Source organism: Canis lupus, chromosome 29 (assembly GCF_003254725.2).
Source record: "Canis lupus dingo isolate Sandy chromosome 29, ASM325472v2, whole genome shotgun sequence".
In the NCBI taxonomy this organism is placed as follows: domain Eukaryota; kingdom Metazoa; phylum Chordata; class Mammalia; order Carnivora; family Canidae; genus Canis; species Canis lupus.
The window spans coordinates 25,113,470-25,185,558 of record NC_064271.1 but is presented as its reverse complement, the minus strand read 5'-3'; the positions used below and the strand labels follow the sequence as shown (position 1 = coordinate 25,185,558).

General features: G+C 37.4%; 1 protein-coding gene and 1 long non-coding RNA gene across 4 annotated transcripts; one reads left to right on the top strand and one right to left on the bottom strand.

The window, feature by feature from the left end:
- Positions 1–40,111: 40,111 nt before the first annotated feature.
- On the bottom strand, positions 40,112–41,973 carry LOC125752131 (uncharacterized). Its single transcript, XR_004810392.2, has 2 exons — positions 41,711–41,973; positions 40,112–40,331 (listed from the first exon to the last, which is right to left on the bottom strand). It is a non-coding gene; the product is annotated as an uncharacterized LOC125752131 (long non-coding RNA).
- Positions 41,974–42,451: 478 nt separating this feature from the next.
- Positions 42,452–59,817, top strand: PEX2 (peroxisomal biogenesis factor 2). 3 transcript variants are annotated; one of them, XM_025478053.3, is made up of 2 exons: positions 42,452–42,725; positions 57,921–59,817. In XM_025478053.3, the coding sequence occupies exon 2, from the start codon at positions 57,938–57,940 to the stop codon at positions 58,853–58,855; it is 918 nt and encodes a 305-aa protein (XP_025333838.1). In that variant the 5' UTR covers positions 42,452–42,725; positions 57,921–57,937; the 3' UTR covers positions 58,856–59,817. The 3 variants fall into 3 exon arrangements, with proteins under 3 accessions (XP_025333838.1, XP_048959687.1, XP_048959688.1); XM_049103730.1 differs by having other exon boundaries at positions 42,467–42,966; XM_049103731.1 differs by lacking the exon at positions 42,452–42,725 and adding an exon at positions 43,101–43,251.
- The last annotated feature ends 12,272 nt before the right edge of the window (positions 59,818–72,089 follow it).

Here is a 72,089-nt window from a genome sequence, read left to right as displayed (position 1 = left end):
ACTCTTGTCAACCCTGAGGTTAGCAGGCTTTGTAAAGTGACGTAGTCTAGAAGCAGAGGATTATTTAGTGAACTAAGAGGTAAAAGGAAGGCCATCAAAAATAAAACCTCCCTGTTAAGCATGAATCAAATTCCCAGCTTAACATATACATTCACAATCAAGCAAGCTTCAATATGTGCAAGAAGAAAAATCAAAGTCCACTACAGAGAAGTCTGTAAACACTTATTCCAACATGGAGTATACGACACATAATATTACTTAAATCCCCAAAGATTTGGTTTAATATATTTTCCTATATGAGTGCTTGTAAATATAGGGAAAGTAATGTATTTTTATATTGCTTTTGGAAATATTCCCAATTACTACACAATGATTTTTTTGTGTTTTAAAAACTATCTTTAAAATATATGAACTCTGGAATTATTATTCCAACCATTATTCTTACAAGATTTCTTTAAAACACAAAAATTTAAAAGCATTTTGTGTAGATAGTCCACAAAAATTAACTGACATTACTTCAACAACTATTTAAAACAAACAAACAAAACAAGAAGCAAACATCTTCCTACCACTTAATTCCAACTGATAGCTAAACATGAGTAAAAAATAACTTGAGGATACCACCATTTTCTTACCAAAAAACTTAACATGACTTATCCAAGAAATCACATGTTACCACTGTCCATGTATACTCTATATTTTGGTTACTAATAAGAGTTAGTCCCTCTATGCTTCTACCTGTTGACTCTATTACTATGATGACCATCACCTATTATGTTACTGTATTTGTGGATCTCCACTTCTGAATGCTCTGCTGTGTTATCTTTTAAAATCAAAAAGTATTTCCTTCTTCATCAATGGTCATCAACCTCCTAAGGTATAAAAAGCACTGAAATTGGGGGAAAGCCTTCAATTTTAACTTCCTTCCCCTTCCACAAACCTATGAACAAGGTATAAATCTTCACTGTGTACTGGTTTCCTCATCAGTTCAATATGGTCTCTTCCTGAAATAACCTATCTCTCTGCAAAAATTAGGTAAATGATTTTAACAGATACCTCATCAAAGATCACATAAAAAGGACATTAAACACACAAAAAGATACTAAATATTTTAACTATGAAGAAAATGACTTAAGCTCAAAATGAGGTATCAATGCATTCCCACTAGAATGGCAAAAATTAAAATACCAACTGTATTGACAGGAATGAGAAGCACTGAAACTCATATATTACTGTTGGGAATCACAAATGTGCAATCATTTGGATTAACTGGCAGTTTCTTATAAGGTTATATGTATGTTTACCATAAGACCTAGAACTTCTGCTCCTAGGCCTTACACAAAATAAGTGACTATAAATATCAACAAAATATTTGTACATGAAGATTGTTAGTTCTCTTATTCATAATTGCTAAAAACTAATAAAACCCAAAAGTTTGTAAACAGGCAAATGAATAAAAAATTGTGGTATATTCATACAATGGAATACTACTCAGCAATTAATAGACTTGTTATACAAAAAATAACATAAGGTTAATCTCAAAAATACTATGCTGAGAAAAAAAGCTACAGATAGAAGAGTACATTCTTTATGATTCCATTTATATGCAAGTTCTAGGGCAGAAAAACAAAAATCAATGGTTGCCTAAGGTAGAAGCAAGGACTGGGAATGAACTGCAAAGTGTTACAAGGGAACATTTTGGGGAGACAGAAATGTTCAGTATCTTGACTATGATGTTTGTTTCACTGGTGTATATATGCTGTCTATACATTCATTAAAAACGTATCAAATTATACACTTAAATTGGGTGTATTTTTAGTATGTAAATTATGCCTTAACAAAGCCAATTTTAAAAAACAGGGGAGTAGAAAGTAGGAAAGTAATAAAGAAAGGAATAGGAGTAGATCTTCAGAGATAATGAAGAGTTGCCATTCTGACTCATATTAGACACTTAATATGTATTTAAATTTATTGCACACAACTATCTGGAAAACAAGCAAGGCAACTACTATAATCCAGAGAGCCAAAAATTAGTCAAAATGAACACTTTTCATAGATTACAAAACTAATAAATTATATTCCTAACAGAATTCAAGTAATTCCTAGTATAATGATGTTTCCATATAAATTATCTGCATGATTGGTTATAAGTAATTAACTTCATGGAGTTATCAAAATACTTACATTGATATTGTGTTTTAAAAAGTATTAAAAAAAAGTATTGCTTGAAATAAGTCAATTCTGGCCCTTGGAAACCTTTCATTATTAAAAAAAAAAAAGCATATTTAAGAGAATGATATTTGTTAAATTGCAATTTTTAACTATAGGCTCCAAATGTGAATACTTAAATACTGAATAATGTAAATATTTAATAGAATTGCCCATTATAAAGGTTGGAAAGAATTTACTCTAATCCCCATGCAATACTTGAAACTTTTCCATATTCAATTTAATGTGATAGAAATTGAGAACATAAAAATGAAGATGCGGCTGTTGTAATCACAGAGCTTATAGTCTAAAAGAGGATAAAAGACATATAAACAAATAAATATTGTGGATGCCTTGGTGAACGTCCTGGACTCAGAAGGGTATAGGTAGAGAGTAACTTTATTCTCTCCCACCTCCGTATTCACATCAGCTTTCCCGGACTGTTGACTTTCCTGGCTTATAACTGGATGAAATTCTAGGCAGTTTCATAGTCTATTCATTCATCTTCAGATAAATAAAAGTAAGTTCAGTTTAATTATTAAATGAGTTTTGAAATAACCCATAAAAGCCAATTATGAAATGAAACACACATGAATCAGAGATTTTACATTGTCTCAAGTTTTACTAATAACTCCAAGGAGATTAAACAACCACAAGACACAAAGCTGAGAGAAGCCTGCAGAGTAAGGGTTTCTCCTCCTGTCCTTTCCTGCATCAAACATACATCTCTGGCCTGGAATAATGGAAGAGGTCCCAAGTACACAGCACGGAGCATTTAAAAAAACGAAATATTTTCATTTTTTATCTCGAAGAGTTATATAGCTTACATGACATTCTTCATGGAGACATATCTCATAAATTCAGATTCCAGGTTTATTTATTATAAATAAACAACTCTGTGGGCTAATTCTTTTCTTGCCACTGACGACACCTAAAGCAAGTCTTATACCTTTTATTCTTAGATAATTAATAGTCCCCTCATCACTTTTTCATATTAACAGTCTCATGTTGGTAGTTAAAATGTCCAATCCAGTGTAATAATCAAAATTCTGAACTGTCAACAGTTGACTTTTTCCCTCACCCAGCTTAGTGCCACCACAGGTCAGAAAGTTTACAAAGGGAGAGGTCTTTACCTAGCCAAATGTTTTATTGACCCCACTCCCAAGTCACAAGTATCTAGTTCCCCCAAGATGAGATGCAGGGAAGAGAAGGACAAGGAGAAATGACCCTCTCTAGGCTTCGTAGGCTGGTCAGAACTGTCATTATATAACACTGATGTACTCTGGGCTTTGTATGCCCAACTTTGACTCTTTCTTTTGTAATGTTTAACGGGTTTCTCAAAGATCACCCCATCAGATATCTCCAATTACAATTTCCCTGATGCAGACAATGACTCTCCTCCCTCCAGCAATTTAAACTTGGACTTTTGGTCCCCAGGGCTTCTGGTAGTCTGTTCTGATGACCCCTACAATGAACTTCATGGAGGAAATCCTTTTCAAAGATTACCCAAAATGTCTCTCCCATGTGTCTTCTTAACTCACAGGAAAAACTTACATAAACTCTCCACAACTATGAAGGTACAGTTTGCACAACAGTGTTCTTTGTCTTTGCTGTCAATCAGATGCTCTACCTACAGTCTTCTGCCTTTAAAATTCTCTTGTGAACAGTCAGACACTACCAGTTCCCTCAACTTCAGGAATACAAACAAACCTTGAAGTTGTACAACTGGTTTCAGGTAAAACAGCCTACTCCTTTTCCCTACTGAAGAACAATTCTCTCTGAAGGTAACCTCTGTCATTCCTCCAACTCTACCCAATAAATTAGAAATGGCTGATTATTAACAGTAGCATGACTACTTTCCCAAAATCTTAGCTTGTCCAGGTTATGTATGGAGGTCAAGCCAGTTGGCAAGGATTACATAGTTCTTAATCTCTGGAATCCCAGCTAATTCTAAGAAAGAATGATTTCCTCCAAGACAAGTGTATGCACATGCATACACACAGGCACACACACAACTTTTAATATTTGGTTACACTATTTAGCTAGGTAGAAACTGGTAATTGCCATAAAAGATGTATAATTTATTTGCAGGTGAAACATGAATAAAAATAAAGAAATAGTCATTTATTTTTAAAATATTTCCACAACATGGAAGTATCTGTTTACTATTATATTATTTCATCTTGCAGACCCTTTCATAGAATGTGATTTTTGATACTGGGATAAAATATGCCTTTGTACCTCAGGGTTTCTGGTTCTACCTTTGGAAATCATAGGAAACAAGTTGACATTTTATCCATAAGATTATCCTTCAAAATATGTATCATATTTCTATGAGTATTTCTCTTTTTGAGCCAAATAACACCCCCAATACTTTCAGTAATTTCTCAAAGTTATGGTTTTGACTCCTCTCAACATACCGTGTACACACATCTAAATCTCTTATGTTCTGCCAATGTTCCTAAAAATAACGTCTCTGAAACTGGGAAAGTATTTAACCTGACAGAATTGTTCTAAATACTATATTTCTAAAAATGCAATAAAAATTACATCATCATTTTTGTTACATACATCATACAGCTGACTTCTTTGAGCTCTTAAAAAACAAAATCCCCTTAAGTTATTTAATAAAATGCTTTTTATTAAGTAAGACATCCCAAAAATACTAATTCTATTTAATAAAGATAATGTTAAAATAAGCAGTATTGAATATCCATGTGACTTTGAGTTTCACATTTCTAATATAGAGTTTTGCACTGGTAAAATCATATAATAAAACTCCTGATACAGACTTTTACCAGAAAAAATTGAGGAAGGACTGGTATTTCGCCAGTTGACACTACCCTAGCTGGAAACTCCAGCATACAATCCTGAACCATTGTATAGTATTTTAGAAAAGAGAAATTAAAATTTTGAAAAATAATGGTTTTTAGGATAAAATCTGGATCTAAAATAGAATATGAAACTAAAATATAACAGTTTCCTCTATTACATCAACCCAAATTATATGCAAATTATAAGACAATGTACATACAAAACTCTTAAGATACTACCCTCAAGAAATGTACATTATTTTTGAGAAGAAAGAATATATGCATCTAAAACCATGTAGATTCATATTTTGCACTGACAACTTTGCCAAGTGAGTAACTGAAGCTCTTTAGAGTTTCAAAAACAAAAGAGGTGGAACTTTAGTTGAACTAAAGAATGACTAAAATTCAGATCAATGGTGAACATGATCTGTACATGAAACAAACTCTGTGCAAAGGCCAAGAAAATGTATAAGGCATATTGGGGCATTATAAATAAATTATTGTGTTTAGAAAGAGGGAGTAGCGTGTAATATGTAGGAAAAGTTGGGGTAAGGCTAGAATATATGAGATATTAAATGATGAATAAGGAGTGTGGTCTCTAATCCCTTGGGCAGAGATAGTCATTGGTGGTTCTGATCCATACAGTAATAAGCATACAGCAATGTTTTAGGAAGAAAATCTAGCTGAACAATAGGCACACCTCAGAGATATTACAGGTTTGGTTCCAAATAATAAAGTAAATATCACAAGAAAGTAAGTCAGATGAGTTTTTTTGCTTCTCAGTACATATAAAAGTTATGTTTACACTATACTGTAGTCTATTAGGTGTGCCATAGCTTATGTCAAAAAAAAATACATATCTAATTAGAATTTTCTTTATTGGGACACCTGGGCGTGGCTGAGTGGCTGAGCATCTGCCTTCAGCTCAGGTGGTGATCCAAGAGTCCCGGCATCAAGTCCCATATCAGGCTCACCTTAGGGAGCCTGCTTCTCCCTCTGCCTGTGTCTCTGCCTCTCTCTGTGCATATCTCATGAATAAATAAATAAAATCTTTAAAAAAATTTATTAAAAATGCCAACTACCATCTGAGCCTTCAGTGAATCATAATCACTGATCAAAGACCACTATTACAGATATAATAATAATGAAAAAGTTTGAAATATTATGAAAATTACCAAAATGTAACACAGACACACAAAGCAGACAAAGGCTATAGGAAACATGGTGCTGATAGACATGCTTGACACAGAGTCACCATAAACCTTCAACTAAAAAAAAAGAAAGAAAGAAAAACTGTAGTATCTGCAAAGCACAATAAACCAAAGCACAATGAAACGAAGTATGCCTGTCGTCCCTCCTTACCTGCGGGAATATGGTACTAGACCCCTGTGAATGCCTGAAATCACAGATAGTACCAAACCACACATGTACTGTGTTTCCTATTCATACGTATCTATGATAAAGTTTAGTTTATAAATAGACACATAAGATTTTAACAATAACCAGAATAGAAAAATTATAGCAATATACTATAATAAAAGTTACATGAATGTGGTCTCTCTCTCTCTCAAAATATTTTATACTACTGTACTCACCCCTCTTCTTGTGAAGATGGGAATGATAATATGCCTATGGTGAGGTGAAGGGATGGCAATGACGTAGGCATTATAAGGTAGCGTTAGCTACCATTGACTTCTGATGATTCGTCAGAAGGAGAATAGATAGTTGGCTTTGGGTGGTGGTTGCCTTCAGCAACCAAAAGTGCACAAAGCAAAAAGCAAAAGCAATTAGAAAAGAGAGACTAGAGTTGGCATGTTTGCTGCTGAATTAGAATTAACAGTCAATGGATGAGGTGAAATAAGCAAGGACTGTTAGGAACTGATGTATCTAAGAAAAATTATAAAAGTAGCAACCTAGTAACAGCTTTAATGTGGAACAAGAGGACATTTTAGAGAGATTACAAAGAAAATCCTGTTGTCATTGGCAATGATATAGAATATAGATATATCTATAAGTAGATATTTAGAGAATATAGATAAAGGAATGGGAAGTAGTTGAACCTTGTTCATTTAAGGTGAGGGTAGAACACCCCCCCCCAAAAAAAAAAAAGTCAGGCAAATGGTTTTAAATATCACTTGACAGCTCAGCAGAGAGACGAAAGCTGGTATGGATTCAGCTGTAAAGAAGCAAGTGAAACTGTGTGCCACAGTGATATGATGAAAAAGGAGAATAAATAAGAAGTACATTAGTCAAGTTTATGAAACAGGAAATAGAGCCAACAGTGAGCAGAGCACCCCAAGAAGGAATAAAAAAGGAAGAAATATATACCTTGACAGCTTTCAAGCCATGTTGTGAGGCTACTTAACATCTGAGGCAGTTCATAACAAAGTTTTTACGATCAATCTAAAAGTCAACTACCATGTGATCAAACTGTAAAAATCATAATCAAAGAAGTAAAATGGTGAAGATGAGACACAGTAAGACAGTCTTCACTTGGTTGTGAGTATTCCTGTTGGGACCTAAGAGTGGAGTTTTAATGTTGCCACAGAGAATGTGAGGCCATGGAATCCAGAACAGGCGAATGTTTAAGAAAGAGGGCAGCGCTGGTGGCCCAGTGGTTTAGTGCCACCTTCAGGCCAGGGCGTGATCCTGGAGACCCGGGATCAAGTCCCACGTCGGGCTCCCTGCACCGAGCCTGCTTCTCCCTCTGCCTGTGTCTCTGCCTCTCTCTGTGTGTGTCTCTCATGAATAAATAAATGAATAATCTTTAAAAAAGAGAGAGAGAGAGAGAGTGTTTAGCAATGCTAAAGCTTCAAGGAAATCAAGGAAGAGAGCCTATTGGTGACCATTCTAAGCAAAATTATAAATAAAAAAGTATTTCCAAATTATCTCAAATTTGTTCCATTAAGTAGCTTAATGTTTCTGTCAGGATGTGATTGTTGTGATCTAGCATTGGGAACTTCATCCAACTCCCAGCCAAATAAACAAAAATGCTGAATTGGTGAAGTAGAAATTAATGATAATTTGCTCAAATAGAAATATAACATAGGTTCAGTGGATTTTTAATTGAGTAATAATTTCAATATTTAGACAGTTACTAAAACTGATATTTTAATGATAGAAATGCATCCATTAATATGCTACTTTTCAATGTTTGGGGAAATTTTACATACATCTTAATAAATAGGTGTCAGACTATATCAACTATGGGATGGAATATGCTAACAAATACCATCAATGTACAATTGAATGACATATTTTCTAATTGTTTTTATAATTTTATAAAGTTCATACAATTCCATCAAATTGCAGAATAGAAAGAAGTATTGCTCTGCCAATGGACAGTATAATAATCTTAAGGAGTTGGACATTGCAAACAAATAATCTGATCTAACACTTTTCTGTTTTGTTCACAGAAAATCTTTTCCATTATTTCATTTCTTATAATTGTCATGATGTTATTTTTCTTCTGAATTCAAAATAAAGCCATATGGGTTACTTGATTTCTTTCTTTCTTTTTTTTACTTGATTTCTTTACCTCAGGATATTTGGTGTATACCAAGAAGATTTAAGGGAAACTCAAGAGTTAAGAGAAAGATATTTGAAATTAGGTGAACTACTATCAAATACCGTGAGCTAATATCACAACAAAAATGATCATATATATAATAAAATAATGCCCACCCTCTGACCAAGTTGCTAGATAAGCTACTTAAACAATTATCATAAAACAAAAAGATTCAAAAAATGATATATAAGTGTTATATATTATGGTAAAAAAACACATTAGACTATGTAGAGACTTATTTTAGACTTATGAAAAAACTAAACTTTTACATATAAAGGAAAATGTGTATTTATTGAGAATGAATGTTTTTATTTGAGAATATATGTACATCTTAAAAATGTATATTTGGAATCAGTGATAAAAATATATTTTACCTAGGGGGGCCTGGGTGGTTCAGGGCATCCAAATCTTGGTTTCTGCTCAGGTCATGATATCATGTCATGGGATCCAGCTGCACATGGGGCTCTAAGCTCAGTGTAGGATCTGCTTGAGAGTCTTTCCCTCTCACTCTCCACCTCCACTGCCCTCCCATCCCAGTCCTGCACATGCCAGCTAAGCTCTTTTTCTTTGTAAAATAAACTCTTATAAAATAACATAAAATAAAATAAAATAAAATTTTATGTATATACATATATATCACACTAGGTAATTATAAAATAACATAAAATAAAATAAAATAAAATTTTATGTATATACATATATATCACACTAGGTAAAAAATATATATATACAATATATATATATAGAGAGAGAGTTGACTATAGATGCTGAGATTTCTTAGCCTCCATGAGAACATGAGCCAATTCCTTATAATAAATCTAAATGGGAGATAAATGGATAGAGTGAGCTATATATCTCCTATTGGTTCTATTTCTCTGAAGAACCCAGACTAGGACACCTAGGAATGCTAATTTTCCCTCATTTCTTTTTTAGTAATTCTTTAAAAGCATTTTTAGAGAAACTTCTCCTTGATTAGCATGTAGTTCAAGAAAAAAATTGCCAATGTTGTCTCAGTTCCTGAAGTCATTTAATGAAAGTGAAAACTAAGATGCAACTGGAAAAGAAAGGCTGGAAATACTGTGTAACATGGAGCTGGGGTTCTGCTGACCTGCAGTCCAGTCCTCACTACTTTGTTATTAACTTTCCTGAGCTTCAATTACTACATCTGTAAATTAATGACGTTGGACCAACTGGATGTTTTTCAAGCTTCTCTTAGCAACACAACTCTTTCTCAAAATGAAAATTCATGTGGAAAAGCAATATATTTTACATGCCCATAAACAAATAAAGCAGAGAGAGTGTCCATCCAATAATCAAGCACCATAGGAGGCAAATTGAAAAGTGCTGAACCAGCTGGTGCCACCCAATTCTGTCACTGGGGAATCCTCAAACTGATGATGTTTTATTAATCATAAAAGCAACATTTATTGACATCTGGGCTACACATTTTATATACTTTACTTCATTTATTCACCTAACACTAGATGGAAAATGAGGTCCAGTACATTAATTTGCCCAATCATCATACAGCTGGTAAATGATAGAGTCAGAATTCAAACCCAGGACAATTGGACCCCAAAACCCATATTGGTCCTCACAGGTGTTGCCATTTATTCAATATTTACTAAGTACTAGGGACTGTGCTTGATTAATACTCATAATTATCATATAAGTTGCATTTTGCAGCTATAAAAACCAAGTCTTGAATAGATCGTCTCCTTTTTCTTTGATATAAGTAAACTATTCCTCAGCAATTTTGACTATTTCAAGCCCACCTACATTCTATCATTGCTAATAATAAACATTTACTGTTCCCAGAGGTGGGATATGCATTACGAAAATTTGGTTGTGTGTGTGTGTGTGTGTGTGTGTGTATTTCAAAGCAAAGGAACAGTGCTTCCATGTAGGACTATAAAAAAACAAAACAAAACAAAACAAAACAAAAACCACATTTCTCTTCCAGGAACACTAAGTCTCATTCCTTTACAACAGTATTTATAGACTGCTTAAGAGTTTAAAGATAATCATTATTATTACTCTGCATCTGTAAATAAAATAACTCCACTAAGGATATAAAATGATCACCCAATGAATGGAAATATTTAATATGAATTAACATTTTTTAAAATTAGTAGATATTTAAGCTTTATTCCATATTTTCTATAAATATATGGAAATAATCTATAATAATAACTACCTTCAATATTCTAAACATTGAATATTACTAAGTCCACAATTAACAGCCTGAATAAAGAACATTTAAACCTCCTAGAGTAAAGAAGTATGTCAGACAATCAGAGAAATTATTTTTAGAATTCATAAATCAAAGAACACTTTGTTTCAGATTTCTCCTAACTTAGAGCCTCTTCAGTTTCTTACAAGTAGAACATAAAGAGAAAGTGATTTTAAGGAGATATTGAGCCTCATATATTAAAAATATAGTGCTGGATCTCATCCAGAAGCAAACTGGTAATTGTGTTAAAATGTAGATGCTGAAATCTCTCCCTGAGCTGCCTCTTGAAGTTGACCAGGTCATGCTAGCAACTGCCAAAAATCCAAAATTGGCACTTCTGAAGTCAGTGTATAGGGATTGGCCAGCTGGAAAATTGCCTGAGGAGTTCCAATAATTTGAAAATCATCAACATAAATTTTCTTCCTAAAAAGAATGCTTCTTCTGGGGAAACTGAACCACTATTCCAGAGGACTGTTGACACACAGGTACTCTACAGACAGCACATCCAGGAATTGGCCTGAATTTGTGCTTACAGGCCCAAAACTGACACCCAGTTGGAAAGAATGGAAATGAGTACAGTCTCATTTTTTAGGAAATAAGAAGTCCTAGTTTTAAAAAAGTCCATATTATTAATGTTTGACATAGAGCTTAATTTTGGCTAAGAGCTTCCTATCTGTGGTAGACTCTTTCAGCAATGGGTCTTGGAAATAGATTTTAGTAGGAAAGCACAGTGATTTCTAGTATAATTGAGACTGGAGTTGGGAGTTCGTTAGTTTTGCCTAAACAAAGTTGCCATTAGCTCTGCCAAAAATACTTTACCAAAAGTAACTTCATGTTACCTGATTGAAATGCACTGTACAGTATATTAAACACTAAGCCAATAATATCTTTACAAAGGCTTTTGAGGGTAGCCAAGATTCTTATCATTCAACTTGTGGAATGTTTTATCTCTAAAATCAAGTTATGTAAGCTATATATGGGACAACATTTTGGGGCACTCTTCAGTTGACTTATTTCCTCCTCTCAGAGAATTTGTCTTACAAAAACAAGCTTCTTCAGCGGCTTGTGTGTGTGTGGGGGGGTGTTTGCTTTTATTTGCTCTGTTATCTTTTCAACCCCAGTAATTCATATTCATGAAGTGGATGATAATCATCAAAAATTTCTAAAATATTTCCATGGAAGACACAGTCAGCCAAAGTGATGACAATCAGCTGAGGAGGGGGACAAAAATCTGATAATTATTCCTTATATTCACTCACAAACTACATTTTAAAGGAATGCTAGCAAATAGTTTTTATTTAATGTTAGATATGCTCTGAATTAACCAGCAGTGCCATTGTTTCCTATGAAGGAAACAGTGAAGACTGCCAACACACCCATTTTATAAATTAGGGCACTGTGCATTAAAATCTTCTATAAACTTAGAGAAAGATAAAATAATACCTTATGATAATATAATATTTTCACATAAATCATGAAAAATGATCCTTATATTGGTGCTCTGAGTGACTAGGAAGGAGTTATTAGTCCAAATTTATAGATGAGGGAAAGGTATAGTTGTTTGTCAGTGCAGAAGGGGGCATTACATGGATGAGGTCAGTAAGAATGATAACACAATAGTGTTGGAAAAGAAGAGAACAGGGAGGGGACTGAAGCAGTCAGACTGGGAGAAGGTGGCCAGAAGTAGAAGCCACAGCACTGACATCTGTGGCTAATTTTAAGTGCTCTATTTATGATGAAATTCTTTTTTTTTTTTAATGTCTCATTCATTTAAAAAGCTGACAGATTGAGCTCTCATTCTGCCTGATGTCCAAACATACAACTTGATTCGATCATGAAAATCCTTTGTATATAGACTTAGAGTGATTTAAGCTGTTGAAAATATTCTACTTTTGGCATAAAATGAATTTAAAGATGAACCAAAAAATAAGTAAGCAAATGCATTCATCCATTCAGCAAACGTGTATCGAGTGTTTTGTGCATAACATGCCACTCTCATCGTGCATCGTTATGTCAAGTGTTGCTCTACAAATATATCCTGCCTGCCTAGCAAATATCATCAGCCCCTGCCCCCTAGAAGTCTCTAGCTCATTAGTCTGTTTAATGTCATTCATAGCACTTATACCTGTCTGAAATTATCTTATCTACTTGTTTATGTTTATTTTCTGTCCCGTTTGCCATCTACCTCCAACCAGAAGCTCTTTGAATGCAGACAGTGTGTCCATTTTCAGCAATGCACTGTCCCCAGTGTTTTGAACAGTGTCTGGTGCTATAGGTACTCAGTTTATATTTAAGGAAAAAAAATAAAGATCTGCCAAATTTTACATAATATTTTATATAAAGAGGTAATGTATATATCATGGTAATTGATTCTCAGAAAAATACTACAAAGTGGCTACAGTTAACACACATGTATAAGAAACACCTCCTTATACTTTTCCCAGCTTGTAGTGTATACGACATAAAATCAGTGTTCACAGACTGTAATTGCTGAAAGATACCCATGCTCTCAAGATGTCTTCAGTACCATACACTCGCCAGATTGAGTTCCATCTGCCTTGTTCATTCTAAGTTCCAGATGTATGGGCAAGCACCAAGCTCACATAAACTTGCAGTAAAGTTTTGCTTCCTATATAGGATAAAACACTGACAACTACTAGAAAATCCACCCGCGTAGCTCCTCCAATTAGCCCAGCTGTGTGCAAATGCTAAGGCATGTTTCCATACATTAAGTTAAAAGCAATTAGATCTACCAGGGGGAAACCTATTTATGTCTTAAAAAGCATTGATACACCTTAGTTAATATTATTGTTAGTTTTTCTTTAAGACAGTGATGCACATTGTATATATATAGAATCTGCCTTTTTTGTTTCTAATTATAACATTGTTGCTAGATAGCTCTATTCATGTTCTTCCAGTGTACACAGCTAGATTTCATTTCCTAGCTCCACAAACAGTTAAGTGAGATCATGTGCCTGAGATCTGGTGAGAGGATGATGCATGTTTATGGGCAAAGATGTTAGGAAGCAACACTAATGGACTGAGCTTGGAGGACTTTAATGGAGGTGGAGCCTCGATCCCTGAATGATCACAAAGAGGCATATCTGTCAAGGTTTATCCACTGGACCATGACTTACATGAGATATAAAATTTCTATTATATTAAGCCAGTGAGATCTTAGGGATATTTTGTTACTCAGCTCATGTTATTTTCCACCGTATTACTTATGGTAGAAATTTGAAAAATACAAAAATATATTGCCAGTTCTCTCATGGGTTATCATCAAGATCATTCTGTTGTGATTTTAATCAGAAATACAATTAATATATAGTTAATGAGAATAATTTTGTCACAGCTGTAATACTATATATCGTTGTCCAGAATGAGGTACACATTATCCACTTATTCAAATTGCATTCTTCATTTAGGAACTGCCTATTTCTTATTACATTTATTCTGATATATTTGGTTTATTGTTACTTTTTTATTATTTGCAATTGTAATTAGAATACTTTCCCCTATATCACATTTTTGCTTACAGTTTCATCAAAGCTGTTTTATATATTTCATGACCAGTCACACTACTACTATATTCTTCTATTGTTTCTAATAGTACTTTTTCCTATTGATGCTCTTGGTTCTTTCAATTATGCAGTCATAACATCTATAAATAATGATAATGTTGCCCCTTTTTTTCTATGTATATAATCATTATTTCACTCCTTTGTCTAATTTGTCTATTGTATTTCAAAAAAATTAGATAATAATGGGGAAAGTAGGCACATTACTATAAAGTTATTCCTAACTTTAGTGGAGATATTTAAAGTGTTTCACTGCTAAGAAGGGTGCTAGCAACTAGTTTAAGAAATATATACAATTTTACTTACAGATGTATCATTCTTTTCCTATTTTATAACATATTTTTCTTCTTTGACCTGCACTCAATTGTACTACAAGATTTCATATCGTTAAATAGTTTTGCATTCCTGAAATAAACCCCACTTGGTCATGGCATGTTTTTCTTTTAGTGTAGCGTGGATTTTATTTTCTGGATTTTATTTACTGTTTTACATTAATATTCATAAGTGAGATGATTTACCCATTTTCTCTTTTGTGGTGTCTTTGTCAGATTTTAGAGTTAATGCCATATTAGTTTGGGTTTATTTTTTAAGAATTGGAATGCTTTCTTTATTTCCTATGCCTGAAACAATTTAAATTGCATAGGAATTACCTGTTCTTTGAAGGTTTGAAAACACTCATCCATGAAATTTTTTTATATTTTTGCAGGCAAGGTCCTATTGAACAACATAATGAATTCCTTCCGTGGTCAATTGTTTTATTTAGTATATCTATGTCTTCTCAGTTGATTTTGGTTATTTTCAATTCTTTAGAAAATTGAGAAATGTGTTCCTGAATTTTTAAGTTGGCTATATATTGTATAATATTGATCTGAAAAGTCGAAATTCAATATTTTTTCAAAATGGTTTTTATAAAGGAGATATTTCCAAAAGTGTGTTTCAAGGTATTAATGGAATAATATAAAAAGAGGATCCGGGCAGCCCGGGTGGCTCAGGGGTTTAGCGCCTGCCTTCAGCCCAGGGCCTGATCCTGGAGACCCGGGATCGAGTTCCACATTGGGCTCCCTGCATGGAGCCTGCTTCTCCCTCTGCCTGTGTCTCTGCCTCTCTCTCTCTCTCTCTGTGTGTGTCTCTCATGAATAAATAAATAAAATATTTTAAAAAAGAGGATCCATGGTCAATATAACTGGGAAATTCTTTAAAACAAATTTTAAAGATTTTTTTCCTAAAAAAAAAAAAAAAAAGATTTTTTTCCTGAGGGACTTCTCAGAGTCCTTAATATTCTTTTTTTTTTTTTAAGATTTTATTTATTTATTCATGATAGTCACAGAGAGAGAGAGAGAGGCAGAGACACAGGCAGAGGGAGAAGCAGGCTCCATGCACCGGGAGCCCGATGTGGGATTCGATCCCGGGTCTCCAGGATCGCGCCCTGGGCCAAAGGCAGGCGCCAAACCGCTGCGCCACCCAGGGATCCCGAGTCCTTAATATTCTTATTAGCATTTTCTCTTTAAAGGAGGGATGAGGCATAATGCATATAACATTGTCCATACTTGATTGTATAACCTCCCCCACCTTTTCTTCCAAGGAGCATCTCATGAGACTTGTGTTCTCTGGTACACACTTTGGAAAAGAAGTCTACAGATAAGTAACAAGTTTCTTATTGTAGAAATATTTTCAGGATTGATGAGACTAGAATGTTCTGGAATACAATCCCTTCTAGAAAACTCACAACAATACAAATATTTATATATAAACTTCAATGGCTCAGAAAGACTCTAGGTTTTATTTGACTGAAACATTTCTCACAGTCATACATTTGCTTGCATATCACTCTGAGAAATTCTAAAGACCTTAAATATTATGTAAAAGATGCAACTACAACTATTTGAATATTTTAAAACATTCAAATAAACTTAGCTTAAGTAACAAGGGACTTTGCAAACATTCTTACTTATATTAACTAAAATATTGCTTATTTAAGCAGGGGGCATTTTTTATATCATTGATATTGACCATAAAATCAAGGTTGTATCCACAATATTATGCTGTCTCCAATTTACAGATGAAGAAATGTCTTATTCTATCTAAGCAAAGCCTTTGTACAACTCTCTTCAGAGACTTGATCTTTACGAACAAGTCTATGACATCTGGAAAAGTCCCAAAAAGTTGAAGAAAGTTAAGTAAGTTCTAATACTTTATTGACTATACTTTGTCAATTATAGATGTACGTTTAAACAGAACATGCGCAGAAACTGATATCTTCCTCCTTTTCTGAGACCTACCAAGGAATACGGAATATGGGCCACAATTGAAGAGCTATACCCAAGCAGCCCAAAAACAGAATAGATGGTTAAAGCCATCCTGCATTTGGAAATTTTAACATTCTTCTTAGAAAATTATTACACTCTCAGGCCTAATTAGCAATAAGCAAATAATCTTGAATTCTATTGCTTCTAATTACTTGAGGCAATTCAGAGAGAGGAAACGAGAGTATAGCTGTTAAAAGTAATCTGCCTCATATTATAATGGTTCCTTATACCATTTTATTAAAGTAAATATCTAAGTCAAACTATTAAGCTTCTCCTGGAAATCTACAGGACGTGATTTGACAATGATGTGCTAGAGCTAATTTGTATAGCTCACAAGAGCCAGCTGTGCACTTCTGCTCCAATAACTTTGTGTTCAGCAACCCCACGTTGTGGTGGGAGCATTTACATGAGGGAACTGGCAAATATTAAAATCAGAATGTTTTTTCCCCAGAGAGTTGGTTATTAAACATTTACCAGCATACTACTATTAGTTATCCAAAATATATTAATAATGTCAATATCAGTAACCATGAATTATGCAAAGTGGTAATCTTAGTTACTTTGTAGCACATTAGAAAACTTTGATAATCTGATATACTGATAAGTATTAAAATTGTCAAGAAAGAGAAGATATTGTTATTTTCTGAAATAGTACCTGTTGAAATAATTTATCCACCTCTTTCTACATGCACACATAATAAACACACAACTTATTTTTAAAACTCATATAATCTAAAGTTAATAATGTAAACTCTAGGTAGAGGAACATAAATACTTCACATATACCAACAATGAGGGCTAGTATAGCTAGTAACTTTTGTTCTCCTCATACTTGACCCTCTCCTTCCCAGTAGCTAGAGAAAAAGATGGGGAGACGGGATGAGGGTTGTATGTGCCTTACTACTGGAAAAATTAAAACTTTAATTTTTCTAGAGAGATATTACTTCCTCTTGCTTAATTCATTTAATAAATTCATCTGATAAATATTAATTAATTGCCTACTATATGTTAGGCACTACACTGAAGGTGAGCATACAGAAACGAAGTAGCCATTGAAGGTGGATATGAAAATCACATTAGTGGAGGGGTGCCTGGATGGCTCAGTTGGTTAAGCGTCAGCTTTTGGTTCAGGTCATGACCTCAGGGTCCTAGAACTGAGCCCCAAATGGGTCTCCCTGCTCAAGGGGGGGAGCCTGCTTCTCCCTCTCCTCCCCACTTGTGCTCTCTCTCTCTCTCTCTCTCAAATAAATAAAATCATTTTTAAAAATCACATAAGTGGAAATAAGTATAATGTGTGTCTTGATGTAATGGTTATAGGACACTGTGGGGCACCAAATGAGTGTGTAATATATTTATTCAGGGTGGGAGGGGTGATCATAAAAGCTTTCAGAGAGACTTTTCCCAGAAAGATTTTAAAATTAAATGTATCTTTGTATGACAGGTATTTCTAGTAGAGAGTGTCACAAGCAAAGGAACAAAAACCCATAACAGCAGGGCACATTCAGGGAACTTCCAATACTTTTAGTTCTGTTGGAGTATAGAGTTTGGGGAGATGGAGAGAGATTGAAGGTCACAGCACACAGAGAGTAACGGATAATAGCAGAAGAGAATTGGGGATATTGACAATGTCTACTCTGATAGAAAATAAGCGTAAGCCATAGGCGGTAAAGAAGGGAGTCTAACAGGGTGAAACAAGAGATTTCTAGACACAGAGTTCCCAATGAGTGAGTCAGGAAACAGAGACAGTGGTGAGAATGTGATAGTATGACTAGACTTTCAGAAGTAGAAAAATTCAAAATTCTTCCAGACTCATAGAATTTCCATGGAGTGAGATCACCATGATAAAATAAGAGTGAAGGTTAACTGGAAATAAAGTGCTCAAGGAATTAAGAGTCTAAGATCTGTTTGAAATACCTAAATTAATGGTAGCAACTGGGTAAAGGGAAATAGGAAGTCATAACCTATCTACCTGTATGCTTCTTCCAACTTTCAAAATATTGCAAATTATTTACTAGTTAAATTCTTTAACTTTTCACCCACCCAGATATTTTTTAATAAAATTGGTGCTGGAGAATGATGTGCCTTATTTATCTTTTGACTTCTCACTTATGACAAATTGTCACATCCCCTTGTGTGTGTGCATGTACGTGTGTATGTTATGTGCACGTGTGCACGTGTGCGTGTGTGTGTGTATGGTAAAGAGTGGCGGCACACTCCAGCCTGAGATATACCCAATGCGGATAGAAGATAAAACCTAGGCATTTGCAATCAGACAAATGCAGTGTTTGCTATTTGCCAGGAATGGGTTTGTTTCAATTATTATCACTGCTTTTCCAATAATGAAACTAAGTCTTAGCAAGGTTAAATAAATTAGTAAGAACCAGGGCTATGAATAAAATATATACTGACAAAGCCTCCATTCTTAATATTATACTGAGCTAATTACTTTATCGTTTAAATAGTAATCACATCTACGTCATAGCGAACGAATTAAGATTAAAAGTAAAAACTAAGAGTGGTTAACTCCCTTTGCTTGGAGGTCAGATGTTTGTTTATGAATTTGAGTATCTGTTTCTGTTTTCTTTTTTCTTAAGATTTTATTTATTTATTCACAAGAGACACAGAGAGAGAGAGAGAGAGGCAGAGACACAGGCAGAGGAGAAGCAGGCTCCATACAGGGAGTCCCACGCGGGACTCAATCCCTGGACTCCAGGATCACTCCCTGGGCTGAAGGCAGGCTTTAAACCTCTGAGCCACCCAGGGATTCCCAATCTGTTTCTGTTTTCATGTAGTCATTTAGTTGCCAGCTCATTCAGAAAAAACTTCCTAAATGTTCAACGAGCACATTGAGCCACAATGACTGAATTTGATAATGTATAGGCACAAAAATAATTATATTCAGAATGATAAACTTTCAAAAATATTTTATTTTTTAAAAAAGCACTTTTTACATACGTGGCAATGTCCTAAATAAGTTATCTATCACTTAACTCATCACTATTCGTTGTAATATAATAAAGATAAGCATTATCAAAGAATCAAACAATATAAACAATAAGGGTCCCTGAACTATTTCCCATAAGAATTTTCTCTACTGTTTACCTGGAGTATTACAGATGACATTAAGTAGGATGAAGAGAGAATGTAAAAGTTGGGCTTGCTAATTAATCATGGATATGTCTGCATCAGGAGAGTTATGGAAGAGGAGAGTACACTATGCTGATAAAAATTATTCAATGTTAAAAAAAATTATTAAATGTTTGCAATAAGATCTAATGTAGCAACGTCCTAATCAGTATCTCCTCATTTCTTGCAATACTCCAAAATTATAAAATCAAGTTTCAACTATATCCATTTTCTTTTAATTATATGAGCCTTTAAAAAGTTCCCTTTAGATTTTTTTCTGATGGAGTGGGCTACAAAGTCATTGTTTTTATCCATCCAGAACACTTTCCCAACATCGCCCTTATTCTGGTAGTAGATGGGCTTCCCTGGTCAAAGAGAGTGGACATGTAAGCCATGCCTGGCCATTCATGATTCCCTAAACATTTTGACCAAATGACCTACGTGATATACAAACAACAAGAAATAGCTTTGTTTTCAGGTTTTTCATTAAGTTGACAAGCCAGGAACACATGGTTCTGTGGCTACTTAGGAATATCTTTACCAGTAGCATGAATGAGGACTATTCCCATAGGAGGAAAAGTGGCCACCAAAGAGGGAAGCTGATTCTGAAAATAAAGAAAGAGAGACAATTCAATTAAACTAAAGCCACAGGTACCCACAGAGCAGGCATTAATGCAATCTGCCCACTTATTAATGCCATGAACAATTAATTTTCCAAATCTGAATTATTTTCTGTTTCTTACTATTCAAGAGGTCATGGCTACGGACCTAAATCAAAAACTAGTTTCTAACTCCAACTAGTTGGTAAATCTTGAGCAAATCACATTTTTTCCCTTTGGTGAGAGCCTCCTTATCTAATGATCGATATGAACTTAATCCTTTGGTCTTCATTCCAATGTTCCATGATTCTATAACCTAAGGATACAATTAAATTAAAATGACTCTTACAAACTCTATCCTAGTTTTACTCAACTAGCATTCCTTCTATAACCATTTTCCTGATTCTTACCCTGTGTTATTCCTACCTAGTGGAATTGACAGAGAAGAGAGTACAAAAAGAAAACATAACCAGTGGTACTTTGCAGGATTAATTTTTGATTTGGCATTGTTTTCATGAGAATATGAATTGTAGGTAATCTATCTAAATGAAAGTTAATAATTCTCCATGGAAATGATCCAAATATGTTTGTTTATTACTAAATAGTTTATGCTATAGTTTACTCTCTAACTTAGAACCATAATAAAGTCCATACTAATTAGATGTGATTCAGAAAAGTTTATTAAACACTTATCCCAATGAAAAAAATAATTTACATATCACCCAAACTGGGTCTCTTTGGGTCTGATGCTTAGCGCTTTGCTCTGCACATTAAACACTCAATAAATGTTTGTAAATTAAATTAAATTAAAGGAGTTGCTTTTACTGCAGCTCACATGCCCTCCCATGATTAATGAATCATCACTAAGTGAGAAATTAATGAGTATGCTTTGCACATCAGAAAAAAAAGAAAATGTTCTCTTTTTGAGAGGGACAAAATTTCACAGCAGGGGAAGAAAAGAGGCAACTCCAGGAATTAACAAGAAAGAAGTTTGCAATTACAGCTACTGACATGTGGATAAACTCAAATAGCTGCTAAAATCACTACCTGTGAGCTGACTAGCTCAAATTAATCAAGATTTCACAAATCTCTCCCTCCATACAATTAGAAAGGAACAGAAGATGGAAAAATCTACCGAGGACAGCTCCAAAGTTAAGATTTCTTATGGCTGCCAGGTTTCCAGTTCCTTAGCCCACATTTCTCTACTTATCTCCCATAATCAAAGAATGAGAGTACACAGGGGGTCAGACAGTAGAACTTGGCAACCTGAATTTCAGAGAAGGCAACTGGGGATGGACCCCAAAGTAGGAAAAGGAGGTAATCCTGAATCCACATGTGGTATGTTAGAGAATTGCAGCAGATAGAGAAATCCAAGCAGTCAGGCAGGCAATTAATGGCAGGAAGATCCCCGTATAGAGCAGCTACTCCTAAAAGTGGAACATAATCATCAATGGGGAGCAGCTATATGCAATTAGAAGTCTGAACAAGCAGGCAAACAGGAAAGGATGCAAAGGCATCTTGCAGTCTGGTGTTAGGTAAAATTGGTAAGATTCAGGGAGAAGAATAAGTCACTTAGAATTTAAGTAGGAGACAGAAAAATGTCACATTTTGATCAAAGGCTTGATGACGCCACTTATTGTAACTGGGGCATAAGCAAGGGGTAAGGCCTTATAAAGGGGTGGCCTGATGCTGAGTCAACAGGTTACTATCCCAACATGAATTAATATTTCTCAACTATGAACAGAATTGGTCACAGGCCTGGGCCAGCAGAAAAATGATTGAGGTGGTGTCTGCCAAGTGTCTAGCAGAGAAGAAACACTTCACTAGCACCATTTCCTTTTTTACTTTCTTCCATTATTTTACTGGGGTGCTAGAAACAGAAAAATCAAACAACTAAAACACTCACTATACTTTTGAATGTATATCCAGTCCCATCAACACCTGACCACCAGGTTTCTTAGCATAGCATTTCGACTTTTTTATAGTTGCTGATAGCACTATGCTCATATGAAATATTATGTGCTATGAATAGACAATAAATACAGAATTAGTGGCCCTGAGAAATAATCAGTTGAGTTAATGAAAGGAAAAAGTAAGCAAGAGAACCTGGATTTCAGAACTCTGGCAAAGTAGCTCTAGGCCCTCTCAGAACATGTGAGGATTTTCACATGTAGGAAGGAGCCCCCTGTTACTTCTCATGAACTCCACAGATGCTGCTGAGTATGGTTATTGGAAATAAAAGACTAGTTTTCATTCAGAATAACTTGCTGATTTACATAGGTAAAGAGAGTCAAAGGACTGGTTAGAATATTATATACCAGTGTCTCCTTTATGACTGTTCTATTCTAAATTTTTTGCACTGATACCCCCTACCTTCCCTCCCTTTTGGATTTGATAAAATATAGCATTCAATAATTTCCTCTAGAACTCAGCCATTACTTGGGATCAGTGCCCAACAAACATGAGTGGTTGCAATTTTTGGTCAAGAGATGTGTGGGTGGAATATTCCTTTCAGATTTGACATTAACACTGACATTGCAATATAATGGCAATTAAGTATAATTCTGAAAAAAATAGGGAATAATGATCTACTGAAACAAATGCCTCCTACCCTTGTCAATTAATTCTAGTCTAACAAGTTTTTCCCTTGCTACAAGTTATAGCCACCCACAGTAATCTTTACATAGTCATAGACTTTTTAGTGTTTGACAGTTTAGAATTCCATACGAATTAGTTTTCTCCAATTATATTGGGGTTTAGTTATCCTTTCTAGTAAGACGCAGTCATCATAACATTTTTAAAAGCCAGCTTTATTCTTTTCTGATTAGGACATGATACCGCTATGAGAATTTGATTTGGTTAAAATTATTATATGTTAATTTTATGACTCTCAACTAAAAATGATGCAGAAATTTAAATTCACATTTAAAAAAAATACTGACGATATGTGATGAAAGAAAACTTGTTAAATTTTACATGAAAATAACTGCTAAAAAGAAACTATGAACACATTTAATATAGGACGTTGTAACAATTAGTGTTCACTCCTGCCAACAGGTTATTTTCTCCATTTATGATTTTAGGTTTTACAGTGTAATCATCAGGCCAGTAATAGCTAATCAGGGCATTAAATAATGTTAAAATCTTTTACCAGGCTTATAAACATTTGTGCTGCTAGATTTTTCACTAGTTGAAAGCAACAAGACAGCCTGTTAGGTAGCTGAATATAGAGTATATTGGAATTGCGCCATATGCTGTTTCAAAGAAATATCTGACTTAGCTAAGAACATGCTTTTGATTTATTAGTTGACTTCTGTGCAGACATATGTGATTTCTTGATTCTTTTATTCGTGTCACACTTTTGATGCAATCAACCCTCATGTTCTCTTCTCCTTTTCTTCAATTCCTGGGAGAAAATACAATCAATCACTGAGGAAATGTGGTAGGGTAACAGCCCTTTTTCTAATACAATTTTCCTTTTTTATCCTGCTGTTTTAAAAAATATATTTTTGAAAGAGAAAATAAATGAGGTGATTTAGTGGTGATCTTCCTCTCTGCACATTTTCAAATTTGGCCTGCCTTGATTTGTCAATTTTGATATTGGAAATTGATAGAAAATGATACAATTCCTCTTACTTTTATACTAATCTGTTCCTTAAAAAAAATACAGCTATAGTTTGTCATATCTTCCAGTAACTAGAATTCTGAAATAAAAATGGGATTTGAAAGACTAGATGGGTAATTGTATATGATTCAGATGCCAAGTGGCAAGCCCAATACTAAAGATAAAGGAAGTACATTTTATTATGACTTAGCACTCATTAAAAACATACCACATGCTGAGGAATAGTAATGCCCTTTACCTGGATTACCACAGGTAATGTTCCCAACAACTCATAATTCAAATATTGGCCTTAGCCCCGTTTTGCAGTTAAAGTAACTGAGTCTCGGGACCTACATCAATGTCCAAGGTCACATAGCAAGTAAATTACAGAGCCATGATTCAAACAGAGGCCACTTAGCTTCATGGCTTTCAAATACTAAGTTGTTCCCTCTCTTGTCAACTTTAAAACATGGTCAATTATCTATTCTCTCAGCTTCTGTTTCCTATTCTGTTCTCTAAAGCATGAATAATATCATCTATCCCTTCAGACACTTGGGAAGAATAAGTCAATTTAAAACAAAACAAAACAAAAAGTGTGAAGAGTTGAGAGCAGTAAGGCATAGACTTTTATGGATCCGAGGAAACCATAAAGGCTCTCTCTTTATAGGATTAAATTTTCTTAAGTGACCTGCCCAGATATTCTTACAACTAAGAACCTTCACTGAATCCTGCAACTATTTTAGAACTAAGGCTACATACAACCCAGCTACTGCCCAGCCAACTATATTCTTTTTCCGACTAGCTTGAAACAGAATCTGATCATTTCTGTACCTTGAATACTCATCTGAGCAGTCATTTGATATAGCAGGGAAACAAACCCTTCAAATTGAAAGGATAAGACAAACTGTTACCATAGCTAAAGCTACTTAGGGCTAGCCTTCCGGCCAAGTGGCAAGGTGAAATACAGGCATAGTTTCAGGGATCCTATAAACAGACCAGACCAATGGATGAGATGGAGACAAAGTACTAAAATAAATATAATTATTCTCCTGTGTTCTAAGAAGGAAGGATACTGTGGCTACTGGTTTGGTTTATCCCAATTGAGATGGTTGGCGGAGATGCACAATCGAAGAAACACAGAGGAAGGGAGAGATCCCTTTACATAATGCAGACACAAGACATAGATACTGTTCCCTTTTCAATCCATTATAAATAGGCTCCACCCTTATCACTCCACCAAAACCACTTTAGTCCAGGTCACCATGATCCATGTGATTCAAGCAAATGGTCAATTTTCAGTATATTGCCTTTTTTTTTAACAACATTGAGCACAATTGCTAGTTTCCACTTGGCATCCCTCTTCTTGCTTTTTCTCCTCCCTCATTGGTTTCTCATTCTCATTCTCCTCGGCTGAATCATCCTCTTCTCCCTGATACTTAAATGCTGGAGTGTCTCAGGGCCAGTCCTTGCTTGTCTTTTCTATGTGTTGTCACAGAAATGGAAACAACAACAAAAACATGAGTGAGTTTCTAGCAAAGAGAGCTAAGGGAAATAGGCAAAAGTTAGGAGTTGACCTAGATAATAAGCTCATTTGTGGAAATTCTGAAAATGCATGAGAAGAAAGATAAAGATATGGAACCAGCAATTGTCTGAATGCCCAATTAACAGGATTGTCTGCACCATGGCACCTCTAACATACACAAAGTGATCTCATGACAATATTGCAAGTTGGAGATGAAGGCTAACAGGAACCTGAGAACCAGAAAATGAAAACTGAGCAAATGGGAAAAAGGGTCTACACAGGATCATATGAGCAAATGCCCTATGCGAATGAAGTAAAAATCTTTCAGTTTTATTCTGGCCCCATGAGGTCAAAGTGCCTCAGAGAGACACCTAAAGAAGTGGTTCTCCCCTAGAAGGATGTACATTTTGTACACTTAAGTTACCAGCAACTGAGTCTAGAGAAAGAGACATGTCTCAAAAAGAATCATGGGTGTGACTATTAGCAAATCAAGCTAACCAGAATTAAAGATGCAAAGCTATGTTCTGTGGGAGTTGTACTGTCACCAGCCTGCACTAAAAGAGGATTGTGGCAATTTGTGATTTACTATGTCCACTGGTCTCCTACCATTCAGAAGCAGGAAGCAGAGGCTGAGAAAATCACTCTGTCCCCAGAAAAAGCATAGTCTCCAATGCCTTCTTTAAGTGTAGTCAAGGAGGATTGCGTAGATGGAAGGGGGCAGAACTAAGGGTTATGGAAAATAGTAGAAAACTGGAAACTAACCAAAGAACATTTCTGTACACCGAGGGTAGAGAGCTATGTAAGTGTAGGACAAAATTGCAAAGACAGGATTAAATATAGAAGAATTTTATTAGGGAAAAATCCTATGTGAAAAGAGAGAGAGAGCCAGATGCAGCTGAGAGAGCCATCAGACCATGATCTAGGTTTGCCCATGACTGAAGGGGAGAAAGGGAAAACACTGGGAAGCATTCTAGACTGCTGTGCAGTTTAAACAAAGTCTAACAAAGCCATGAGGGAGTTGTCAACCCACTCATAATTCAAGCTCGGCCTTTTTCTTCCTGCTTCCATATCTGAATATTGTCATTTGTCCCATATGAATTATTTCTGATCCCCTTTTATCATTGGAATGAAAGTAATTCATTTTATAAGTCAATGGCCGTATCCTCGTACCTAAGGCCTTATTGAACTTTTAGCAACAACACCACATCTGGCACAGCAGCTTCAATTGGGGTTACTACTTAGTTAGACCTACAGTAGTTGATAGCCATTTTCCTGGATCTGTCTGGCCTCTGCAGGGGCCAGCCTGGGAAAATAACTTGACATATAATAGATGACACCACCCCTGCATCATCTATGTCTTTAATAGTGACACTAATCTCCACCATCCTCACTGGGATAAAATAGTGTTTTGATTTTCTATCTTGACTGGGGGCAAGAGGGGGTTAGTTTTAGAGGTTTCCATTGGGCCTTCCCCATTATAATATCACTTACTCTACAGGCTAGGGACCCAATGTAGCAGTTAATCCTATTCCAAGTAGATATCAATTCTGATTATGCATTCAGGACTGGGGAAATGACAATGAGTCTATGGAACAAATGAACACACTGTGAGTTGGACTTTAGTCATGACTTTATTTACTACTTGGTCCCATGGTTCCACTCCAACAGGAGACCAGGAGGACATGTTAATCTCTGATTATCAATGTCAACTCAGACCATGAGTTCAATAGTCCTTGTAACTCTTGTTATTCCCCTTTCCCCAATGTACTCTTTCCCAGATAAATGATGGTTTAAGTATCTTTGGAGAAGGATAGAACTGCCATGATATATACTTCCCATGGGGTTGAAGAACCCTTCCTCTTAGGGACCTATACACTTCTTTAGTCAATAGGTTATACACCTGAAAAATGACTGTCTCTGAAAACTGAGCAAGGGATCTTAGTTTCATATTCTGCAGGGCTATTCTTAGCCTCTTGCTCTTCTCTCATTCTCTTTTCTCTTTTCCTCTCCTCTCTCTCTCCTTCCTTTTTTCTCCCTCTTTCTTACTTATTGATGTTAGGTAGCAATATTTGCCCATGGGGACACATGCTTTATTTACCATCTCTGCAACTCCTGGTGACCTTGCTAGATTTTAAAAATTGTGGCCTCCTAGCTTCTGGTGGTTAAGCACCATCATTTGGCCTCTACTACTGATGGACCCCACAGGACATCAATTCATGAAATGAGCACAGCTCTGTGACCACCTACTATCATTGCTGGCCTACATCTCCCTCACCAGCACATTCCTCATGGCTTTGGTGAATGGTCTGTCCTCTCAACCCTCTCATGGACATAATCTCATGGTGGATTTTTTGGCCCTACTAACATTCCATCATGCTCACTTCTCCAAAACATTACTGCTTCTTTCTCTATCATCTTTCAGGCCAATTCAGGATTCCTAACTTACTGAGAGTTGGCTGTTATTTTTCTAGGGTTCTAAGAGCCACCACAGTAGCACACTGTCCCACACCTACAGTCTTTGCTATGGTGGTCATCTTCATTTCCCAAAAAAAGTACCCCTATGTTAACATCCTTGTTTATTCAGACTTGCATTCTGGCCCCATGACCAAGCACCCTTAAAACATTCCATCTCTTGTTATTGGTCTGGAAGCCAGGAGAGGTGATGAGGGTAAATCTGAATAGGGCACCAGTTTTCCTTTAGGGAGAGACTTCTGTAGCATCTTGTAGCACAGTTGGTGTCAGCTCTTTCCACTCAAGGAAGGGTAGTCACCTCCACACATCTAGAAGGTCCAGAGGGACTGCAGAGTCAGCATCCTCAGGGATATCCAAAGATCTCTGCAGCACTTTTCAGGATCCCCAAGTTTTCCCTACTAGGCCTCCGAGCTTCCCCTGACAGATCTGCCTTGGCTGAGTGTTCAACATCTCTGCAACTCTTACAATTAGTTCTCCTCTCTGCCATTTGACTGTACCTGCCTTCAAATATGTGAAAACCACTCAAGCTCCCTAGTTGCTTGTTTTTTATTAAGATTTTATTTATTCATGAGAGGCAGAGAGAGAGAGAGAGAGAGAGAGGCAGAGACACAGGCAGAGGGAGAAGCAGGCTCCATGCAGGGAGCCGACGTGGGACTCAATCCCTGGTCCCCAGGATCACACCCTGGGCTGAAGGCAGCGCTAAACCGCTGAGCCACCCGGGCCTGCCCCAAGGTCCCTAGTTTTCACATTTAGTCATTAACCATTAAGAAATGGCAGGTGAGCTTCCATTATCCTTATTCTTCTCCACAGCCTTATTTCAATATATAGTCAGCCAACTCCATTTTTGTTTGTTTGTTTGTTTGTTTGTTTAAGATCTGAGAGATTGAGAGACAGAACACATGCAAATGGAGGGAGCGGCCAAGGGAGAGATTCTTCAAGCAGATTCCCCGCAGGGAGCCTAACTCAGGGCTTGATCTCATGACCATGAGATTATAACCTGAGCTGAAACCAAGAGTCAATGGCTTAACTGACTGAGCCACCCAAGCGCCCCATCATTGTCTTTGTAGGCATGGCTGCCCTGTTTTGGTCACCTGTGGCTAACCCTCCCATTCCAGTGACTTATATCTTTAGTACAACATTTGGGACGTTTGTGGCTGATTGGAAGAATGATTTCAGTTTAGTCCAGCTTCCATCTCATCTAATGGCCCAAAGCAGAGCCTGCTTCACAGGCATGTGACCTAGCAGGGCTCTGCCTTAAGAAGGACTCTGCTATTTCCATCATGAAATTCTCAATAATTTTATATTTGTACTTGTTTCATAAGTAAAGTCCAGTGGGACAATGGAATATACATGTGAGCAGAGATGAAGCAAAATGCATGTCAGCCTGTTTTGTTTCCTACCTCCCACTTTAGATATATGCTAATGAGGTCCATGAGCACAGGGTTCCAGTGTACCCATAGTAAATTAAAATTTAGAGAGACTCAAATCAAGTGCACAGTGTCTACAACTGAGTAAGTAAGGACACCAATTGTCCCAAGAGGCTATGCTTTCTGATCCAACCAGAACTGCTTCAAACACAGAAAGAAAACAATGGTGTTTTAAGAAATATAAAAACCAAAAAACTTTATCATACTCTTTCTTTCATTAGCTCCTTGCATTAGTGAACTACTTTATGTTAAAAATGATGACACTGAAGGAAAGGAAGAACAGGGCAACCCACATTCCCTTCTCCTTTCAGTCCTTCCTTACTCATCAGTAAGCCAGAGGTAGAAAGTGTGAAATAAAAACAGTTAAGTCAGTTTTGTGTAGTTTCCACTGTTCTAATTAGGGGGGAAAAAAGATATTCAGATATAAACTACCAAAAAAGTACAATTTTGGTGATTCTCCATACAAGTCAAATGCTCTTATATTTGCATTTAAAACAGACATTGCACAATACAGAGATGAATGGCAAAATTAATGCTAACAATTTAAAGTTTAAATTTCCTTTACTTAAAACATTAAATGGCAAATTAAAAATACCATGACAAGGGAGACTCTGAAGGAAAGGAAAGGCTTTATACTTTAGTGCCTTTAATGATACTTTTTCCCTCTACTTTTTGAACAAGAGGCCTCATGTTTTCATTTTGAACTGAGCTCTGCATAATTACGTAGCCAGCCGTGGTCACCAGCTAGCTATTCGGCTTCTCCCCACCTCACTTATTATTAAGTGATTAAGTAAAAAATAGGTTCCGGCTGCAGGTGCTCAAGTCCTGGAATGTGGCTCCTGGCCTCAAATAAAGGGAGGGGGGTAGGGTGGGGGTGGCGCCGATGTGCAGGTTGATCTGTTGGGAGGAAGTATGTATGTCATGGTAATTAAGAACACACATGCCAGAATCAGAGAAACTAGTGCAAATTCTGACCTGTTGCCTTCATGATCTGGGGCAATTTACTAAATCTCTGTGCATTTTCTTCATCTGTAAAATGGGATTGTGATTTATAACAATATCTACTACTCAAAGTTGTATTAAGTGAGCTAATATACGTAAAACACTTTGAATAGTGTCTGGCATACAACTGGTACTATATAAATATTAGCCATTAATATTATTTCACAAAATACAGGGAAATAGCCTAACCTTAAGCAGAAATATGAGCCATCTATACTTTATTATACATTAGTATTGTTATAGGCTAGCATTATTTTTTCAAATTATACGTTAGAAATACTTTCTTTCACTAATACTACCTAAAGATACTCAGCTATGGTATATGATTTTGATAGATGAGCAGAAAGCCATCATGATTACCACAAAATGAGCAGTTTCTGGGCATCTCAAACTTAGGAGTAGTGCTCAGACACTACACTTCAGATACTCAGCTTGTAGAAACGCAAACTACATTATTGTTGCACTGTTTGAGCTACAATTACCTGGGAAGGAGGAGAAATTTATGAAATTTTATTTCCTAAATTAAATGTTTATTTAGTAATTCACTAACCACATTGAAAAAAAAATAACTCACAGCAAAGCTAGCTAAAACAAAGTATCCTAGAGTATCCTAGAGACTCACCAATGTTTGGATGTTCCAGCACACACAGATCATACATTATATTGATGTAACACAACTTGGAAAGTTCAGTACTACAGAGAATAGAGCCTGAACTTAGCTAGAACTGGGAAGTAATGTTTGTAATTAGAGAAACCTAAGTTCCTGTTTCTCTAAAACAGTTATGAAACTCTTCCATGTTCCAAATCCCTTTGGAAGTACATGAATGTAAGAAGGAAACAAGTGCCCAGCCTCAATAATTAAAAATACTATTGCAACATTTATCTTTAAAGAGAGCTTTGTATGCTGGGAAAAGAAAGATTTCAACCTGATTCTAAGTAAAATAATCTTTAACAAAGTACACACAGAAATTATTGCATTAAAAAACCAAAGCATGCATTTTCCCTTTTAGGTTAATTTCATTCTCCTGCAAAATGCCCTGGGCATTTTGATTCTTTTACTGCTGTTCCTATTTTCATTTCTTTGCTTTTCTCTTCTCCTAGTATACAAGCACTTTCTCATAAGTGTTTATATCCTTCCAAAGTGATTAATATAGTGTCACACAAGCAGTAAAAATCTCGTTTCATTGATTGTCACTGGATTAGTGAATCTTAATAGGATTTTTTAACAAAGATATTTTTTTAAATGAATTTGAAAGGAATAAATATAGAAATCAGAGATTTTACACTATCTTCCTATAATGGTGGCTCAAAGGAACATCATTTAATAACACTGTGATGTTATTAAATCTCTGTAAGTTGAATAATATGAAACAAAACACTTAGAGATGGTATAGCAATAGCAGGCCTAACTTGCTCGCCAATTCTTGATACTACTTTTCTCCTCAGAAGTCTCTTGAATCAAAGTGGATTAAAGCTGTGCCTCTATAATTCTGGATAATGGCAAAGCCTAGCTAAGCACACTACCCTTTGACATTCACTCCAGTATCTGTGTCTAATTCAAAGTATCTATAGGCATGTGACAACTTACTCTTAGAATGGTATTATAAATTTAGAACTGGAAAGGGTCTCAAAACTTATCCAGCCTATAGTCTTCATTTTCAGATGCAATACTAAGGTTCTCAGGAGTTCTATCATTTTCCCAAGGGCACTCAGCTCAACAGAGAGGGTGGACACGAGCAATCATGTTTCCTTAACTTCAGGCCAACTCTTTTAACCCAACAGCATTGCCTTATACAACTTTCAGGATATTCCATGACCCAGAGATAATCAGGAGCAATGTTTAGTTATTAGATCCTTCTAATATGAGTCACAGGAAAAACAATGCACTAATTCAGAAACTCAAGAGAATCAGGACTTCTGGATGCTTCCCAGACTATTTAGAAATCATGTGAAATCCCCATGCACCTATATAAATCTTTATTTTACTTCCTACATTTTGGAGGCACACAAGAATATTGACTACAGACTGGTCCTGAAACTCTGATGTAATGAGTCAATAGCTCTTGTTTGAAACACCTTATCGTGGTTTCCAGGGCTTCTTTTTGAAGAAATTCCCTGTCTCCAAGAGTCACTGCAATCCTCCAGGGTTGGGAGTTGGACTGGAGATGAAGCGATGCTTTGGATGTTGAGGTTGCAAAGTTTAATGGTGTCAGGTTGAATAATTGCCATATTTTTTTCTTCTCCTCTCTGACTTCCTCTGTTACAACAGTAAGATATACAGTACAAATACTTAAATACATGCAGAAAAGGGAGAGATTTTATAAGGAAATGACTTCAGGCTTATTCCTTTAGGGCTGGTACAGAATTTGTCTGCCTGAGAGGTGGAGGGAGTATCCTCTCCTAAATTATGAGATCAAAAATAATGAGAAAAGGAGCCAAATTGGGCTAGGCTAAGAATTTAGGACTTAGCCTCTCTTATGGATGTAATTATGGTATTGTGGAAAACTTGCAGACATAGAAAAGATAGCTTCAAAAAAATACATGGAGACAGCCTAGAGGCCCACATGTCTAAATGTAGAATTGGCTTGAAATTGCAGTCATACAGAATTGTCCTTTAGAATCCTAATACATTAAAACAAAAAGAAATCTTAGAGGACATGTCAAACAGATGAAAGATTAAGAAACTGAGGCTCATGACAGTTAAGAGGCTATCCAAAGGTCATACAACTGTCAGACACAAATCAAAGTCAGGCCTTTCTCTGTATTTCATATTTGTAATCACCTGCTTAATACTGTGGTGAAAAGAAGTCCAGCCCCAAAATTTAAGAATCAAAATGTAATCTGCTTGAATCTATGGATTGGAGAGTTGTGAGACATGTCAAGGACACAGGGAGACTATGGGAAAAGAGAACACATATTTTCCTTTTGTCATTATTTAATGAGCAGTCCGTTCCTCCATGGCCACTGCTTTTGGCTAGGTATGAGCTATGGAAACATTTTTCCTGGATTCATCTATTCCCTGGAAAGGAAACTCAATCTGGCTTAAGAGAAAAAGTTTCTCTCCAAGTAATGATAAATTGTCTAAATTGAAAGCTCACACCATAAACAAATTTGAGCAGTACAGACATCTCACAAAATTAAATTTCCATCTAGTGAATTTGAATGATGTTTTGAGAAAAAGAGAGGATAATGTTTTCAGTCCTGCTTTATATGACTTTCTTCCACAGTAGTGTTTTTGAAGTCCACTCCCAGGTAATTAAGAACACAATCATAATGACTTCTTTTTTTTAATTTCTGCAAGCCCTGTTTTTAGTGAAATACTTAATGTGCTTTGAATGTAACCACTAATAGTATTGTTTTTACAAGGAAATAAAAAGGCTTGCAAATTTTGATATTCATGCAGTTTCACTTTACATAAAACTGAATACATCTAAGAAATTTAATCACACAAAATGTTCTACATATATTCCTATTTTTCTTTTGCATTTCCCTGGAACTAAATTTCATATATTCATACAATCCATACAGATTCTACATATTACACACTCACTAGTATGTTATCTCTATAATAGTTCTATTGTATAGTTTAAACTAAACTAAAATATAGTTGATTTAAACTACTAGTCAAAAAATTCAAGAATCAATGTTTTTTATAAAAATTATTCATAATCTTTTATATAACCAGGCTCCAACATACCTAATTTTATCTCCCACTATCCCTCATCCTCCCCCAGCTCTAGGCACTGTGAGGTGGTGCTTTCTCATCTGTGCCTTATGCTTTTTCACCATTTTTGCTCATCCTTCCTCTAACAGCAGGAAGCCTAAATCATACCCAGCCTTACGGAGTCAGATCAGATGGCTCCCTAGCACCCCAGCATTTCCTAATACTTTGATCAGGATTAACCTCACTGCTGGTAAACTCTTGGACCCTTTCCCTTTCTTCCTGCTACACCCATATCCTTTTGCCTTATAACACAGATCTTGAAGGAACAATTTACAAACAGTCTTACAACAGTTCAACTTATGATTATTTGACTTTACGATGATGCAAAAGCAATAAACCTTCAGTAGAAACCGCACTTCAAATTTTGAATTTGGATCTTTTCCTGGACTAGCAATCCTCTTTCATGATACTGGGCAGCGGCAGCAAGCTTGCTGCCACAGCTCCCAGTCTGCCAGGCAATCATGAGGGTAAACGGTCAACACAGTTGCCACAATTCTATGCCCACCCAGCCATTCTGTTACTCACTTTCAATACAGTATTCCATAAATTACATGAGATATCCATACTTCATTATAAAACAGGCTTTGTGTTGGATGATTTTGTCCAAGTATTGGCTACAAATGTTCTGAGAACGTTTAAGGCAGTCTAGGAGAAGCTATGTTTGATAGGTTAAGTGTATTAAATGCACCTTTGACTTAGGATAATTTCAACTTACAATGGTTTTATCAGGACAGAACTCTATTGTAAGCCAAGGAAGTTAGTGGTTAAGAGTGAAAACTCTAGAGTCATACAATCCGGGTTCACATCCTACCAATATGTTGACTAACTGGGGGTCTTAGTAATGTCCTTTAACTTCTCCATGCTCCAATCTCATTATTTATAAAATGAGATAATTATAGTATCTATCTCATAGAGTTGATGTAACAACCTAAGATGATATACATAAAATGATTTGAAAGGTGTCTAACATCTAGTAAGTACTCAATAAATGTAAGCTACTATCAATTTTAATTTTATTGCTATCATCATCATTTGTGGTAGTTTTCACTAACAACTGGGAGACCTACAAAGTCACCTTGTCACCTCAACTCAACTCTTTTTTTCTTATCTGTACTAAAACAGTATTAATATCTTAGTATTTTTTTATTTATTTATTCATGAGAGACACATAGAAGCAGAGACATAAGCAGAGAAGCAGGCTCCCTGTGGGGAGCCTGATGCAAGACTCAATCCCAGGACCCTGGGAACACGACCTGAGCCAAAGGCAGACATTCAACCGCTGAGTCACCCAGATGTCCCAATATCTTAGTATCTCTTGATGTGTAACAAACCACCTCAAAACGTAAAAAAAATATTTCTTATAAATTCTATAGGTCAGGCATCTGAGGGGTGGCTTAGCAGTGTTCTCTGGCTCTGGATCTCTCACAAGGCTGCAACCAAGGTGTTCGCAGAGGCTGCTGTAGTCCCAAGGCTCTATTAGAGAAGACTCACTTCTAATTTCAGGCTCTAGCTGTTGGTAAGATTCAGTCACTCACAAGTATTAGACCGAGGGCCTTAGTTACTTCCTGGCTGTTGGCTAGAGGTCACCCTCAGTTCCTCACCATGTTGGCCTCTCTCTAAAAGGCACCATACCACACTGTAGCTGGATTCATCAAAACAAACTAGTAAAAGAGAAGCAGAGATAGTATAAGCAAGAGGGGTCACTCACTGTCTTCTGTGACCTAATCCCAGAAATAATATCCTTCTCCCTACTGTCCTGCTCCATTGATTGGGAGAGTCAACAGATGCAGTCCACACTCAAAGGGACAAGATTACACAAGGTCATAGCATACTAGTGGTGGGGATTCTTGAGGGTCATCTTTCGGCTGCCTACCACATGTTATAAAGTTATTGTGGAAATTAAATGGGACTAATGTATTCAAAATTCATTGTAGAGTGCTTAGCCCCTAGCAGATATTCATCTATACGAGTTTATTCTCCCCTCTTTACTAAAATAAAAGTCCTTGAAAACAAGGCCATTAATCAGTGAGCCCTGCAGTACTTCTGCTAAGCAGATAAGGCTCTTACCAATGACTAGAGGAACAAATGATAAATGATACTGACACAATTGTTCACATTTTAGTTAATACTGTCTCCATTTTCAAAAAAACAAAACCTATGTACCTTTTAGCAGGAATTCATTTTACAGTACAAGTGTATGGTAGGCAGAATATTGGTCCCCTAAAAATGCTCTTAACTGAACCCCCGCCCCCAGGACCCGTGTATAAATTATATGGCAAACAAAGCTTTGCAGACATAATTAAGTTAAGGACCTTGAGATGGGACATTGCTCTAGATCATCCATGTGGACCTAATTCTTATCATAGGAATCCTTAGAAACAGAGAGCTTTCCCTGTCTGGAGTCAGAGAAAGAGATGTGACTACAGATTGATACAATATTGCTGGCTTTCAAGATGGAGGAAAGGGACCACTAGCCAAGGAATGTGGACACCTCCCAGAAGCTGAAAAAGACTAGACAATGGATTCTACCTGAGAGTCTCAAGAAAGGAATGTCTGCTGACAACTTGATTGTAGCCTAGTAAGATTAGTGTTGGACTTGTGATCCAGAGAACCATAAGATAATAAATGTATGTTATTTTAAGCCATAAGTTTGTGGTAATTTGTTACGTCATAACAGGTGAGAAAATATGTAAGTTACTTAGGAGAGGAATCATACGCCATACTCTCTAAATGTTCAGTGGATATATATGGTCCTTGTATAATGTGAGATATTAAAAATCATTGAAAGTTAAAAATCACTAAACATCACCATCACAAAACTCTGGGCTATTTTTAATCTTTTAAATCACTGTATTATAAAGTCATTAGCTACCATCAAAAGCAGTAAGAATATAAACTATTGTGTTTTCACTTAGCAAACACTTCTAGAATACTTACTGTGTGGTAGACACTATTACAGACACTTTAGAAATATTAACTCATTTGATCTGTTTAACTCTAAGAGATGGTTACTATTGTCATCCCTGTTTTATAGACAAAGAAGATACAGGCTTCATTAGCTTGCCCAAGAATGCATATGTAATAAGTGACAGAGTGAGAATTCAAAGCTCCAGAATCCATGCTTTTAACCATAAGTTATACTTCTTCTAAAATCATAACCTTATATGTTCCCAGTAAGTTGCTTTATGTACTATTTTGGGCTTAAGCAGAATTTTTTCGATTGTATGTTTTCTGAGTTATTTTCCCTTTTCACCCATTTAACAGTTACCAAGCACTTCCTCTGTCTTGGACATAGCTGGAAAAAGAAATGAATAAAACAATGAGCCTCCCCTTTAAGAATTCACACTTTAAGTGACAAGAGACAGATATGTAAATAGATAATGACAAAAATAATATAATAAATTCATTCCAGCAAGACTATCTCTTTTTTTAGAAACATGGGGGGAGAAGGGGAGGGAAAGGGACAAGCAGACTCTGCACGGAGTGCAGAGCCCCACAAGGGCTCAATTCCAGGTCCCTGCAATCATGACCTCAGCAGAAACCAAGAGTCAGAGACCCAACCTACTGAGCCACTCAGGAGCCTCCAAAACCATCGCTTATTCCCCATCAATGAATTCATGATTTAGAAGGAAAGGCTAGCACTTATATAAACAATTGTGATTATTTTAAATGCTACAGTAGAAGCACCTAACTGGTGCTAACAGACACAGGAAAAGGAATAACCTTTACAGGAACTGGGGCATGGGGTTTGAAGAAAGAGAGTAACAGAGTAACCTGTGAGTTTAGTACTTGAGAAAGATCATTCTAGTGAGCAGGGAAGAGATTAAGCCTGAAGAGACTTAGGCTAGAGGCCACAGATTTGCTAGGAATGGCTTAAAGTGCAGAGATGATGAGAGCTTGAAATAAGGCAGTGGCAGCAGAGATTATTAGAAGAGAGGGTAGGGTTTAGAGTGATATTAGAAGGCATTGAGACAGGGATCCAGGGTATGCCAGGGGCCTCCCTTCCTTCTCTACACCCATGAGCCTCCTTCAAGGAATAATAATAGCAAAAGAGAAGAGTAAGAATTTAGCAGTAATGGCTGTGTAAATACTAGGCTAACAGATGCTGAAAGGGAGAACTTGGATTTTGTGTCCTGCTGCCCTTCTAAGTCATTTGGACATTAACCTGGGCAAGTAGAGTCTGGATGAGGTGTTTACAGTATACAATCAGATAACAGTAGAAAGTAACAGTGCTAGAAAGATGGAAGGCATACTGGAGTGGGGAGAAATCAGTGTCTGAGAAAGGAGATAGCACTGTGGTATATTAAAAGAAAAGTTTTAATTAAAAATTTCTTTTTAGTTTTAATATTTTAAAAATTTTTTCATAAAAATTTATGAAGAGCCTGAAGTTACCTAAAGGAAACATTTCTTTTTACAATTAACTGTTTTTAAATGTTGAGTTGTCATCAATAATTATAGCTAGCAATAGCTCACTTTGAGGAGTCACTATTCAAAGTATTATTCATATATGGCCTCATTTAATCCTCAAGTGTTATTACTAATTCAGTTTATTGTTAAGTGAGACCCACAGAGATTGAATAAATTTTCCAGGTTCATCCAGGAACTAGTAAAGGTAGAATTTGAATCCAGACATTGTGGTGCCAAATCCTGAACTTGTCACTATTATTACTAACCATGTTTAGTAAATCCAGACATTCAGAATTAATTTTTTACTATGTTGAGATTCAAAGCACGCAGAAGTGCTGAAACCAGACTGTAAGTTCAAATCCTCATTTCACCACCTATTAGCTATGGGACTTCCCCTCCTCTGCAACTATCTTCCTATTTATAAATGGGAATAATAATAGTGCTTGTCTCCTAGGGCACTTCTAAGGACTAAATGAATAATGCAGAAAAAGAGTTTAGAACATATTACACATCCGATAAAATTTACTTGTTATTATCAACATTATTTTACCCTAAAGTACTGAGAATACTGGTAAGAAGCATTGTATTATACTGCATGGCCCCAATTAAGATCTGCAGTAGACAGAATAATGGCCTCTAAAAAATGTCCATGCCCTAATCCCTGGAACCTGTAAATATCTACTTTACCATGGCAAAAGGGACTTGGCAGCTGTGATTAAGGTTATGGACCTTGAGATGAAGAGATTATCCAGCATTATGTAGGTGGGTCCAATCTAATTAGATTCCTAAAAGACTGCAATTAGAGAGAAAACAACTGAAGAAAAGGCATGAGAAGTCAGAAAGATGGGAGGCTTTCAACCCAGCAATCCCAGCTTTGAAGAAGGAGAGCCACAACCCAAATATGGATGGCTTGTAGAAGCTGGGAACATGCCCTCAGCTGATGAGCTAGTATGGAACCAATACTACCAGAGCAAGGAACTGAATTCCGTCAACCTGAACAAACAAAAAGCCAAATTCTTCCCTGTAGAAAGAAACACAGACCTGTGGACACCTTGACTTTGGCCCATGAGTTCTTAGTTGGACTACAGAACTGTATGACAATACATTGCTGTTGTTTTGTGCTGTTAACTTTGTGGTAAGTTGTTACAGCAACAGTAATAAACTAACATAAGGTCTGTGTTTAACTTTTTCCTAAAAGACTCAAATATATTGATTTAAAAACTATGTAATATGCTAAAATGGATTTAACTTTTTAAAGTCAGCAATTTTAAACTATGTTAGGGGCATAAATCAATGTCTCCTTTACACTTCTATTATTAAATTCCTTAGAACCTAAAAGTTGCTGAAAGGCTAGAAGAAAGCATCATAAATAATATGCTATTATTATTTTCCTCTTTTCTTTATATTTAAAGAAATACTGTAATTTTTTTAAGTTCTCATAATTAATGGATTAATTATACTCTGATTTTCAACTAATATATTTTAAGCCCATAGCCAAGTCCCAATAAGACTCTTCATCAACGTGTTGACAAGAATTTATAATTTCTAGGTTTAAACAATTAACATGTTGCATTTATAGAGGTAAAACACTCAAAGGCCAAATACACTATGCCATGGTTATTTGCTTCTTCACTGTCTCTGAATTGGTACTCATCAGTTTCCAGAGAGTAAGGGCATGTCTGCGTGTTCACCTTTACGTCGACACTGGTTAGCAAGATTCCTGGCCCCCCAGCAGGCTTCTGTTAAATAAATGAATGAAAAACAAATACATTTTTAAATTAAGTATAGAAAATTGGAAGTAAAGCTTTCCTGAAATCTCAGTTTACTATCTCACTGGAAAACTCAAGAGGTATATTATATCAAGAGGTTAAAAGTTGGAGCTTATTTTAACCATTTTCAACAAAAATCTCAAATGTTCTGCATGCTGTACATTCTTAATCAGATTCATTAAAAAGAATTCAAATATCTTGTTAGTTTGGTACATTTATTATTATCAATAGCTATTGTGATGTTCATGTGACAATATATAAGGTTCCATGACTTAGAATTTGCTTTCTGAAAATGTCTTCTATATTACTCTTTTTGGGGTACTTTTTTTTTCCCCCACTTCCATAAAAAATTAAATGAAGCAAGTTATATCTGCTGGCCTACCTGAGAAGTCCAACATGGCCACCTTCCCTCACAATTCATAAATGAAAGCCTTGGTCTTCCTCAAAAAGATTTTCTTACCCTCCAGAACAGCACCATTCAACAGAAATGCAACAAGAAGCCACATATGTAATCTTAAATTTTCAAAAACATCCTCACTTCAACATGTCACCAGTATAAAATGAACTAGCTGACGTTCTTTCTTTTCCGTATTATATCTTAGAAATCCAGTGTGCATTTTACCCATGCCTCAATTTGGCCGACCCACACTTGAGGTGCCAACCGCAGCTCTAGAAAAACCTCCCCTCCTGTCTCCACTACTCTATCTCATCTGGACTGTTAGTTCATGAACTGGGAAGCATTTTTTTTTTTTTTTTAACTAATACGGGAAACCATCCACATCACCCTTCTTAGGTCTGCTTTTTCCAAGATCTCCTCCATGTATGGAAGACGACAAAACTGCAGGTATAAATATGTTAAATTGTACACCTTTGAGGTAAAAAAAAAAAAAATGAATTCGAACAGTCCTAAAATTCATTAATAAATGTTCTTTTATCCATCCTGTTTCATATTCTGAGTCACAACTCTGATCCTCAGAAAAATTATTTTGAAAAAGAAAGAAAAAAGCGGTCTTGAGGGCAGCCTGGCGGGGGGGCTCAGCGGTTCAGCGTCTGCCTTCAGCCCAGGGCGTGACCCTGGAGACTCAGGATCGAGTCCCACGTCGGGCTCCCTGCATGGAGCCTGCTTCTCCCTCTGCCTGGGTCTCTGCCTCTCCTCCTCTGTGTCTCTCATGAAAAATTAATAAAATATTAAAAAAAAAAATCTGCCTTGTAACACCGCTTCCACAGTATAGGCTCTGGAACAGGTAACAAGACAGCTGTTGCAGGACTGTGTGCTCCTGGGGAGCGGGGGGACCATGGGGCAACCACCACGAAGTTAAGCCCTACTATGTGCACGTCTCTCGAGTTACCTACGTCTCCTGCAAGCTTAGGGCCAGCCCTCCAGCCAACACTCGGCGTCCACACTGCAGAGGGGGATGGCATCGCGCAGCTGCACTGCCCGGTGACCTCAGAGACGACCTTCCCTCAGGCCTCAGGCCTCAGGCCTCAGGCCTCAGGCAGTTCAGACTCAGCTGCCCAGGGGTGGGCGACCGCGCAGGCCGCGTTTCTAACTGCTCCGGGGTGACGCACGCGGACCGCGCTGCACCCAGGCGCTCGCCACCACCCCACCCCACCCCCCACGCCCACCCCGGGCGCGAGCGCGTCGAGCCCGGCCAGCAGGGCGCCTCCCGGGCCTGCAGGGGTCCGCCCGCCACCCCGCCTCGGCACGCACGCGCCGCGAAGCCGCCGGGGCCCCGGAACCGCCGCCTCCCTCGCCCAGGGGCGCGCCCCCTCCCCAGGAGGCCCGTCCGCGGGGCGCCGTCCACTCCACCCCGGGGGCTGCGGAGGCGCCCCGCTGCCACTCGGCGGCGCCTGTCGGGCTGCACGCCGCGCCGTCCCAGGGCAGGGAACACCCCGCCCTCGCACGGCCCCGGCTTCCCCGCGGCCTCTTGACACCGAGGCCTCTTCACGCGCGGCGCCGACCCGGGGCCGCCGGGTTCGCGACGGGCCTGCCAATCAGAGGCGCTTTCCTCAGAGCGGCCAACCGACCAATCACCGCGCGCCAGTGTCTTCGGCCCTTCGGCCCTTCGGCCCTTCGGCTCTTCGGCTCTTCGGCCCCTCGGCCCCTCGGCCCTTCGGCTCTTCGGCGCTCGCGGGGGCTGCGCCGGCCCTCCGCGGCCTTCCGCCGCGCTCTCTACAGCTCCCTCCGCTCGTCCGCGTTTAATTTCCCCTTTTTCCTCAGACACTTCCGGGTCCGGCGTCGCTCCGGAAGCCCGCGCGTCCCGGAAGCCTGGGTAATCCCGGTTCTGCTCGGAGAGGCCGAGCTTCCCGGAGAATGTTTCAGAGAAAGTTACGTGGGCCGGGGGCGTTCCGCAGACTCGTCAGGTCAGTGTCTGCCCGAGAGAGCGGCGGGGCAGCCCCGAGGTCCTGCCTGCGGCCGGGAGGGCGTGGAGGGTCACGCCGCGGTGGCCGCGCTTCCTTCCCCCGTGTTCCGGGAAGAAAGGCGGGGACGCAGGCCCCAGGCCCTCAAAAATAGCCTTAGAATCGCACCCTTGAAAAGAAAAGAAAAAGAAAAAGAAAAAAGACCAACAGAGCTGCAGCCTTGAGCTCCGGTGCCTTCCGCGAGGTGACTTTCTGAGACGCTTTCCCAGTCGTCTCCGCGGCCTGGGCGGCGGGGAGGTTTCCTTCTCAAGAAGTGGCGCACACGGGACGCGGCGCCCTCCCTGCTGACTGGCGGGGCTCGCGTCAGGCGCTCGGTGTGGTGCGGACCCCGAGGAGGCCGCACGCTCCTGGCCTCCCTGACCGCCTGCGGACTTGGACGCGGTTCTCATTCTTCCTCGGGGAGGAATTGCCCTTGGGGATGTTGTCGTATCTAGCGTTGATTTCTGACGACCGAGAGTGTGAGAATGAGGTGGTTTTTGTTTTGTTTTGTTTTTTTTCCTGTTGGGGCTTTAAATGAAAAGTCATGGGTCCTTTACTTATTTCCTGAGGTCCCGTTTTCCAAAGATACTGCATTTCGTGAAAGAGCTTCTCCCGAAACCAAGGTGTTGGACGTCCCCGTCTAGTATGTTCTGCGATCACCCCTTGAGAGGTGTTTTGTTTTGTTTGTTTTTGTTTTTTTTAACCTTAAAGATTTCGAGCGGTTACAGAGAGGTTGAGGCTTTATCCACACCACAATTTGCGGTCTAAACAAACGTCTTTCCCTTAATGTGTTATCTTTAGTTAAACCTAAACAAAATAAACTTTCTTTTTTCACTTTATCTTCTCTCTGATTTGCCCGTGTTACCAATTACTTGCATCCAGAAACATCAGAGTTGGATGATCTTGAATCAGGAGGAGACGAAAGAACTAGAGAGAATGGAATTATGTACAAAGCAGAGAAAAAAAAAAAAAAACCACAACCCATATAAGCCAAAAAAAAACCCCACAACCCATATATGTACATATATATATTTCTTATTTATTATTTTTTATGTTCTTACAATCTATTTATTATATATATATATATATATTTTTTTCCCCCCCCCTTGAAGAAAATGGAAGTAACAGCCCATAGAGAGTAGGAGACTGAGTCAAGAGAATGGACTTTGGTTTCCTTTGAAATCTCATGGCCTTATTCTCTTCATTTTTAAAAATTAGGGGTAGCATTCAGTCTGTGGTTTTAAATCTGTTCTGAAGAAGAATTCCTCTAGAAATTACCTGAAGCCACATAAGGGAGAGAAAGCCAGCCGACACTCAGCGATATTTTACCAGGGCAGCTATTTTATGTGTTCTGTTTGAAACACAGTGTTTCTGTTAGGAAATTTAAATTTATATCTTAGACTAGATGACCTGTGTTTACTTCTAGCATTAGGATTCTGTTTCTTAGGGAAATTACTCATTTGTATCCAGTGTGCATTCATTCAATTGGTAAGTTTCTTTAACAGTAAAAGTTACAGCCATCCTTAATTCATTACTTCAGGCCACAGACACATCTATATTTTCTCATTTGTTAAATAAATACAAACTTCAAATTTAATTCTCTGTGATCAGAATCATGATTCTTTATTTTTTCTCTCTTCCTCTCCTGGTATTTTACCCATAAAATCTGTGCTTATCTTTGAAGCTCCTAAGAATCTTTACAATAGAAAGGGCAGATATTTTTCTATTTCACATATTCAGTAACTGAATCTTAAAGACGTTCACGGTCTTGCTCAACATCACATTACTAGTACATTTCTGTGTTAGCCCCAAGTTTTCCTCACAGCATCAGGTAATTTTAAAGTCTCTTTCTATCACTCCCCTGTGCTGGGGTTCTTGTAGCACCAGGAAGATGTGTGCCATGTGCACAGTCTTTATTTCTGGACAAAAGTTCTGCTCTGAATCACTTGGTCCTTTTTTTTTTTTCCCCCTCCCTTGATTATCTTGGGCAACCTAGAAGCAAATTGGATGTCCCCTTTATCTCCATCCTGTGAAATGACAGCAGTTTCTAAACACTACATGTTCCTCTTCAGTTCTTTTGGAATGTGGAAGAAACCTCTGGAGAAAAGCTCTGTACTGCTCTGTTTGCCCCATGTAATCTTGGCTCTCCCAACTGCCAGCACTGTGGTTTCTCTACCTGGAAGTAAAAACAGGGAAGAGAATGTCTAGCATCTCTGGCCTTCCCATTGTGCACTGTTAATCAACTTCTTTTCAACCTTTGATCCTCTATATAATCAAAATGCCCTTTTCTGTGTTGCTTTTTATTCTATTTAATATGTTTTTTTTTTCCAGACCTCTCCCTTCTTAACTGCCTGTCAATAAGGTGAGATAAAATTTCATCCAAGTTGTCTTCTTACTGTTAAAACAAAAAATCCAAGAGCTAGAGACCAATTTTGTTTTGATTCTGCAAAACAGAATCCCTTCTAGCGTTAGCTGAAGTAGTGTTGCCTCTACTTTGCATATAGTATGTGTTCATAACAGTTAAACGAATGTTCACACCTCATTTTTTCACCCACATATTCCCTTTGTTTAGATTTGACGTTCAGTCTCTTTGAATGGTTCTCTGACCACATGGATAGAGTCAGGGAGAGGGAATGTAGACAAGATGCATCCCAGGCAACGTGAACAACTCTACCACATGCCTTTACTTTCTTTCCCCATTTACAAAGTCCTGGGAGCTTGACTGGCAGTCTGGTCTTGTGAATGATCCTGAGGGAAAGCATTTTGCTTTGAGCTCTGCGGGATTGAATTGGTTCCAAGTTTACCACATATCCATACTACTTACTAACTTCCTTTGTGTGTTCCACAATTTCTCTACTGTTTACCAGAAATCTACTGATTGTCAGTCTGACCTTAAACAGGTTGTTAATCTTCTCAAGCCTAACTTCTGTCTTCTTAAAATGGACCTGATACTATTTACTGTTACGAGGATTAAATGAGATAAAGAACGTGAAGAAAATATAATGCCTCACACGTAATAATGTATCACATGGTACTTCCTCCTTTCCCATTGCTAATACCTCTGTTCCTTTGTGGATATTTCCATGTTGTCTCGAATGCCATAAAATACGCAATTATTGGCCAATATGTGTGCCAATAATTTGCAAGTCGTTTAAAATTCTCTCCTTAGGTTCTAGAGCCCTTTTCTAACTTTATAGAGTACTTAAAGACCTAGTTGTTTCATGTGTTTCATGTGGCTCTTGTTTGGTCATCCTTGGATTGTAATTTTTGCTGTAGTTCATGCCCAATGCTCTTAATCTCTTAGTGCTTATTAGCCTTTTAAAATAGCCCCATTTGCATAAAAAAAAATTAAAAAGGGATCCCTGGGTGGCGCAGCGGTTTGGCGCCTGCCTTTGGCCCAGGGCGCGATCCAGGAGACCCTGGATCGAATCCCACGTCGGGCTCCCGGTACATGGTACATGGGGCCTGCTTCTCCCTCTGCCTGTGTCTCTGCCTCTCTCTCTCTCTCTCTGTGACTATCATAAATAAATAAAAATTTAAAAAATAAAAAATAAAAATAAAATAGCCCCATTTGCATGTCTTATGGTGTCCTCCTAAAGTGTTTATGTTCATCTTTTAGAGCCACACCACCTTGTCAATCAAAGACACTAGTTCAGAGCATAGCTCTACCACATGTAATTGTGTTAATTTTTTACACGAGTCAGCTAACTGAAGTCTATGCTTCAGTTTCCTTGTTTTAAAACATAAATGATGAAAAAACCTCTTTCATAATATTGGTAAGGATGAAATGATTTAATATTTAATTTTACAAAAGACACTGAGCTATGATAGTCCCTTGTTAGCGTTTGATAACTGATAAGTAGTATATACTTACTATAGTCATAAACTCATAAAGTGGTGGGTATTGTCCTCTAGATGCTTTACTCTTTTTTTTCTGTGATTGTGTCTCTGTCTCACATATTCTGTTCTGATTTCTCTACTTTCTCTAGCCTTTTTCACACTCATGTTCAACATTATCATTTTTATATAGTTGGAAATGTCTGTTTTATTTTTTTTCTTCCTCTTTCCAGGTTTCTTAAAATAGTTCATATAAGGATTCTAGATAGGTAGACTTTTCATAGTTGATTATTTTAAATTTATTTTTAAGTCTCTTAATTGCTACAGAGTGTAGTGTGCTAAAATGACTTGTCTAGAGTCACACAGTCTGTTGGTGAAGCTGGTCTAAGATACAGAACTAATCAGGACCAGTTTAACTCTCTTTCCCTATAATCACTCAAACATCTGCTCTTTATTTTCACAACATGCTTTCTCCCTTAAAGACTCAGAAGTATCAACTTTCTGAAAGAAAAGATTATGAGTGCCATGCTTTTCTCTTAAAAATGTACTTGTAAAGTTAGGCCAAGGTATTGGAAATTCTGTTTTAAGGTTTAAAAAAACCAGAGGGAAACTTTGGTGTTAGTTTTAAATACTTGAATAAGTACATCGTAAATGAAATAAGGAGGGTGCTCAATTGTGTAAGACTAATTATAGTCTTGAAGATTCTGGTATGTGAGTTGAGTTCTCTTTCCTCTCCAAATTAATGTATATATTAATATATATAAATATATATAAATCTTTATATATATATATATTTACTTCCCATCTGCTAGAGCAAATTATTTATCATTGTTCATCTTTTTGAGCAGTTTATGTGATTTTGAAGTTTATGCTTCAGATATATTTTAGAAATATTTTGTTGTGTACTCACTACCATTCTCAAAAAGAAAAATCCTATTTGGATATTGATGAGGATTACATTTAAGTGAAGAGTAATTTAGAAGTCTAGTGTCTACTACAGAACTTTAAAATTTCACATGTCTGTATCCAAAAGAGCACATTTTTATATCAATGGATATCTATAAACTATTGAAACTTAGTTTGTATTTGATGAAAGAGTAGAACAAAAGAGTAGTGACAAGTCATTTAGCAAGCCTGTGGCAGAAGTGGGATTTGAACTTGTAGTTGTTGATTTCTAGGCCTATTCACAATGCCAGAGGTCACACTGTCCTAATGGGTCTCAGTCATAGCTTTTTCTCTTTTGCTCATGTTTGAAATGTGTTCTGGGAATCAGTGTCCTGTTAAATCCCTCTTTGATGCATGTCCCATTTATTAGTATTGATTTCAATACAATGGACAGTAAATCTATCTGACTACACAAAGGAAATAAAATAGTAGGGTGTAGGTTCAAAGCTTAAGATCTCCAGTTATAGAACTTTATTCATATAACCTCATAATATGAAACATTAGTTTAAAATTTTTTCAAACCTAAGAGGAAAAAATGAATGTGTTGTATCATCCGTTTTGATTACTTGAACCCTCAGGAGAGTGTGGCAGCAACATTGTTACACTAAACACTGGATGATTATTGTAGATCTGGAAAAGGGTAGCTTCGCAGTGGGTGCATACCTTAGAGAATACTTAGGAATCGCATGTTTCTGCTGACAAAGTTTATAGGACTGTAAATTTAAATGTAGAGTTTTTGTAGGCAGCATGCATTGACAAATATGCCTAATGGTAATACATCTAGTACTGAGAGTCTCAGAACAGGTCAATAATAATGTGTATATTGATAGCAGCAATGTAGGAGATGTTACTTGGTATTATAGCTAAAAATCCATGTTATCCCCTTAATCATAATTACATTAATATTGACAGGCCCTTGACAATACTCACATTATTATTGATAGATTTCTGTCAATAACATGTTTTAAATAAAATATATTCATTCATAATTTGTACTATACTCCGTAAAAGCTCAAGTATATTCTGAAAATTTTTCATTCCATAGTGAGATACAATTGTTTATTTGGTTTTGGAATGCAATATAGATGACAAAATTTTATTTGGGTGAATGGAAAGGATGGGTTATTTAAGGATAGATTTATATATCGCTGCTCTTAGTAAATGAATTTCAGTAGTTTTTTTCTGCAAAAGAAAAGCAGTATGACATGTCCAGTGATAAAATGTCAGCAGGAGACCTTTTTAATAGTTTTTTGTGCTAGATCATTTTGTCTTAAACATATTTATGTGACAAGTTAATCACACTAACCCTATAGATGCTCTAATTTGCCTTGAACATCTTTCTCCCGTATCCTTAACATAGTAAAATCCTTTACTAAACATATATTGTGTAGTACCAATTATACTTTTAATTAATTATTTTTTATTTTTATAAGTCTCTTTGCAGGACCATAAATGTTCCCCACCCCCCCCGGGGTTGGCTATTTAGAATCTTAAATTAGTACAGTTTGGGAAGTGGGGATTGAGGATGGAAAGGGTTCTAGAATTGTGTATTAAAAGAATGAGTTTTCATGGCAGAATAGGAAAAGGTATTGCCTGTTTTTGACATTCTGGAAAAATCAATTTGAATTAAATCTTACGGTGTTCGTTTCAATCCTGAACAATCTCAGCTTTAAAGAAAAAGATTTGTTTGTATTTTTTTTTAACTATTCAAGTTGGAGCCTTCTTTTGTGAAACTAGATACTAATCTTTAAGAACCAATAATTTGGGGATCGTTAAACCTTACTTAAACTAAATTCCTGTAAGTAAATAGAAATAGACTGGCTAATAGTTGGATGTGGATGACAGTCACTGTAACAGAATCAGGAAAGTACTGGTTTACAAAAAACGCATTGGGGATCTTTTATTCAAAAATGTGAAGGTGCCATAATCTTTTTGATTTTGATTAGTTCTTAATGAAGTGGGTCATTACTTTAACATTTTTAGAAAGTTCTTACCACTTTCAATAAGGGGCCTTGCATTGTTGCAGGAAACCCCTAACTGGTCTCTGGGAGCTGCAGCCTTCCTTTTCAGTTTTAATTGAACTCTGCTATCTAATTAATCTTTTAAAACTATATATCATTATGTCTCTTCCCTACAGTGATTATTTGTGCCTATGAAATCATTGTGGTTTCCCTAAAGTGGGCTTTTTGCAGTGGGTTAACTCTTCAGCCAGTCTCTCCTGGGGGCCTGTTTTGCTCAGACATTACAGATGACATGAGTCTTTGCTTCCTGGTAACAAACACAGCCACATTGTTGGGGATTAAATCACCGAGGAGGCAGCTTCTGTTGGAATCCATCAATATCTCCCAGATAAACCATGGCCAGGTTTCATGGTTTGCACATATCTGGGATTTGCACAACCTGTTCTTGTGTCTTAAATACATTTTTTTTTTCTTTTCTGCCTGGGAAGATTCATTCTTTGCTTAAGGGATCAATGGCTAGTCCTGATTACAGTAACATCCTATTTCTTTAAAAATGCTTGAATAAAAGGAAGTAAACTGAGTTAAATTTTTGGATTGAATCCTTGATACCTAGGAGATTGCCTGGCATTTAGTAAGTGCTCAAAAAACACTGGTTAAACTGAGGGGCGCCTGTTAGCAAAGTGGATTCAGCATATGCCTTTGGCTCAGGTCACAGTTCTGGAGTCCCAGGATCAAGCCCCCTGTGTTAGGCTCCTTGCTCAGTGGGAAGTCTGCTTGTTTCTCTCCCTCTACTCCTCCCGCCACTCATGTGCTTTCTCTCTCTCTCTCTCTCTCAACCACTCTTCCTCAAATAAGTAAATAAAATCTTTTTTAAAAAATGGTTAAGGTGAATCATTTGTAAGAGAATTAGGATTCACTAAAACCTATACCTTACATTATTTGGAGATTAACTTTATGTGACTTAAAAGTATTTATGACATTTTTCTATGCTTCATACCTATATGGGCAAATGTTATCACACAGCAGTGGAAGGAAAAGGATTCCATAATCAGGATGATTGAACTTCTAGTATTTCTATCCTACTAGTTTCTTCTACTCCTGGGCTCTGCCCTTCTCTAAAACCAATATTTTAGAATAAATGTGTCTGCCCAAAAGAGAAAAAAAGAAAGAAAGAGTGTTACATGTTAGTGATGAACCAAAGTTTGGTGCCTGTCTGGACTGCCTGCACCATGCCTTTCAGCAAAGCACTCTAGAGTCAGATATCATCAGTGTGCATTCCTTAAGTTTCTTTGCTTCAAGATAATAGGCATTACCATATTGATGATGGTTAAATAACCAAGGAAGCAGGTCATACTGGAACCCATTCCCTAAGAATTCCCCCTCCATAATCTCCTTTCAGATAAGATATAGTAGTGTGATGAGTTTCACTGAACCATATCTCTGCCCCTTCCCACCTAGTCTTCCTTCCACACATATTTGTGACATCATGTTCACTATTTAATTGCCACAATTATGTTTTGATTTTGTAGTCCGTATTTCCTGCAAAAAAAAAAAAATTCTTTCACCACAGATTAAGGCATTAATGAGTAATAATGAAAATTTCAGTCTTTTGAAATAAATTCGCCAGAATCAACTCAGAGTCTTTTTCTGCTTATGCCCATCCCTAGCCAAAGTAGCAGTAATATAGCAATAATACTTATCAGTTTCCAAACCACTTTCTTTTTTCTTTTTTTTAAGATTTTATTTATTTATTCATGAGAGACACAGAGACAGAGAGAGGCAGAGACACAGGCAGAGGGAGAAGCTGACTCCATGCAGGGAACCTGATGGGGGACTCCATCCTGTGACTCCAGGACCACACCCTGGGCCGAAGGCAGGCACTAAACTGCTGAGCCATCCAGGGATCCCCACACTTTCATAATGTTATTTGGTTTAACCTCAACAACTTTGTGAGTGTGGTAGCTGTTATTTCCAACTTTATGTGTGTGGTAGTTGTTATGTCCAGCTTTATGAAGAATCCAAGGGTGGAGGCACCTAAATGGCACTGTTAGGCATCAGACTCTTGGTTTCAGCTCAGATTATGATCTCAGGATCTTGAGCTCAAGCTCTGCATCAGGCCTCGTGTTGGGCGCTCTGCACAGCGTAGAGGCTGCTTGAGATTCTCTCTCCCTCTGCCCCTCCCACTCGGGTTCTCTTATTCTCTCTTTCCCTAAAATTAAAAAAAAAAAATGTTTTTGGTTTAAAAAGAATCTGAGGGTAATGACTTTTTCTAAGATCAAGTAGTAAGTAAGTGACAAAGCTGGAACTTGAGCTCAGGTCTGATTGATTTTTAATTCTGCTTTTTTTCTTCTCTGTCACAGTTGACCTAAATAGGAATGTAGAGCATAGGAAGAATATTCCACTTTAACTATAATGTGTAATGGACAGTGTCTGTTTTATGTTTACAACTTTAAAAAGTTACAAAAATGACTAAAATGTTAGAAAATAAAACCTGAAACAAAAAAAAAATAGAGAAATTATTCATCTGGAAAAGCAAAATCTGAAGAACAGTTTAATGATAGTCTTTTGGTCCATTAAAGATTCTTACGTAGGAAGGAGATCGAGCCCAGCTGTTCTTAATCTACACTGAGGCCAGGCCTGGGGAGAAAAAAAAAAAAGGAAAGAAAAAAATGTTAAACTGTAACAGAAGGGATAAGAAAGAATTTTTTGATAATAAGGATTGTTAAATATTGGATTGGTTAGAGAGTGTGTTAAGTCTCCTTTTCTGGCAGCCATTAAAAATTCCTATCTTTGCTAAATGTTAAGTATGATTCCTCCAGAAATGAGGTATTTGAAATGATGATTCTTTGAGAAACCACTTCCTCTGACCAGTTTTTCACTAAATATAAGTAAGGAACCTGAGGAAGAGAAGGATTCCCTCACCAGCCAGTTCATCCAGGTGTCCTCATACAATATTCAGTCAGTATACCAATTAACTACCAAACTACTCATTACATTGCACATAAATTCAGCAAACATTTATTGAGCGACTACTATGAGCCCATCGTTGTGGTATATCTTGTAATTAATAACATGCCCATCAGCCACAATGCAGAACTGATTACGACTCTGTTATTTAAAGATACATGAATTGGCATAACTGGTCCTCTGACACAAGCCATATATTTCATCTGATACTCAACTGAAAAAAATAGCAATCTACCCAGTGCAATTCTGGGGATGTGAGAGAGGGGAGAGAAGGGAACTGGCAGTGTTGGACCTCTATCTGTGTCCAGTATTCATGGTCAGAACCTTTCAAGGGTAGTTTGAAGTAAAAGAGCTTCCTTTATTTTGCTGACTACAGAATATGAAGTCTGGGGAAGGCACACAGTTGTAGACACTCTTACACTAGAAGACTCATGTATGCTATAGTCCCACATACCATGAATGATTGTAGAATTTTGCATGAGGAAAACTGAGCTAGAAATGAGCATCTGTAAGTGGCAGCTGCTTTGAGAAATAAGTGTAAGATAAGGCTCTTAATGAGTTTACAGATAAGCTAGGGAAAGATGTAATGACATGACTAAAATCCCAGGATGATTGGTTGAGGGCTCAACTGAGTGGCACAGACAGTTGCTGTCAGAGTAAAGGTGGTGATAATAGGAGTTGTAGATGGTTATGAAGGTTTCACAGAGAATGTTGAAATAGAGTAGGAATGTGATGGGCAGAGTGTTGTGGGCAGTGGGAAGAGTTGGCAGGGAAAGTAAAGTGTTTTAGGTACATGAGAAAAGGCACAGAGTCAGGACTGAGGGATGGCACACAATTAAAGACTCCCCTGGATACTAGTGGCTTATCCACTTGCAGAGATGGAGACAGAATTGGGCTAGGTTGTGTTAGAGAAGTTTGTACTTTATCCCAGAGGTAATAATGAGGTAATCTGAAAGAGATGATTTGGTAAGAGTAGGCAAATAATTTTGCAGATTTTGATTTGCTTCTGCATTAAAAAAAAAAAAAAAAGTTCTACTTGTTTTCCTCAATTACATAACTCATAAGATAGAGAAAATTTGTAAGCTGCAGAAAAAGGTGAGAAAAATATTTTTTTTATTAATGAATTTTTGCGTGGATTTCAGAATTCTTTTTCTGTTGAGAGAGTTTCAAAATGGTATATATTGTCCTTAAGAACCTGCAATACCTTATACCTCTGTTTCTACCCTAGTTGTCCGTATACTTGCCTGTTTCCCTTGCTAGACCTTGTTTAAGGTCCATAAGTGAGAACCAGGATGTTTTGTTTATCTCTGCATCCCAGGCTCCCAGCATGGCTAGGATGTATTGATGTCCATAGAGTTTGTGGAATTCATGAGTGGTCTTTAAGCTCACAGGGTCTACTTTTTTTTTTTTTTTAACAATTTTATTTATTTATTTGAGAGAGAGCTAGAGCATGAGCAGGGAGGAGAGAGGGAGAAGCAGGCTCCCGCTGAGCAGGGAGCCCCACTTGGGCTCAGTCCCATGACCCCAGGATCATGACCCAAGCCAAAGACAGAGGTTTAACTGACTGAGCCACCCAGGCGCCCTGCATCAGGTCTACTTAAGGGAAGAAAGGGAGAGTCCGTGCAAGATTTCTAATAGGCACTGTGGATATAGATAGGGAGGAGAACTAAACAAATGAGTGGGAGAGCTGGCAGGCAGCACAGAGCTGTATGGATGGATGTAGATGTGCCAGAAAAATTATGAAGTTTGCCTTGAAGTGGACTAGCCCAGTCATTCTCAACATCACCAGGAAACTTGCTAGAAATGCAAAGTCTTGGCTCCCATTCCAGGCTTACTAATTCAGAAACCCTGGAACTGAGACACTGCAGTCTAAGAAATCCAAGTGATCATGATAAATGCTCAAGTTGTCTGAGAAAGACTCTACAACGCCAACACGAAGACTGCAGCATAGAAAGACTGAAAGCCCAAAGATGTGCTTGATGCCAGTGAACAAAACCAATGAGGGGCTGTGCTGGCTGGAGCAGGAAAATTATGACAGGAAGGTGATGTTGTTACAAAGAAAGCTGACTGTGTTGTAAGTGGACAGGACCTACAGCTCTTGCTTAGTTCACTGCCTTCCTGACCTTAGCATTTAAGTAGATTAAGTCGATTTAAAGATTAGTCCTACAAGAGGGACCCCACCTTCAGAATCTCCACACAGCTGCCTATTGTGCTCTAGCTATCTCATAGGAGCCTCAGATCTCTAACACCACTGTGGTTATTACCTCTCCCTTCAAACCTGTATCCCTGCATGTGTTTCCTATTTCAGAGAATCGGACTACCATCCACTCAATTACTCAAGTCAGTTATTCTTGGCTTATTTCTCATTAAATTGTGTCACTTCTACCTCATAGCTTTAAAGATACCTATTTTTCTCCATCCCTACTGATACCCTTATAATTTAGACCATTGGGACTTTCTCATTGATTACTTGGCATAATCACGTAACAGTCATCATAACTGGCCCATCTGCCTCGAATCTTTTCTTGAATCCATTCTGTGAATGTGGCCAGAACAAGCTGTCTAAAATGCAAATTTGATTAGTTCTTTTCTTAAACTGTCCAGTGGTTTCCCATTAACATCTTGATAAAGTACAGCCTCCTCAACTTGTCCTTTACTGTTGGTCTCCTGCCTTCCTTTCCAGCCTTTTGTCCTTACGCCTGCAGTCCTTGTCGCCTGCTCTTCCTCTGCCTGGCATAGCATTCTTACCTTCCTTTACCAGGCTAACACTGCTAATCTTTTGGGTAGCTGCTTAGATATTACCTCTCTATGAAGCCTTCTCTGACCTTCTGAGATCTAGTATCAAAAATAATGCCCTGAATTTCCCCTTGCATATCACTCATTACACCTTATTGTAATTGCCTGTTTATTTTATATAGCACATTCTTACCCACCCCCACCTCACTATATTGCGGTCTCCACAAAGGGATGAGATTGTGTCAGTTTTACTCCTACATCATTAACTGGTAAACAGTAGATGTACAGCAAACATGTTGAAATAGGTAATAATCAACAGTCCGGCAGTAATTTGAGATAGTTTTAAAAGCTACTGGGTAAAATTTGTATTTTCTATCTTTCCCCTTCCCCTGACTTTACCGTGTTCATCTGGTCTGTGTAGCATGCATTATGCGTACTGGGCACTGTGCTGGTTGTTGCTAAGTTCCAACTGTGACAAGACTCAAATAATCTTTGCAGCAGGATTTATCCTCTAGTGGAAGAAATAGACTTTAAAAAATAGCATATGTATAGTACACAAAGGCCAAGAAAGTGGGAGAATGGAGTGCTAAGAGAACAACGAGAAGAACACAGTTTGGAAAGTCAGGAGGAAGTGATACCTAAACCACTACTTAAAAATTTGGTACTTAAAAACCAAAAACAGAGTTTTTCAAGTAAAGAACAGGAGTGTACTGCTCCAGATGGAGGGAACAGACCATAAACGTTCACTAGGATAAAAGAGAAGGGGGCACCTTATGACCAACAGATTAGGAAGGAAACCAAGCTGGGGTAGTTTGGGAGGCTCGTGTGTTTGAAATGACTGCAATGTGGAAAATGCACTGGAGAAGGCAAAAGGCACCATAGACTAATTAGTTGTAATGCAATGGAGAGATAAGAGCAGATAGAATTTAGGGAAAAACTTGCAGAGGATAGAGTAGTGAATGGATTAGAAAAATATTTGGGGCAAAGAGCAGAACCTTGGGGATTGATGAGATTTGTAGCAGGAAGAAAGGGTACTCGGTCCTAAACGTCCTTCTTTTCCTGTGGCTCCTGGCTACGAGGCCAGGATTTCACAGAACTTGCCACAAAAATCCCCCCTGCAATAGCTCTAAGCTGTGAAATTTTGAGGGAGCTGCAGGAAGGGGAAAAAGATGTGATCACCCTAAAAGGCAGATGACCTGTATGGAAGAGAAGCATTCCTGTCAAATACCTAGACTGAGAGGAAAGCAGCAGTAAAAGTCTATTATTCAATAGGTACTTTTTTACCTATATGGGAACTTGTTAAGCTTGTAGTCTTCTACTACTAAGTCATGTAGGATCCATGGGTAATTTAAAAACACCCCTCTGCAAGACCTCTTTAATTGTCAAAGACATTCCCAGTTTCAAGAGGTACAACTTTATTTTAGGATGTACCTTTCAGTTCTTTAATGTCCAACAAATTATGTTTAATATCTTTTTAGTAAAAATCATAAATAGAATATAAAAGGACTCAAGGTCATTTTATCTCTGGCCCTCAGTTTTGTAAGTGAAAAAAACAAAGCAGAGATTAGATGAAGTGACTTGTCCAGGAACTTAAGTGGGACACCTGCCTCCCTCTATAACTTGGTGTTCTATTAGTGCACTGGGTCTTTTGAAGCCCCAGAGATCCTGCATGACCAAGATCAAGCTCCATGTAGTCAGGGCCTAATTTAGAGACTAAGTTTAAACAGATTTCTTGTCATAGTTTGGATTTGCCAGTTTTTTAATAATAAGTAAAATATTTTAACTGGTCTGTACACTCCTTGATGACAGCAGCCACTGAGCGTTTTAATCACCATGGCTTGTACATAATAGGCATTTATTAAGTGTGTTTTGAATGAGTCACTCATACCTAGCTAACCACTAATCAGCTTTTTCTATTTCATTTTAAAAGATTTTTATCCCCTTACCACCTTTATGATGATTCCTAAGATATTTATAAAAGTCTTTGCATATATTTTTATATCATAGTTTTATTAGAAAACTGTATGTGTATCTTCTCAATATCTTAACAGCATTTCTACATTCATGTTGCTTTGTGCTAGTATTTCTTTTCTGCAATAGTATGATAACATAGTAAACGCTATTTAATTTTTTCTCCTAACTTTATGGATATAAAACCTATTTCAGAAAGATTAAATGACTTGTTAAAATATATATATATACCTTTGGAGTCCGTAGAAGTGCTGGCAATTAACCTGAGGTCTTGACTTACCATCCGCTGGAATGTTCCATAGAGTTCACTGTATTTATTAAGTTCATGTGTTTCTCCATTAGTCATGCTATTATTTAGCTTCATTCCTGTTAGCCCCGGATTTTATGATCTCCCTGCTAAAATGACCAAGGAGGATTACTTGGAGATAATTTGTGGGAAGAGGGTACAACTTGCTACAACCTGTTATTCCTTTGATGAGGAGGGCATAAATAAATAAATAAATAAATAAATAAATAAATAAATAAATAAATAACAAAGAAAAGAAAGGAGGGAGGGAGGAGAGAGAGGAGAAGGAAAAGGTTCCATGTAGGAGGTGATTGTTCGATGCTATTTGACACCTCCTGCCCGCTCTGTCTTCTGTGTGCCCTGGTCAGTTGCGTATCACAGTTTCAGACCCATAAGTTGAGAAGATGGTACAAGCTTACAGATGTTTGATGTTCCCTAATTGTACTTTATCCCCAGAGACCTTCCGAGAAGACATGGCTTCCAGAGAAGAGAAGACAAAGAGGACAGACAGAGTGCTAAGAATAAGTCAGTTGGATGCTCTTGAACTCAACAAGGCCCTGGAGCAGCTGGTTTGGGCCCAGTTTACTCAGTGCTTTCACGGGTTTAAGCCAGGACTGTTAGCGCACTTTGAACCAGAGGTGAAAGCGCTCCTGTGGCTTTTCTTGTGGCGATTCACCATCTACTCTAAAAATGCCACCGTGGGACAGTCTGTTTTGAATATTCAGTACAAAAACGATTTTTCCCCGAAGCTGAGGTACCAGCCGCCGAGTAAGAATCAGAAGCTGTGGTATGCTGTGTGTACGATTGGCGGGACGTGGCTAGAAGAGCGCTGCTACGACCTATTTCGAAACCGTCACTTGGCGTCGTTTGGGAAAGCCAGGCAGTGTGTGAACATCATGGTTGGACTTCTGAAATTAGGCGGGCTGATTAATTTCCTGATTTTCCTTCAGAGGGGCAAGTTTGCAACTTTGACAGAACGTCTCCTAGGCATTCGTTCTGTATTTTGCAAGCCCCAAAACGTACGTGAGGTTGGCTTTGAGTATATGAATAGGGAACTTCTCTGGCATGGTTTTGCAGAGTTTCTGATTTTTCTCCTTCCGCTTATCAATATCCAGAAGTTGAAAGCTAAGTTATCTTCATGGTGTATTCCTCTTACCGGTGCTCCTACCAGTGACAATACACTAGCCACAAGCGGCAAACAGTGTTCTCTGTGTGGAGAGTGGCCCACCATGCCTCACACCATAGGATGTGAGCATATCTTCTGCTACTACTGTGTTAAGAGTAGTTTCTTATTTGACATGTACTTTACTTGCCCTAAGTGTGGCACAGAGGTACAGAGTCTGCAGCCACTGAAATCAGGAATCGAGATGTCAGAAGTGAATGCTCTTTAGAAACTAAGATTGTTTCCTCTGAGGAAAACTGCATTATGTTCAAATCCTTAATACTAATCATCCTGAGCATACTGTTCAGGTATCTTTTATGAGGGGATGTGCTGCTCAGCCACCGTCTTCTGTTCCTTTCCAAATATGACTAAACTCTAATCATTAGGAAGCACGTGATTCTGGATCTAGTATGTAAACAATAATGTGTTATTTTTCTTTAAATCATTGCATTCAATTTTTAATGTTGAGACTAATGGACAGTTGTTATTGGACTACCAAAAATGACCTTTCATTTTGCTACTTCCTAGAAAGAGGTTAGATTCTAAAGCGATTTTGGAGACCCTGGGATGAATGTGTATTTAATTGCAGAGATGGCATTATAGCATCATAATCTGACAATGATAAGACCCTCTTGTTTTGAGCCTTAACATCTAGCTCACCCATTGTAATTTTAAGCTTTTCCCTAAAACCTGTTTTCAAGGGGTTCGGTTGGCTTCGTCCTGGGGCAACATGATGGCCCCCAGAAGCTCCACACTGACATTCCACCAGCTTCCTGATCCTGCTGGAATGAGAGCTTCTTACATAATAGCTCCAGCGAAGTCCAGGAGCTCACTGTCATTGGTCTGCTTGTGATTACGCATTTGTGAACCAGGACAGAAAAGTTCTACTCTGATTACTAGCTGTGTACCACGTGGACCCATAGTAGGAGAGCAGACAGTTCACCACAGGAAACCCGGGTGCCATTATAATAGCGGGTGTTTGGCAGCTCAAAACAATAGATCCTTACTAGACTCTACATCTGCCTTTTTTATATCAAAAGTCCATATGCAAAAAAAAAAAAAAAAAAAAGTCCATATGCAGTCTTTAATTTTACCCATGATCTGGGGTGATAAGAACATAGGTAACTGAATGGTTGACTTAGATTTCAGATTTAAAAGGATTAAATAAATAAACATTGTGTTATGACAACAGTTTTTTTTGTAGTGTTATTTTGACAAAGTGCATTCTGAGTAAATGCCCATATTATAATTTTAACGTGAAAATAGTACTTTACATATATTTACATATATGCCAACTAATAGAGATATCAACATTATGAGGGTTTTCAGTTTTTCCACAGACACTAATGACACTTAGTACAATATATATTTTTAATTTTTTCAATTTTTACTTAACACCTACTCCCTCGCTAAGTGATTACCTGCGGGTCAGGAAGTACGACTGTTCCACGCATCACTGGATAACCAGAACCTACCTTTCTCCACGCCAGTGTACCAATAGAGACATTTTGTTAGTTGAACAGCTAAACCTGATATGAGAGATTGGGTTCTTTAAAAAAAAAAAAATATTTATTCATGAGAGACACACAGAGGCAGAGACATAGAAGGAGAAGCTGGCCACTGCAGGGAGCCTGATGCAGGACTCGATCCCAGGACTCGAGGATCATGACCTGAGCCAAAGGCCATTGCTAAACCACTGAGCCACCCAGGTGCCCCAGAAATTGGGTTCTACTAAAATAAATGTTGCAAGGGACTTGAAGCACTTTGGCATGGATTGGGGCAGAGTGGTCAGCCCCTTTTACCCACACCTCTCAGTTACTGGCCACGAGCTGCCCTGGGAAGGACGTGACCTGAAACATGATGGCTCTGCAGCCGACGCAGACCCCAGAGGAGATGACTACCACAGGCAGCCTGCTGACCCCACTCCCCCAGCTGAGCAACACATCCATCCCTGTAGGAGCTCGGTGACCAGCCTAGTGTTAACCACATCTAATACTGTGTCTCCATTGTTTTTTTTTTCATGGTTTTCCATTTTTGTTTTTCTTTGCTTGTAAGACAACGCAGTAATGGCAGGTGGTGTTCAACTTAAAAACATTTGGTTTATGACTGACTTACGTACTCAAGTGCTGCCTCAGGGAACTCCAACTCACTGCAGAGACCTAGGCCTCCTGGCCAAGTTGCTCTGATAGTGCCAGACCCCATTCTGTCCCTGCCTCCCTGTGCACTGCCAGGAGATTTGCTCTAACACTGGTGCTTCTGTTCCTACTCCTCAGGGGCCTCAGGGCTCAAGGTTCAGTATAACTGGGTCATATTTAGCTACATGATACATTTCTGCTTTAGCCTCAAGAACCTGTCCCCTCTGAGCATCTCCCCATGGGAAAATAAAACTTTTATACTAACATTGCTTTTTCTCACCCATGTAACTTGTTCTGGAATCAGACCTGCTACTTGTGTATGTAACATACCCAATTGCTTTAGTGATCATATCTAAAACATACCAGTCAAAGCTAACCCAAGGCACATCCTGCTCCCTTGCTCCCAAGACTCTTTGCCTCAGAACTCAGTGGGTTTTGGATAAGTTTAACACCTCCAAGATTCAATTCGATCAACCTATGAAATGAACATTCAGTAATATCTACCTCTTAGGACTGTAATAGGAATTAAATAACACTATTCTTTCAAAAATTACTTATTAAGCCCCTACAGGCATTCGTCCATTCGCAGAGATGTACTCAAAAATAAAAACCCCTGCTCTCATAGAGTTTATATTCATGGAGGAATAATAGATAATAAACACATGTGTAAGATAATTTCAGATGTTAGAAGTACTCTGAAGAAAAAGAGAAAACAAGCCGAGAGAATAGAGTGACAAGGGATGCTGTTTAAACTGAATATTCTTGGAAAGGCATCTCTGAGTAGTTGAAGTTTGGAAAGAGGCTTGAATGAGCTCAGGGGAAAAGCCAAGCAGAGGAGAGGTGCCAGGAGAAGGAAATGGCAGGTGCCCAAGCTCAGAGGAACCCAGTATCTGATTGAGGAACAGGAAGAAATAGAGTACAAGAAAAAGAGGAAATGAGGTGAGTGAGGTGAGGGGGCCCCGGGTCAAGCCAGGAAGGCCATGGTGAAAAAAAATATCTTCATTTATCCCAAATATGAGGAAGAAGTTACAAGTTCATATTTCTAAAGGATTCCCTGTGATTAATGTGGAGAGGTATGAGTAAAAGCCCGAAAACATAGTCAAAGGCAATTTGGTATGAGTGATGATTGTTATTATTTCTCTTAGATTTGTGGTACATTAACAGTGTCACTATCTGAAATGGTGAGGAACCTGGAAGTAAAGCCATAGGAAACCAAAAAATATTTTCATAGGTTCCACACATCAAAACTCTACTCGAGGTATTTCCTTGAGTCTCCATTTAGAAGCTGCTTTATTTTGAATAGAATTCTATCGAACTTTCAACAACAGACTGAAAATAACAAGAAGGAGAGAAAAATCTGATGAAAACAGCATGTATACAGTTTTATAAATAATAAAAAACCTAGTATCAATGAAAATAAAAAAAACGTATAATCTGGTGACCACAGGGACACACAAGTTCTATGGACCAAATGAATAATTATAATAGTTTAAAAAAATGACCTTGGATCATCAATGAAGGGTACCTTATACTCTGCATAATTTGGTTAAGAAAGCAGGAACATTAGTATTGTTATACTTGAGAAAGCCTTAATATGTTGGCACTTACAGGCAAAAACTTGATTCACTTAGAAGATTTGCTTTTAACAAAAAGCTAGTTTTCCTAATAATACTTAATACGTCAAGTGTTAACCAAATTAAGAAATGGTATTTGCAGCAACAGAACAATTCCAAACACACTTTTTAGCCAAACCAATTGGCCGTATTATCTATGGAACTGAAGTTCTATGCTGCCCATGGTTCTCTCCAGCTAAAACTAGTATATAGAATACATTTATACTCACAAGTAAGTTGACAAGTACTTTCACTATATGTCTGAGGTTTTTATTCCTTCAAAGAGTATGTAAATCATGAAACAAGACAGACCATGTCTTACTGTTCCCAAGTAGTCACTTACTAAGTCTTTGATATTTTCAAGAAAAGGTTATGGTTTTAAAATATTTTTCTTAAAAGTAAGCATCGTTATCATGTTGTCCAATGGCCTTCATTGAACACTACCTTGAGTTGTTTTCTGCTAGTTAGAACAATTCCACCAAGATTAATCCAAGTCACTCCTGAGGCCAGAAAAATCCAAAGTATGGTATTCAATAGGTAGTTCACTTCCCTTCTCTTTAGCAGTAGGGTAACTTGTTTTCACTAACAGATTCAGCTCATCCTGTGCTGAAATCCTAGAGCCAATAAAACTTAAATCTACTTAGTTAAGTAAAGCTTATTTTAAAATCAGATAGGTGTGGACATGTTTATATCCAATGACCTCAGGAATTTATTTCAAGGAAATGATAAGAATTTGGAAACAGATTTATTGAAATGATTTTCACAATAGCACTATTCATAAGATATGAAATGGCACAAACACTCAGAAATAGGGAAATAAATAAAGCAGTATAGCTCTTTAACTCAATGTCATATAAATACCATGAAAAAAATTGTGCAAAAATATATATAAATTGGGCAGCCCGGGTGGCTCAGCAGTGCCGCCTTCAGCCCAGGGCGTGATCCTGGAGACTCGGGATCGAGTCCCAATTCAGGCTCCCTGCATGGAGCCTACTTCTCCCTCTGCCTGTGTCTCTGCCTCTGTCTCTCTGTGTGTCTCTCATGAATAAATAAATAAAATCTTTAATTTAATAAAAAAAGTTAAAGGAGAAAAAATATAAAATATATATAAATAATTTCAATTACATGAGAAAGTGCTCACAATATAGTATTAACAAGAAAGAAGTTGGATATTCAGTACCATATGATCTCAGCAGGCGCATATATATCTTGAAATGAGACAAATAGGCACTTATGAGATAAGTAGACCCATACATATATTATAATAAATATAATAAATATTCTAATAAAAATTCAGCTATTAAACTTTAATCTTCTTCTTTACCTTTTTCTATATTTCCCAAATTCTCTACATTGAGCATGTAATACTTCTTGATTACACCAAAACCAGTTATTTATTTCTTTAAAATCTTGTGGGCAATTTTGTTTCAGTTCATTTCAAAGGTAAAACATCTGCATAACTAGTAAATAAGTTTAAAATGTAAATATAGGAGATATAAGATCCTAAAAAACCCTAGAGTATCCATTTTTTGCATGACAATAAAATCCTACCTTTCTGGCCAACCACAACGGTCAAAAGAGTGAATTATTTTACACATTTTAAATTAAATAGTAAATTTGATTCCATATAATACATACATTTTTAAACCACTTAGAAGTATGTAGGCAACAAAAAGGTAAAAAGTGCCCACTCCCTTTTCCAAAAGTATTTGATGTTTCTAAATGTATGGTATTTTTATTTTTATTTTTTTTTATTTTTTTTTTAATTTTTATTTATTTATGATAGTCAGAGAGAGAGAGAGAGAGGCAGAGAGAGAAGCAGGCTCCATGCACCGGGAGCCCGATGTGGGATTCGATCCCGGGTCTCCAGGATCGCGCCCTGGGCCAAAGGCAGGCGCCAAACCGCTGCGCCACCCAGGGATCCCCATTGTATGGTATTTTTAAATAAGTGTAGTCTACTTACTTTAAAATATCTAGAATCCATACACCAGATCAAAACAATGGATATGAATATTTTATATTGACAGTTTGCCTAAGCCTATAAGATGCCTGTATATCTGCAACTAAGAATCAAGACCCAGGATCTGACTCAGGATTCTGTATTCCTTCCAGATGTGGACATAAAAATACTGATATTTCTGAGTATTTTTATTGTTTGGTTACTAGTAAGACATATTACAAACTTGAACTTCAGCTGAGACTTTATCTACGCAGTCAAAATTCTGAATAAGTGGGACCAGAGACTTTATTATTCTGAGAGGTGTCCAGATGGTTCCCTAGTAATCATATCTCACTAAGCATTCAGGAAATAGTATTCTCTCCTAATTAGACTCTATTCTTTTAAATCCACATCAAATTGTGAAAGCGCCTTTTTAGTCAACAAAAATTATGAAATACTACAGTACGGTCAATTGCTTTAAAATAGCTTTGCAATTTCACATACAAAGAGAAAATATATTCTTTGAAAGCAAGCACCCCCCTATCCAATATTACATGTGAAATTTCTTAATGCCCCTTCTCAAGCCTACTAGAATATTCCTCAGTTTCAACTAGATAACTCTTTTTTCTTAAACAGCAAAATAGACTGTGAGCTCAATGAGGACAGAAGTGTCTCTCTCTCTCTCTCTCTCTCTCTCTCTCTCTCTCTCTCTCATCTCTCTTGTGGCACTGCAGCCAAAAAATGTGACCAGCACGATGTAGTTGCTTTGTAAGTGTTTATAGAAGGGTAGAGAGTTTGGGGTTTGATCAGGAAGCCCCTCACAAATATGGAGCAGAGCGACTGATGGTATTATTGTGGGAAGATTTCTACAAGCACTTCTTTAACAGTATAGAGAGGACAGCACCCCCAGTTTGCCTTTTGTTGTGTATCTTAAAAGTGCCATTTTAAATTTAAAATGTTCTGTGGCATTCTTGCTTTGAGGGAAAACACAGTTGGAATTCAGGAGCACAATAAGAGAATTAATAACTTTTCATTGAAAATACATGCAATTTTGGAGCTGTCAATTTCAGCTATGTCTCTTTAAATACTTTTTCTTCTAGAATCCAACTGGGTAGATGAGATTTTTTTTAATTCCATTATAGAAGTAATAGCCCTGTTTTGGTGTTTTGTAAGCAGATAATATTCTGCTAGTGACTGTCTTTGCAGTAATGCATTGCTCTGAATTCTGAATTCTATTATTTTACATCTACAGCAGCTTAAAGTGTATTTTTTATAAACAGCAAACTTCACCTCATAAAAATTCATTACATAAGGGCATAAACAAGTGCTTTTCCTTCTAGTCATTGGCAGTAAGTGATTCATCAGTTTTCCACAGAAAACCAATTTCATTGCAGATGTTCTGTAATTTCCAATCTCTGAATTGTGGAACCATATCACACAATCCCAATGCAAGGAATGTAAAGATTTTTTTTTAAGGACTGTGCTTAGTCTCTTTAATAGGATTGAATATCATTTGCTGTCTCATCAGTTTTATTTTTAAAAATTAAGTAATCAGTCCCCTATTCTTTCCTTTCTTGCCTATGTTGATTCCACACATGGATGGATAACTGGGAGAAGACTCAAAACCCCAAATTACTCATCTGAAAACTGTAACATTCACTTCTTTTCCCAAAGTCAAACTAGAAATATTAGGAGGAACAAAAATTTTCCCAAGTCTAAATTCCTTTTTCTCAATGTTTACTTTTATTCTTTCAAGCCCAGAGTGAATGAGAAACATAAGGGCTATGGAAAACTGTGGATATGTCTACTTTCCTATTAACCGTGCACTCCCTGAGAGATATCCTTGAGAGAGAATTACCTCCACCAAGACTTGCTTGAGTTTAATTTGGTCCAGTGTTTCAAAGTTGACAAATGGGAATGGGCATTGAAGTATAAAATAGGGGGTTAAGAGAGAGGAAATGCCTATAGATTCAGTGATAGTCTAAGGCCATATATGAGAAATAAAAAATTCTTAGAAATGCTGACAAGGAAAAGCTGAAGTATCTTCTAAAAGCCTTAGAAAATTAAAGTCCAATCTTTTTAAAAACACCTTAATCTTTAAATTGAGAGGTCAAACCAAAAGCATTGTAATTCAACTTACTAACAACACAAAGTTATAAGGTCTTGCAAGGGTGAAATGACATATGTTCAAGACCAACAATTCGATTCTGAAGCATATACTTATTTACCTTTGTCTTCCACTGCAGCTCTGGTTACCCACATATATCCTTTAATGAGTTACATAAGGAAGGTCCAGGGACCTGTCTCAGCTGGGCCATTTTTTCTGCAGAGGACTCTGAGTGTGTTTTGAGAAGCATAAATATCTGCCCATGGGGCTGCCATGGTCCCAGGAATTCCATCATCAATGGAGAGCAGTGTGTCATAAGGGAAAAGCATTATCTCTAAAATAATAAATTACAGGGAATGTACTGCCACCTCCAGTAGGTTTCCTTTTGTCACCAGGCAGAGACTAGAGACAGCCAGAGAAAGGAGAAAGTTGGCCCCTATATGTGCAGCCATTAAGCTATGGCACCACCTATTAAAACCTATCTCCTCATCCCCTGAACTCCCCAATTACTGCATATTGCATCTTTTTACTTACCATTCTTCATTCTTAAACTGACTTCTCCTTTACATAAACTGAAGTTCAAAGTAATAGGAATAATTAAACATAGCTTCCCCCACCATCCAATCCAGAAAAATGATTATTGAACACTTACTTCAGTATGTCGAGCACTAGGAATCCAAAGATACATAAGAGATCAGAGTCTACCAAAGGAGAAAGATGATGAGAGTAAGTAGACAAAATGCCTGGAGAGCCTTGAGATGTGATTCACTTACTCCCTGGGAGACCCCTACGAGGCCTTCAAGGGAAGGTGACATTTGGGTATAGTCTTGATAGTAACACAGGACGTCTTCAGGTGAAACAAAAGAAAGGCATTGAAATGAAAACTAAAACAAAACAAAGCACTCTTGAGATTGAACATAAATCCTTAAACCCAAATTCAGATGAATCGTTCAGATTCAATAGATAATCATTAAGGACCTACAGGGTGCCAGACACTGCTAGGTAAGCACTGTGGATGGAAAGACAGAAAAAAACAGAAGATGTATTTTCTGCCCATAAGGAGCTGACAGTTTTCCCAATAATTAGTTATCCCTGTGGAAAAGGCCCGGTCAGAGCAAGGGTTCATAAATGAGCAGAGTGAAGACAGGTGCATAACAAACAGCACTGTTTCAAAAAAACAAAAAAAAAAAAAAAAAAAAAAAGCGCATGTTGGTCATCTCAAGTAGAGACCCATGTTTCCCAGGGCCAGCAGGAAGGCCAAGGATGCCTAGGAAGACACAACTATTAAAACAAGAGAGAAGATTGGTGAAAGGAGACAGACCAAGTAGCAAATAAGGTCTGACTGACACAACCCCAAAATCCTTCGCTCTGCTCAGTGGCTGGTGCTCTTCTGGAATTTTTTATTCAGTGAGAAAAGTGTTATATAAGTCACACCTCACAAAAGAAGCAGCTAGATAATTTGTCCAAGGTTACCGTGCAAGTGTGAGAACTAAGATCTTTCTGACTCAAAATCCACCTCTTTCTACAATATCAAACTGCCTTTCAATTTTATTTCACAATTGCTCCCAGAGGCTCATTGTACAACTGGCTTGTCCATACCTTCTGCACTGCATCGATCTCAAAAAAAAAAAAAAAAAAAAAAAAAAAAATCAGGAATGCATCAGAAAGAAAAAAAAAGTATTACTCAGATGGAACCACCCATTAGAGTGTTGGCCATAATAGAGCAGACACTGGTGAGAATGTCCTATTTGAGTAACAATCCTGTAGTTGAGAGATAGGGAAGATACAATGTATTCTCAAGATACTTGGATACTTGAGAGGAAAAGCCTATGTCAAGAATTCTTTTTCACCCAAGAAATGGAGATGATGAATCAGGAAGGAGAGAGGATATTTCCAATTTCTCAGAACTCAGCACTGTGCCTGGTCTGTGGTGGTATTCCGTTATTATTTGAATAAATGAAAGAATACATGTCAAAGAAAAGGTAAAGCATCAGAAATGTTCATTTTCACCTACATATTTTCAAAGCTATTTTCTGGTGGTACTGTTTTTAATAATCATAACAAGTATTACTGGGAGTATAGAGGAATGAGCATCTTCTTATATTACCGGAGGGTTATGAATTATTTTGGAGAACAGATTGGTTATATGTATCAGAAGCTTTAAAATATGCATCATTTTTCATAAGAAATTATAATTCTATAATCTAATACTACTGATATATAGGAAGATTTATTTTCCAGGATATTTTTCCCTATATACTACAGTAAAAATCGGTTAACAGCCAAAAACCTCCAAATGGAAATAGGTCAAATAAATCATGCTGTAAAAAAAAAAAAAAAAAAAAAAAAAAAAAAATTACATGATAAAATTTTCATTATATATCCTAGAGTAAAAATTGAAAATGTCATAAGCAGGATGTGCAATATCCCTAAAACATTTATATGTATATATTTATATGTATATATCCACAACAAAAGACTAGAAGAATTTATAGCAAAATGTTGGTAACAGCCATCTCTGGGAAATTTGAGTAATTTCTATTTCCTTCTACGTTATTTTCTGTATCTTCCAAATTTTCTACAACATATATATATTTCTTTTATAAAATAAAACCTCATAAAAATGTAAAAGTAAGCAACAAAATGAGAAACATATTTTCAAGTATATGAAAGATACAGAGTTAATATCCTTAACCCCCTATACTTCCCCCCAAAACAAATGAGTAAAATGATATAAAAAGACAGTTCTTAGAAAAAGAAATAATAATGGCAAATAAACTTTTAAACTACATTCCACTTGGCCAGCAATCAAAGAAATGCTAATTAGAGGAACGATGTACTATATGAGTGTGAATATTCATTATTGATGAAGGCCTAGTAGTGATATATGTTTGAGGAAAGCTCTTTGCCAGTATGAATGAAGATCGTTAAATAACTCATAGCTTTGACCCAAGAAGTCCACTTCTTTGAATCTATCATGGGAAAGCAGTCCAAAATGGGGACAAGGATTTGTATACAAATGTGTACATCAAAGGTTATATGTACTCCTAGGATTCATATATGTATATGTTAGAGGAATTTGTGGAGTCAGCTTTAGGGAAGTACACGTTGAATTGCTTGAGGTGTTTTGACTGAGGCAGAAAAAGGAGGGAGAGGATTTATGCCCTGGGCCAAGACAGGGATGATGGAGAGAATGGTAGAGTATATTGCCCTATGTCCTGTCCACATTAGTCAAGTCATAGTTCTCCAGAAAAAGAGAACCAATAATGTGTGTGTGTGTGTGTGTGTGTGTGTGTGTGTGTGTGTGTGTGTGTGTGTGTTTGGGGAGAGAGAATTTTTTTATAAGAAATTGGTTTACATAAAAAAAAAAAAAAAAAAGAAAGAAATTGGTTTACATGATTATAAAGGCTGGAAAATCCAGAATCTGCAGAGTTATTCTCGTGGGCTGGAAACCCAGGAGAACCAAAGCTGTAGTTCCAGTCTGAAGGCCAGCAGGCTGGTGGATGCTGTCTTGCTTGGGGTAGGCTGGTGTTTTTGTTCTACTCAGGCCTTCAACTGATCAGATGAGACCCACCCACATAATGAAGTGCAATCTGCTTTACTCAAAGTCTGCCAATTTAAATGTTAATCTCATTCAGACACCCTCCTAGAAATACCAGGATAATCTTTGACCAAATATCTGGGTATCCCATGGTGCCAGCTAAATTGACACATGGATTTAACAAACACATCCTCGTGAGGGAGGGACTGTCAGCAGAAGATCAAAGAAATGTTCTTAGGAATATGCTCATTAGACCTTATGCATAAGCAATGTAGCTCTGAGATCTGGGGAACAAAACCTGGCCAGTACATTAAGGAAATATGACAATAGTCTGAAGCAATGAGTGCTTAAAAGAGTCGGCACAATTTTCTTTTCCTTTTTTTTTTAATATTTTATTTATTAATGAGAGACAGAGAGAGAGAGAGAGAGAGGCAGAGACACAGGCAGAGGGAGAAGCAGGCTCCATGCAGGGGGTCTGATGTGAGACTCGATCCCGGGACTCCAGGATCATGCCCTGGGCTGAAAGCAGGCACTAAACCACTGAGCCACCCAGGGTTCTCCCCACAGTTTTCATACCTCAAGCATTTGCAGTTCTGGGAACTGGCAGATGAGACCCAGTCATCAAGTTGCAGTTTGTTACACAGACATAGATAACTAAGCAATCGTACTTTATAATACTGAGCCTGATTCTAGACTATATTCATGCCAAATGGCAATAAGCCATGAAAGGCTGCCACATAAGACAGGGTAAATATTATTTTGATTTTTCTTCTGCATGCTGACATAGATACTTTTAATTAAGTAGCAATGATAGTATCCTAAATTCAGTAGAACCTGGTACACCATAGAGATGCAGGTTTCTAGTCACTTAAAGCTACTTGAATTGAAATATTATTTTAGGCAGTTAGCTTGTTATATCAAGCTAACAAGAATGACTGATTATTTTAAAAGGAGTTTGGTGGTTGCTCTTTCTGCTACTGCTGTTTTCATCATGGGTACCTGTCTCAGGGTAGGTGACCCTATAACTGAATATTGATGAACAGGTTTCCTGTAAATTAAATGATAATTCATTTTTTTAAGCGATGGAGTATTTGAGTTTGAGTGAGTTCACAGGTTTACTGTCCCACTGATCTTTTGAATATTTATTTTCTTTTATTTCCTACAATTCTGATTACACAGCTATCATTAAAAATAAGTACAGGCATCCCTGGAGTTCACATTATGCCAGTTACAATTGCTTTTGGGAAAGACCTACATTAGTATCTGTTTTTGCTAAGCTAAATAAATGCAAAGATAATTTTTGCTATTATGAGAAAAAGGGGAAAAGCAAAAATAACATTCAGCATTTGTTTTGAAGCAAACCCTCATGGAGGCATCATCTACCCCAAGTGAGAGTTGGCACTGCCGAGCTCCTTCCCTGGGAACTATGCGCCACATCTCAGCATCAAGCCAGCATAGCTTTGAAGTGTGTCTGTAAGCAACTGTGCTTTATCTTGATTTATTTTGTGCATTTGTTAGCAAGATATGTCATAGGGTATCAGAAAAAGCCTAAGAGAAGTTATTTTTTGGGTCTGGGAATGCTCAAGTTTTTTTTTTTTTTTTCCACATAAAATTAATAGTAGTTACATCTTCATTTTATGCCATTTTGGCTTATGAAAGATTTCATGGAAAAAAAAAAAAAAGAAAGAAAGATTTCATGGGAATGCTCTACTTTCAGATGGTGGGGCAACCTGTATTGCTTTACATATTTAATAGACACGATATTTTACTTTGCTAAAAATAATATCATTAACTACTAGACATTCTGATTCATTAGAATTAGTTTCTAGTCCCCAGTGAAGGCTAATTAGTTGCAACATAGAATATGTTCCAAGATGAGCAACAACGTCCTGAACCAGGAAGCCAGATTTTTATCTTCTTGACCTTCTATTTATCCTTCGAAAAGGTAGAAGTCACACTAGCTGTGTAACTGGCTCAGGTTCATCTTCATCTTTCTTTGGGAGCTGTTTTCCTTTCTCCATTTTCTTTCCACTTTCTCTACTGCAGAAGCCTTTGAAAAGAAACTCGATTTTGATCAACTTACATTCTTTTTCAAAGAAAGTTCATTGTCCTTAAGTTAGTTGGGTTA

Coding starts and splice junctions, on each gene's coding strand:
- PEX2 (XM_025478053.3), top strand. CDS start 57,938: ATGGCTTCCAGAGAAGAGAAGACAAAGAGGACAGACAGAGTGCTAAGA.